Source organism: Coptis chinensis, chromosome 5 (assembly GCF_015680905.1).
Source record: "Coptis chinensis isolate HL-2020 chromosome 5, ASM1568090v1, whole genome shotgun sequence".
NCBI lineage: Eukaryota > Viridiplantae > Streptophyta > Magnoliopsida > Ranunculales > Ranunculaceae > Coptis > Coptis chinensis.
The window spans coordinates 16,789,685-16,861,773 of NC_141460.1; the positions used below are offsets into that span (position 1 = coordinate 16,789,685).

At 37.9% G+C, this 72,089-nt stretch overlaps 5 protein-coding genes across 24 annotated transcripts; 1 reads left to right on the forward strand and 4 right to left on the reverse strand.

Moving 5' to 3' along the window:
* The first annotated feature begins 1,674 nt into the window (after positions 1–1,674).
* Positions 1,675–11,874, forward strand: LOC147496903 (cyclin-dependent kinase G-2-like). 20 transcript variants are annotated; one of them, XR_015194954.1, is made up of 11 exons: positions 1,675–1,809; positions 1,983–3,757; positions 4,544–4,679; positions 4,766–4,854; positions 5,043–5,154; positions 5,253–5,359; positions 5,471–5,844; positions 6,033–6,114; positions 7,792–7,916; positions 8,247–8,361; positions 11,612–11,874. XR_015194954.1 is itself a non-coding variant. In XM_086559754.1 (7 exons), exons 2-7 carry the CDS (start codon positions 1,983–1,985, stop codon positions 5,568–5,570), a joined length of 2,319 nt encoding a protein of 772 aa, XP_086415880.1. In that variant the 5' UTR covers positions 1,675–1,809; the 3' UTR covers positions 5,571–5,990. The 20 variants fall into 20 exon arrangements, 4 of the variants coding, with proteins under 4 accessions (XP_086415880.1, XP_086415879.1, XP_086415881.1 ...); XR_015194964.1 differs by lacking the exons at positions 1,675–1,809; positions 8,247–8,361 and adding exons at positions 4,934–4,956; positions 6,215–6,359 and having other exon boundaries at positions 1,843–3,757; positions 6,035–6,114; XR_015194960.1 differs by lacking the exons at positions 1,675–1,809; positions 8,247–8,361 and adding an exon at positions 6,215–6,359 and having other exon boundaries at positions 1,843–3,757; positions 5,471–5,651; positions 5,724–5,844.
* A 15,234-nt stretch (positions 11,875–27,108) lies between these two features.
* Positions 27,109–27,522, reverse strand: LOC147496904 (uncharacterized). Its single transcript, XM_086562694.1, has one exon. It carries the CDS (start codon positions 27,520–27,522, stop codon positions 27,109–27,111), a length of 414 nt encoding a protein of 137 aa, XP_086418820.1.
* Positions 27,523–29,891: 2,369 nt separating this feature from the next.
* LOC147496905 (uncharacterized) lies at positions 29,892–30,611 on the reverse strand. The gene has a single exon (XM_086562695.1). The coding sequence runs from the start codon at positions 30,609–30,611 to the stop codon at positions 29,892–29,894; it is 720 nt and encodes a 239-aa protein (XP_086418821.1).
* A 13,700-nt stretch (positions 30,612–44,311) lies between these two features.
* On the reverse strand, positions 44,312–44,740 carry LOC147496906 (uncharacterized). The gene has a single exon (XM_086562696.1). The coding sequence runs from the start codon at positions 44,738–44,740 to the stop codon at positions 44,312–44,314; it is 429 nt and encodes a 142-aa protein (XP_086418822.1).
* Positions 44,741–57,220: 12,480 nt separating this feature from the next.
* Positions 57,221–57,715, reverse strand: LOC147496907 (uncharacterized). Its single transcript, XM_086562697.1, has one exon. It carries the CDS (start codon positions 57,713–57,715, stop codon positions 57,221–57,223), a length of 495 nt encoding a protein of 164 aa, XP_086418823.1.
* Between the last annotated feature and the right edge of the window lie 14,374 nt (positions 57,716–72,089).

The following is a 72,089-nucleotide window of genomic DNA, read 5'->3' on the forward strand; positions in this document are numbered from 1 at the left end:
TTGCAATCTTAGAGACCGGACGACGCCAAACCATGCCCACGGCTATGGGGGCGAAAAATGTTATTTTGAGCACTATTATGAATTCCGCTAACGTCTGTCGACATCGTCCCTCAGAACCAAAGATTCACCGCGGGGTCAATGCATCTAGCAAATCGGGACGATATAGGCTGGCCAATAAAGACACTCATCATAGCATCCAACAAATGCCGAAGCTCGGAGACCAAGCCACAAGAAGTGCCTTCGGAAAGCGACCTAATGCATGACAAAAGGTTATCTCTCTCTACAAATAAAGGAGGCCAAAAAAGGAACGGGTGGTTGTCCCATTGGGTGTTTCTCTTTTAATGCTTGGATAGTCTGAAGTTGGGGGCGACCCCGATGATGACAACACTTTTATCGGTGATGTAAAATGTCCATGTGAAATTCAGAAGCATTGATGATTCGTAGTAGAAAGATCATTTGGGGTGGTCGGATTGAAGGAATTGGAGAATTTAAGAGGCGAAAACTTGATCCACCGGGCTCGTTCCATAAGTATCTGTTTCAGAAGGTTTTTCCTAGTACCGGATCGACGTTCACGGCGATTCGTGGTTGAAAAAATAGAAAGGCAAAGACGGGGAAAGGAGAAGACGAACCCATGACAAAACCGCACTAGGATCCGTAATATCCTAGAGAAGCGGACTTGATGCACTGAAAATGTCAAGCGACATGCGCGTGGTATACTTTTCACAGTCGCGAAAAGGGTATCACGGAATGCCCTATCAATTAACGTCTCATCAAGAGAGGGAACAACATTTTGAGGCCTCGGGGATAGCACTAAGCGTCTCCTTTGATGAGAGTGCAGATTATCATAGGGATAGGCGGTGGTTCCGTATACCGACAATAAGACATCCCAACTCTCCATTTTCGGTCATTTCCGGTGGTTTTGTGAAATGCGACATGGTATGATTAATGCATGCATCTTCGGAGACGGTGACCACATATCCATTTGTTCACCGTTTTCAAAAAGTTAAGAAGGGATAAATATAAACTTATGTCCTTCTTAATCTTATCCCGTAGGCTATCTATATCTCCTTGACCACCCATGTGATGTTTCTTGATGTGAGTTTCGATATACGAAACCGATATACGAAACCGCAAAGGGTTTTTTTTTTTTTTTGAGTTTTGACCAAAGGGTTTTTTTTACTTCTGAAAAATGAGGTGGTGTAGATGAAGATGAAAGTGTTGTTATTGATGGAGAAGAAGGAGGGCGTGTTAGAACTCGAAGAGAAGGAAGAGGAGTGTTTAGGGAGTCCATTGAAGAAGATGATAAGAGATTAAAAGAGAGTATAGAAATAAGGGCGTTGTTTTTTATCTATTTTATTTTGGGTTGAGAAAATTTGAAATCGGCAAAAAAGGGCGTAAAATTCCTTTTTCAATGCCGAATTATTGAAAAATCTGATGTGTCATTCTCAGAGAAAAAAGGGAAACTAAAGTGGGTCATTGAGAGTATTCTCAACTAATCAGTATTAATGTTATATTTGATGAGTACAAATGAACGAACTTCACAGCATAACATCATGTCTGTTGTTGCCTATTCTCAGAAAGCAAGCTGAAAGCCAAGAGCATGACCCAGGGCCTGCTTTTAAAATTTGTCCATATATAAAAGCCCGACCGACTTAGCATAGCATGACCCAACCAACCAATCCCAAATTATTGAAGTCTTAGCCAGTAGACTAAAAAAAAAAAAAAAAAATCCCCAATCAGAAACAAAAAAACAGGAGCATCCTCGTTTCGCCGCCCACTCCCTATTCCCCCACCCGGTCATCTTCGGTGGTAAGCCAAACACATCCTTAACAATAATCAAAATTTCAATTTCAATTAGTCAATTTCTCGTATATTATATCTTATTATCAGATCTATCTTATATTATAAACCATTAATTAATTAATTCCTTTAGGGCTTACAAAAAAAAAAAAAAAAGATTGAATCTTTATTGCAAATTTTAGATGGCAGCAGGAAGACATGGGGGATATAGAGATAATGAATGGAGAGACAACAAAAACAACCACCACCGTAGTAATAATGAGTCTGATAATAATGAATTGAGAAAAAGAAAAGATTTTTACAAGTCTATTCGCGATAATAATGATAAAGATTGGGATGGTAGGAGAGATAGGTTTAGGATTAGACAGAAAGATGTTAAGGAAAGAGAGGAAGTTGTTATTACTACTAATAATAGTACTAGTGTTAATGGTGGTGGGTCTCGTTCTTCGAGTAGTAGTGGGAGTGGGAGTGGGAGTGGGAGTGGGAGTAGTAGTGGTGGTGGGAGTGATAGAAGGAGGAGTAGGCTTGTTGTTTGTTCGACAGTTGAGAGGGAACCGGGTGAGTTGTCGAGTGGGTCTGATGGGGACGTAGGTTCTGAACCTAGTAAGGTGGTGAAGGATAAGATGGAAAATGGGGTTGTGAAATCGCCTCCTAGTAAGAAGAGGAAGTTTTCGCCAATTGTATGGGACAGGGATGAGAAGGATGTGGGGAGTGGGTTGAAGCTGAGAGTTAGTCCGTTGAGTTCTCAGCTTCCACCGCCTCCTCCCCGGTCGAAGTCATTCCAGCAGTTACCGCAGCATGTTGTTTCAAATGGGGATGTGCAGATTTCTTCTGTTAATTCAGGTAAGCATTATAGCTCAAAGCAATCACCTGATAAAGTTGTGGGGATGTCTGGTTCTGTGCAGTCGTCTCTATCTGCTTCACCGATAAGGTTATCCTCTTCATCACCGTTAGAGCAGCCATGGAATAACAGTGAAGAACCTAGGTTGGTAGAAGACGAAGAATTTGTCCCTGCACGGAATATATCAGCATCACGATGGGCAGCGGAGAGCCATTCCCCTAGGGATGAAGGTGAAATTTCTGATGATGGAGGTATTCGAAGGAGGAAAAAGACACCAGCTTCTGGATCATTGAATTTTAAGAAGTCCACTACTAAAGTTTTGAGTCCTGAGCTTGAGGAGCTTAGAAGAGACACCCTGGAAGTAACTCGAAAGAGGTCATCAGAATCTGGAGGCAGCTCTAATGGTTCTGGGAGTGAAGGTGAATACCTTGGACCTGAGTTGGAGAAAAGTAATGATTATATGGAAACAGATGATGAAGGCAGTGATGATAATGTAAATAATCACAAGTCAGGTACAGATTCAGGGGATGACAAAGATATTCGAAGGACCCCAGAGCAGATGGTCCCTCCACAGAGAAGTATAAACATGCTTCACGGGTGTAGAAGTGTTGATGAATTTGAGCGACTTAACAAGATTGATGAAGGAACATATGGTGTTGTATACAGGGCTAAAGACAAGAAGACGGGGGAAATTGTAGCGCTAAAGAAGGTGAAGATGGAGAAAGAAAGAGAAGGTTTCCCTTTGACTTCTTTGAGGGAAATAAACATTCTGTTGTCATTTCATCACCCGTCAATAGTGGATGTCAAAGAAGTTGTAGTGGGGAGCAGCCTGGATAGTATTTTTATGGTTATGGAGTACATGGAACACGATCTTAAAGCGTTAATGGAAACCATGAAGCAGCCCTATAGTCAGAGTGAAGTCAAGTGTCTTATGGTACAGCTGTTAGAGGGCGTCAAATATCTTCATGATAATTGGGTACTACATAGGGATTTAAAAACATCAAATCTTCTTTTGAATAATAAGGGTGAGTTGAAGATTTGCGACTTTGGGTTATCTCGGCAATATGGGAGTCCGTTGAAGCCTTATACTCATCTGGTGGTTACTTTGTGGTACAGGTGAGTTCATACTCTTTTCACTGTCCACCTGTTCTGCACTTGCATTTCTGAGGTAGTGTCCTTACATTTCTCGTCTACTTTCCTCATTGATTTATGCTGTTTGCCTCTTTGAGTTTTGTTCTTTTTTGTCTGGTAGTAATCAAGGAAAAACTATATTCTGATTTAATTTCATGGAGCTGAAAAAATTGCAGCAAGTCCCTTTAAGAAGTCTCAAGGCACCTTTTAGTGTTTGATCACTACTGTACTGTTAATACAGATAGTGGGAAGGGACCTTCTTGGAGCATCTTATCCAATTTTGATCCCTAGGTTGTATCCAAATGCTTTGGGCATTGGGCAAAGGGGTCTAGTGTGATTGGAAGGCTGGGCCCCATGTTTTTGGTATCATTCCCACCTTCACCGGGGAAAGGGAATGCAACGTCTAGGGATTCTAGTTTTGTCTATATAGAAAGGTGCTTATGGGTGTTATATCTATCCATTACTTTTGATCTGTAAGCACTAAATTATGGGATATTATATCTACTCGCAACATTGGCAGTAGGAAAGTAAAGTTTTCTGGTACTTTAAATATAACATGCTAGATTTTATTTCTCCTCGTCCTAGATATCCATGGCTCCATGCTTTATATGTAATTTTGTGTACCTGTATGTTACATGAAGTGGAAAGTCGAAACAAATATTTTTCCCTATTCTGAAATGAGTTGGCATATGTTCAATTGTTATATTTAGAACTTTTTGTAACAGTTTGGGCACTACTGTATAGTTTTTCTAAATATTGTTCACTTTGCAGGGCACCTGAGCTTCTATTAGGGGCAAAACAATATTCAACAGCTATTGACATGTGGTCCTTGGGCTGTATCATGGCAGAACTTTTAGCGAAGGAACCATTATTTAATGGGAAATCTGAAGTTGATCAGCTCGACAAGGTAACCTTTGTTTTGGAAACATTTTCTAGCTCTTCTTTTCGGAGTTGATGACAAATCAATTTTGGTGTTTCTTCTTATGTTTGCAGATATTTAGGAAACTTGGCACACCAAGTGAGGCGATTTGGCCTGGATTTTCCAAATTGCCCGGAGTGAAGGTCAACTTTGTTAAGCAACCGTAAGTAAATGGTTTCTGTATCTTCTAAGTTATTTAGTTCACTATTTCAGTTTCCTTATGTATGCCATTGTGTTCTCAGGCTTCCAGCTTTAGGTGATTCCGGTCAGGCTTTCTGGTTTGACTTGGTGGAAGTTTCAGTCATGCAGTATATTTTCTTGTTAGTTGTAACGCGTTACATGTCGTTTCAGGTATAATCTGTTGCGAAAGAAATTCCCTCCCACATCTTTTACTGGATCTCCAGTTTTGTCGGATGCTGGATTTGATTTGTTAAACAAACTTTTGACCTATGACCCTGCAAAGGTAATTGTAAGCATGTGTGAGTATCTTTTTTATGTACTTGAACTTGTCTGTTAGCAATATTAAGTTATTAACAGAGCCTGAATATTTTTCTTTTTCAGCGAATAACGGCTGAAGATGCTCTCAACCACGAGTGGTTTCAAGAAGTTCCTCTCCCCAAGTCGAAAGATTTCATGCCAACATTTCCTGCTCAACATGCCCAAGACAGGTATATGTTTTCAGCATCTAGGAAATCTTTTGTATACCATGTGAAGTTCATATTTTGAAAGGTAATTTTCCTGTCTTGGTTGGTTCTGACATTAATTCTTTTGATCATTAGGCGGTTACGAAGAGTTATGAAGAGCCCAGATCCGTTAGAAGAGCAACGGAGGAAGGAGTTGCAACAAAGGGAGTTGGGCCCTAGAGGTTTGTTTGGCTGAGTGCAAAAGGAGGTGCACGGAGATATCGAGATGCTTCACTCTTGTATCTTACTGGTTCAAATTCTTATGGACTTGGTTGAGGTGAGAGGTGTCTTGCATCCAATGTTATGATACAGCTGTAGTGTGACGACAATTGATGCTGTCCTTTAGCAGGCAACCCAGAGGGTTTTGGTGTTGAAGTAAATCTTGCGTTTCCCACCTATCAGATTGTGTTGCAGGATTCATCTGTCTATCACTGACCATGAAAAGATGCACCTTTTTTTCGCATCGTAAGGTGTGGCAAAGTGGTTTTTCTTTCGTTAATCTGTTTCATTTGGAACTTGTATATGTAACATATTTCACTGGCACATTGTAAACGAAGTTCTGCTAAATTTTGGCTTTAGTTATATTGTTATATAAGTGAAGTCTGGATTTTTTGCCTATCCGTTCAGTTTATTTTAATGTTCACATTGTGTTTGCAAGAGACGAATGGTGTGGGGGCGATGGGCATTCTTTGTTTATTCATACCTGAAGAAGATTACAGGGAAAACATTGTACACCAAAGGTAAGAATTTTGATGCGTTTGGAATCGGGCATATAGTATGTAAATGCTTTGTACATAATGGTAAAGCTAATGGACAGCTAATTCAAAATATTTTTTGAAGTTTGAATAGTGATTTTGTGGATGAGCTGCAACCTATTAGAGATTATCTAAAGATTATAATCAAATTTTCATCTTTTCATATGCTCTGGGGAAATAGAATGGTTGTCTTCATGTTCATTTTGCAAAACTTCACGAGTCATCACAATGTAAGTTACTTAACATCAAATAGGATAATACTGCATCAACACAGATTTGGACATTCTTTACATCAGTTGTTCTGTCTTTCCCTTTCAGACATAATAGTAAATAGTCTTAGTATCAATAGCTCCTTTACTGTTGATTGTATATCATCATTTACCTAAATACAGGGAAGAATACTACTGGCTCTTTGTTTGCATAAAATTATTGGTCCAACCATCTGTCTGAAGGTTTAAATTGGTATAAATGTAGCCCAGAGCTGGGCTATTAAATCGTTGAGTACTCCCGAGTAATCAGTGAGTACTCGCTACTCGCTGCTTAGCCAACCCGACTAACAATTTAATCCCCAATCACAATCGGGCTCAAAAACTCCCGAAGTACTCGGCCGATTAGCTGAGTAATTGTGTTCACTATTTCAATGTTAAACATTGAACTCAACATTTTGCCGATTCGACCAACCCTCGATTCTGTAAAGTTCTACACTTTAATCATATTTATTTTAGTTGATTGAGTGTTTTAATTGTTTATTGATTGATTGGGTTCTTAATTGGCTTCATTATGTTGGTATTTCAACGTTAAATATATTTAATAATTATTTGTAAAGAAAATAGTGTTATGAAAAATCGTCCGATTAATCCCAATTAATTCCCGACCGATTACACCTACTCGCTACTCGCTCTTCAAGCGAGTAGCGATTTAACTGCACAGGCCCAGAGACTCTTGCATATTGTTATTTTCAGATTCTTATAAGTTGGTTGTGCGAATTTACATTAGTATAATATTTTAGAGAGATTGTACGTTTCTCATCATGTTTGTGTTCAAGACTCCACCTTTAGAGGAAGTACACTATTGGTATATGATAGAAGAGATGCTTTTGATGCTTATACAACACCTTGAAGATCTAAATATTGGCTGTTGCATGTCTCCACCCCAGTATTAGTTTTTCAAGTTGTCCCCAAAGTACCACGTAGAGGGACTGTATGTACTAAGACTTACATATAAATCTACATTCACTTCATTATGTTTTCGTTATATTTTGTAGTATACATACTAATACTATAAGATGGGGATAGGATATTGCTTTTCCAGTTGGCTCCGTGTTGCCAAAGATATCATTGTCATAAAGCATTATGATAATTTAGAACACAATGCGCATCTGACATAGGAACATCACATCTTACGTAGTAACTGTGTAATGAATTTGGTTTGTACATTGTTTACCCGGAGTAAATATGATTTTTACGTAAACTTGATGGTTGTTGATGGATAATATTCTCTTTCAGGTTCTGCTTAACCAAAGGGATAAAACACCCCCTCGCCCACTTTAATTGTCACTGTTGTTTTTGTCTGTTTGTTTTGTCTCATGGAGAGTTCTATGTGAGCTTTGTCCTAAATTGCCATATTATTAGTTTACTCATTTCATTTTCCCTAACTCTGCAGTTTTAAGTTGTGACTCTTCGGAAACAGTATGAGACTTGATGGTTACTTGGGCAGTATCCACGTAGCGATCACTTTTCGAAGCCCTTGATTGAACCTCAATAAGATATTGCAGCCGAGCTATTCTGGTCAGTATCTTATCACAACTGTTCTTTTTATAACAAGGAAAGTGATATGTACTGTTGGCAAGTTTCTTCCAATACGTTAAAACAAGCTCGTATCTTAAAAGTGGCATCTTGCTCCAATAACATACTGCCTCATTGTGGTCTACTTGTGTATGTTTCATTCTTGAGAATACCCATTGACCTTTTGGTTTGGATTTAACTCTTAGGGGGGTTATGGGTCCACTGAAATATTGTTCGTGCCTATTCTTCATGTTAACATGTTAAATTTGAGTTAGTTCAAGCTTTTGACCTTACTGAATTTTGTGTGACGGTTATCTGGAAATGCTACTGCAGTATCTGAGCAACCAATTTGAAAAGCATGCCACTCACTCTGGACAACTATATAGGGTTATGGTTGTCTTTGATGTGTGTGCCCCCAGAAAATAGTCATCTTGTTTGGCTTAAAAAGGTACTATATGATCCTTGGCCTTATTATACTTGTGATGTTGACAAACTGGGTCTTCTTTTCGTATGTAATGTTTCATGAAAATCTGATATAGTGGATTACATTCTGTTTATCCTGGTCGCTGAGTTACCCCCTCCCTTCCCCTCTCTCCTGATTTTGGTCTGCAGGGTAATATGACTATTGTGACTTGCCTCTAAAAAAGGTAAATGTAATGCTAATGATTGAAGAAACAAATAATCAAATAGAACTGTGATGCATTTTAATTTTAATTTTAATTTTTTAATTTTATTTTATGTTGTTGTGCCCTAAAGTTAAATTGAATGCATTATGATTGAAGAAACCAATAGTCAAATAGTGCTGCAATGCATTTTTTTTTATATTTTAAACTTATTTTTGGTTGATACATAGTTGCGGACTTGCGGTGTTCTGATTTTGAAGTTTCTGCACTTGCTGTAGACGTTTTTTTTTGTTATATCCGATCTGAGAATGTGTTCAATCTAAGTTCACCTTATAAGAAATGTAGATAAGAACTTCTTAGGCTATGTAGTCGGAGGTAGTTCTAGGAGTGCAATAGTTATTTAGTGTGTTGTCAATGGCGTTCCCCTGACTGAGTTTCACTTTAAACTTCCTGGTGTCGCCAAAACATCTGGGTCAGTCTTAGAAAATACTTGACTGGGCTTCTGTTATATGGTCTGGTTTAAAAAATCTAACTAAGAATTGCAGATAAGCTCTTTAAACATGACCCATATATTTCTTTTTAAGAACAGGTGGTCCATCTCTATTTATGGACATTCAAATTTACTATAAATGGACTTCATATTTGAATATCAGCATAACCAGAAATAGACTAAGTTACATTGACACGGATACATGTGTTTGTATCTGATGTGGATACAAGACATGGCGAAATATAAAAAATTGAGGTATATCACATACAACATGTGTCTGTGTTGTGTCCTTTTGATGCCTATCTGTCACATATTATGTTCAAAATATGGCTTCCATGTAAACACAGGGAATATATTTTTTAGTTAGCTATTTATTTCGTGAATCTTATGATTACCACTCAATACGATTCTTGATTCACTAAAAAAGGAAACTATTCTCGATACGCTAAGGATTGGAAACTATTCTTGATACGATTCACGAGTTGACAAGCAATGTTCTAAAAGGTTGGCAGTAGTCGGATGGTGGGAGAGCTCCTAGGCCGTTTTTAGAACACTGTTGACAAGTATGTTCATATGGTGCACTTTCTTTATCAGTGGGTATCTATGTAGCTGTCTGTGAGCCAAAGGCGGCGCTTTGGTTTGAAAGGCGTTTTTTCTACCCCCCCTCTCTTTTTCAGTATAGGGTATAGGTTATCTATGGGACAGAAAATCTATTATGATGTATTCGAAGTGTACAGGAATTGAAGACGCTGCTAAGATAGAGAGACAATTGATTGCCTTGCTTCAAGAGATCCAATTGGAGTTATTTCCACATATCGTGGCTTGGGATTTTTGGGTACTAGTGAGATGGATGGAAGGATTTTATTAAGTTGGGAGCCTGGAAGGATTCATGTTCTTGATAGAAAAGTGGAGGTGGTTGACCATCTATTGGTTCCCCTCTATCTCTGGCAAAATTCGATGTGGAGTTTTCCCTTAAAACTTATAACTGGCTAAGTATATATGCACTGACCATAGCGAGGAAGTTTCTGTGTCCAAAAAATCACTTGTTAGTCTAGTCTTGGCCTCTTTGTGTAGGGAAGGCACTCTAGATTCCAGTATTGACGTTTTTAGGATTTAGTTCAGTGGGAGTGGGGGTGCATACTTATCTGAAGACAATAAAAGTAATATACTTGGATGTTGCGTGAGTAGTGACAAGGCTGGATTGCAAAGAATGAGTGGTCTTAGTTAGTTCATGACTGGTTAAAAGCTTTTATTTGTCAAAGAAAAGATTTAGAAAAATAAATGTCGTTGTAGCATTACATTTCCTTTTTCTTTTTCTTGGACTGTTAAAAGTGGTTTGTGATTCAAGGGCTGAGAACACTAATTGACCAGGTTCATTTATTACCGCTTTTGCCTTGGAAATGTTGTGGATTACTTCCATTGCATTTTGGAGGCATTATGCATCCCTCTTATCAAGTTTCCTGGTTCCTGCTCATTCCTTGGATCATCATATTGATGAATGGGTCATTATCTAGGTGTTTGCTGTTTTGGTACTTGGTATGAGGAGAAATTTTTAATATTTTCCCCTAAACGTAGACTGGCTCTGCAAGTGTTTCACGACGATAGAATTTAGGATCTGCATTGCATTTCACTCTTATTTAAACGTAATTTTTTTACTGTCAGCAAACAATCATTGTGAAGGTGAGATTGTGCACAAGACGTGCACAGTGCTACTTTGACTGATTGTTCATTCAGGCATAGACTCGTTACTTTGGGGTTTGGACAGTCTATCCTTCTATTGGTTGTTTGCACATTCACCAACTTTTTAAAAAAGGTTATTCATAGTTGATATTGCTACCTAGTCTTTCCCAATTTTAAATACTGGTCATCTTGTGGCGTATTTGGAGTGGTACTTCTTTTCAGAAAGATCTACTTCATAGTAATTGGATGTTTGTTTTTGGTAAGGCATGTTTGTTATTCAGAGTAAATGAACTTTGTGAAACAGATTTAAGGGAAGATTGTCTCTACTAACAATCACCCATTGGGTGGATCTGTGTGATTGTGTCTACTTTGGTTAGGGATGGGATGGTCTTGAGTTGGAGTGTGGCCTGAGTATGCAAATTACTTTTTAAATGGACTCCTGTTGTGTAACATATTTTTTTTATCCATTATTCTTCTTGAAGGACTTGGCAAAATCGCAAAACCTGTAATGCCAACCAATTCAGTACATTCTAATGGAAAAGCACCGGCGTAAAGGGTTCTGTGTTTTTCCACACAAAATTAAAGCCCAAATAAATAGAGTTGATTATATGTCTACTGTCTCAGAATTAAGAGCAGATAAATGACGCTTCCAGTTGCTTTTGCTCTAATCTTATGGAAAGCCTCTGAGCTAATATAACATTTTCAAGAGTTGATCTGTAATCACTTGAGCAATTAAGCCGTTACTAAAGAACACTGACGATGGTGCGAACTTCTGGACAAACTTTTGGCCAGTATCTTTGTACAAAATGAGCTTCATTTTTTCTGGCTCATGGGACTTGTAATATCTTTCATAAAGCTTCCAGGTATCCTATTTCACATTGGAGTTAAAATATCTTCATTTTCAGTGTTGATTTTTTCAGGAACCATCACGGTGAAGAGTAGGATGGGAGGAAAAGTCAGGATATGTTGCAAATATTGCACAAAATGCTCCGTAGTAGTTAATTCAGTACAATTGTCATCAAGAATTATTACTAGGTATTACCCGGATGTCTCTACATTTGGATGCCAACGTCTTTTCCAATCTCATGTTGATCTTCCTTATGTATTCCTATTTCCCAGCTAAATATTTTTCATACTTTTATTTGTTATTTATATATTTTTACACAAATGGGTTCAGATGATTGTCCTGATTATGAAGAAATTAACTACGTTTGCAGATGGATAACAAGCATGTAAAGTTTCTCCAACCACTTTCCCAACTCCATCCAGATATGGTGTTTCCCTTCCCTTTTTGTAGGTGACTAGATTCCATTTTTTCCCCCACAATGAAACAATCGGCCCGCTTTATTAACCCTTAGAGCATTTTTAGCAGAGCAACAAAAAAAACACCAAAATTTTGAACCAAAAAAACACCAAGCAACTTTAGAAGCAACATCAAAAAAACACCAAGCAATTACGCGGTTTTTGCCAAAACCGTGCCATATAGCCCACGCGGTTTTGTCAAAACCGCTCTATAGAAGCCCATTTTACAGGTCTAAGTCCACGCGGTTTTGCCAAAACCGCGCGGTTTTCCAAAAACCGCGTGCTATAACCATTTAACTCTTGGTTTTGCGATGTTCTCTTCATTTTTCATGTTCCTTCTCATCTAAACTCATCTCCTTGAGCTAAAAAAAAACACTACCAAAACTCTTGAAGATTTTTTCAATGGATCATTCATTTTCTTCTGATTCATCTTCTTCTGATTCTTCATCGAGCTCGAGCTCTTCAAATGATAACACTGCAGTTAAAACTCGCAAATTAGTGGCTATTGCTCTATCTTTGGTTAGACATCGTCTGAGTTTATTGCGTCAGCAAGAAGCGGAGTTTTCTTATAGACCACATGGTGGTTCGAAGAAAGGAAGAAAATATAAGCCTCGTCAGTATGAGGCAACACTGGCTCGTGTAAATGCTAACTACTTCGGCGCAAATCCTATATTTCGTGACCACGACTTTCGATGCCGATTTCGTATGGGCCAGTCATTATTTACTCGTATTTTCAATCATCTTAATCATAATGTACCATATTTTCAACAAAAAGTTAATTGTGTGGGTAAGTTTGGGATTAACCCAAAAATAAAAGTAATTGCTACTATACGAATGCTTGCTTATGGGACTGCCGCTGATCTAGTAGATGATACATGTTGCTGAGCCAACTGTTCATGAATGCATGCGCTATTTTTGTGATGGAATTATTAGAATTTTTGGAGGTGAATACTTGTGCAAACCAAATGTTGCAGATATTCAACGTTTGCTTAAAGAGTTTGAGGAACGCGGATGGCCTGGAATGCTAGGAAGCATTGATTGCACGCACTGGCAATGGAAGAATTGCCCATCCACGTGGCAAGGGTGTCACACTGGCCATAGGCATAAACCAACAGTGATTTTGGAGGCAGTTGCCGATCGTGACGCATGGATTTGGCATGCTTTTTTTGGAATGGCGGGTTCTCACAATGATCTTAATGTGCTTGACCGCTCACAAATATTTGATGATATAGTCAATGATGAAGCTATTCCTTGTAACTACACTGTGAATGACCATCATTATGATATGGGCTATTACTTGGCTGACGATATTTATCCTAATTATGCCACCTTGATTCAAACGATTGTTAAACCGACTATTGCACAAGACAAATATTTTGCAAAGAAGCAAGAAGCTGCTAGAAAAGATATAGAGCGGGCGTTTGGTATATTACAGTCGCGTTGGGCTATTTTAGCGAATCCGTGCAGGTTATGGTATTTGGAGAACATGGCTATTGTTATGAGGGCTTGCATTATTTTACACAATATGATTGTGGAAGATGAACGCGAAACGGATATCCCATAGTATATTCCTGATTTGGAAATACCAAGTAGAAAAGGTGCTCCTGAAGATGAACGCCACTTTGTTCTATCTCGTTGGGCATCTGGCGTCGAGAGGGTTCGTTCAAAAGTTGTTCATGATAGATTGAAGAATGACTTGGTCGAGCATTTGTAGAGTAGGCGTGGGCGGACTTGATTTCTATTTTTATTTGCACTTCATTTAGACTTTGTGTTTATTTATCGTTTCAATTTCTATGTATTTGTGGTTTTATGAAAGGATTTTTGTATATTAGAATTTTGAAAATACAAATTTTTTTTAGAATGATAAAAAGTATCAACTTTAAATTAAAAGAAAATATTCAATTAAAGTACATTCTAATTAAGATTAAAATACAAACTTAAATTAAAGTACGTCATTAATTAAAAGACATAAATTAAAAGATAACTTAAAATACTCAAATTAAAAAACATACAAACTCAAATTAAAAGACATATAAACTCAAATTTAGACTATGCACTATTTTGACTACTACCAGTGATATTGCCAAGTTGATTATTCATTTTTTGTAAAATTTCTACCCTTTTGAGTTGCCAAATTTCGCGCTCGTCTTCGGGTAATCCTTCTAACTTCATTCATAATATTTTCGCATCATTTTCATCTTCTCGAACTCGGAGCGCATCTTTCTTCAATTGAAGTTTTTCTTTTTGGATTTGAAGCTTCCAATCCATCGAACTTTTCTTCAATTGAAGTTTTTCGAATTCCATCTCATCTTTCTTCAACTGTCTTTGAGCTTCTAATTCATAGCCTTCTTTGGTGGTTTTAGAAAGTTCCATCAGAAAAGCATCAAATTTCTTAGCAGATTCCTCCACTTTAGAATCACCTTCTTCTTTCTCTTTTTGCCTTCTTTTTTTGTCTTCTTTCTTTCCAAGATGTCTATCCTCAAGCCCATGAACTTGGTGTGGATCATAATCCATTGATTGAGTTGTCGCAGTTGATATTGGAATTGGTGAACCTCCTTCCCCACTGTTTGACTTCGACTTTTTAGTGGGATGCAAATCATTTCTCAACTATAGCCTCTTCTATTTGGGTGAGTCTTTCACCATATTATAACATTGCATCCACTTCCAAACCCCATTATGCATCGCATATGCACTTATTGATTCCTCAACCTACCAATTAGGCAAAAACTAAATTAGAATTGAAAAATATATTTGTTAATCAAAATAACAAATAAAAGGTAAATACTTACCATCATATTGTCATTATAGCCACTTGGAGGAGATGCTTGAATTTTAGAAAGAATAGCATGAAACTTGTTGATATTAGCTTGAATAATAGACCAACGGTGTTTCATACCCATCAAGTTGCGTTCGGTCATTCTTCTTAAATTTGCATGAAATGCATTTAGAATTCTAGCCCAAAAATCGTCCGACTTTTGCTCATCTCCTACTACACCATCTTGACTAACTTGTAGCCAACTATTGGTGAGAGTAATATCTTCTTCTTGTATCTATGAAGCCCCTCTTGATTTTGATTTTGGTTCTTGACTTATTGTTGTTTTAAGAATAGAGAGTAAAGAGTAGAGAATAAAGAGTAGAGAGTAGAGAATAAAGAGTAGAGAGTAGAGAAAAGAAGTGAGTGTAAAAATATGGGGTGAGTGTTTCAATTTATAGGGTTAGAAAGATATAGCCGTTTTTTGGTCGTTGTTGTAATTGAGAGCACGCGGTTTTGGCAAAACCGCGTCATAAAAGCCCATTTAGCAGCCCAAGCCCACGCGGTTTTGTCAAAATCGCGGTATTCCTAAAACCGCGTAAGTGATTTGATACAGCACCAAACCTGGAACTAAATATTGGTCGATTTGGTGTTTGGTTTGGTGTTTTTTTTAGTGTTTTCATCAACATATAGCTCTCCTGAAGTTGAAAAAACACCAAATCCCTAAAGTTGAGAATTTGGTGTTTGATGCTAGATTGATATCACTGCTAAAGATGCTCTTAGGTCATTACAATAATAACTTCAAAAGTAATGTTTTTGAATATGTTGTCAGTTGTCTTTCTCCTATTATCTCTAACAAAATGTATAAAAAAACACCTTCGCAAGTTCATTTGCTAACTGGATTACCTCTCGCTGAAACTGATTCAGATAGTAATGCACCATCTTTCAATTTATGTGTACGAAAAATCACCAAAAAGACCCAAGTTACCCAAAAAAAAAAAAAAAGAAAAGAGCCACTCCAACCAAGGTTACACAAATTAGGAACCACACTTTATGCCATCTATTATTTCAATAAGAAATGCATGCAGTACCAAACCCAGTCCTCGTTATTTCTCCTGCTGCTTGGGTATCTTTTATCCTGCCATGTTCCTAATCTTTTAGGGACTCGAGAGATAAAATCAAATATGTTCTACTGAAAAAATCACACTACAACAAATTATCTCATTAGAAATAAGGTTATAGATGAAAATCATTTAACGCAATCTAGTCTCGAAAAATAGATGACTATGGTAGAAAAAAAAGATTTTATATATTTTTTTTTTTTGGATTGGCAAGCCTATTTTTAAATGAGATCAATAACTCATAGATACGGCGGGGTTCAAACTCAGGACTCTAGTATCATCACCCAAAGATTTTACCAACTTTACTAGTTGACACCTGTAGATATGAGAAAATAAACCTCAATTCTTGCAGTCAATTTACACTCTTCAAGTCAACAATGAAGCAGAGCTCAAGAAGTAAAACTAATATGAAACGTATCAAATGTGAATATTGATAAGATTAATGAGCATACATCATGTGACACCGTACAACCTGTGATAAAATCATTCTGCAACGACAAACTTCATACTGTAGCCATATCAGTTTGAAATCAAGAGAGACCTGGAAAACCGTCATTTAAGAGTTAAAATGAAAACGTGAAACCCAAGCTTTTGCCTCATGCCACTTTCACCCAAACGGAGCCAATTTAGTACTGGTTCCTACGGTCTTGTAATGTACCCCTCATTTCAGAAGCAGCGTATCCTCAGCTTCGCTGTTTAACTTGAATCATGTGGCACTCCTTGTAGGTGCAAATTGACACCATTAATCGACTCATATCTCCTTAATTCCTAGTCCTACAATGCTCAACATTCACAAAAAGAAAAAAATAGACAAAAAATATTGTAACACAAACTGCTTCGTACCAAATTCGGACAAAACCCATAATTAGTACAAAGTCCACACCAAACCAAAGTTTCCGTTAGTGAGTGTGCGAGGTGGTGATTGAAAATTCGAAACAGCTACCTATCATGTTGTGGTTCAAAACAATTATATCAGCTCATTATTTGAAAATTTTCATGACATGTAGAAGCTAATGAGTAATGATATATATCACGTTAAACCAAATTAGGAATGGGATCAGAAATAATGTAAAAACGACACTTCCCATATATATATATATATATTATAAGGCCTCTAAATGTTAAATGCATACCATGATTGTTCAACTTTACCACAAATTGCCAACCTTGCGCCTTTTTATTGAAATATGTTGCCACCATATAGCTACATGACTAAACTATCTTGTTAAGGGAAAGAGTGTAACTGAATTTGAAGTCAAATCATTGAAGAAATGGCTGCAAAAAAGAAGATATGACAATAAAATTTATAAGTGAAGATCGAATGAACTGAATCAGTTACCACTTACCAATGGATTATTGCAGTGGCTCTCCAAAAAATGAGGTAGAGACCCATTTTTCACTTGGTGTGCCGATGACCTTAATCGTGGATAACTACAAAATATGGCATAGATGAGGAATCCATATTAATTTCATAAATAGGCAGTATTCACTGCTTCATGTTCAAGGTGATACCTTACATGTAAGTTATCCGTGAATAATGGGATGTATGTTTTCACCGCTTGTACAAAAGGGCTAGTGTTGAAAGGTGTAAATTGCGAAAAGAAAATGTACAGAGACGGGAGCAAGCCGCAAATACACGTACGTAATAATCTCTCCATGATAAAAGGCAGTGCAAAATAATGTTTTTTTTTGTGATCCTCAAAAAGGTTGACATCAAATGTTATAATGAAATGATATGAACCATTTCAGTAAAAGTTCGCATTAAACTGTGAAAGTAACTGAAAAATTGAACCAAAGAAAATATAAAACAGTCACTTTGTCATTAAGGTAATTAGGGTTTCTTAACCAAATAAATTCACCATTAACCCAAACCAATGACATTGAAAATATCGAAATTGCATATCACAAAAGAAATGGAATGACACACCTGCTCGGTTTCATAAAATGCATTCAAGCGTCTTTTATCATGAGTCGTCAGATAACAAAATAACATGTATTTTTCAGGGAGGATTGCTAGCGTCCTGCCCCTTTAAAGGGGTAGGACCGTCCTACCACACCAGAAACAAACTATAGTGACCATTTACCTGTAAGCATTTAAAACTGATTTAACTCAATTGACTCACATCTTTTCTCAAACACCACCACAAGCAATCCCCATCCAGCAGCAGCCAAATCCAGCACCGTCACTGCGCACCTTTCTCATCTTTATCATATTTTGTTACAATTAATTGTTGATAATTCTTTTTTATTAACCTTTTTCATTTGATTTTTCTTTTCATTCCACACCACCACCAACTATCAAAACATCATACATCATACATAGTTGATTTTGAAATTATTGTAGTTCACTTGTTGTAAACATGGTGATGGCGTTACTTATTAATGGTTAAATTTTTATGGGAGGTGTCAAATTTCTAGAAGATTTACATCTCAAACTTGAAGGCATCTATTTTGATGCTATGATGTTATGCTTTTGTTGTATCTCAAACAAAGAACATTAAGTGTTGATTCTTCTTTTGTTTGAAAAAAAAAAATTGACTCGCCTTAACGGATTCCGGCAGCCGGAACTAATGGGTGCTGCATTTGTTAAAAAAAAAGAGAGAAGAAAGTGAGTCAACTCATTAATTGACTTGTTCTCAAAACAATTAAGAAAACCTTTAGAATAGGTGAAAAAGTAGTATTTTCTTGTTTGTAGTGTGGTAGGACGGTCCTACTCTTTAAAGGGGCAGGACGCTAGCAATTCTCTTTTTCAGGTCAAGGTGTTAGGTTAAAGATCAAAAAAGTTATTATAACAGCGTTATTTCTTTGCTAAAAGGTGTGTTTCTTGCTCTTTTATTTTTTTATTTTTGACGATGAACTACATACCTTAAAACCTGAAGCATCGAACCCAATAAAAGTGTTTACAATGAACATCCACAGAAAATAACGACTAACCCAAAGACTAACTACAAACAACCATAAGACACTTGAACCTTCTCAACTGAACAAATGTGACTCTCTCTAGAAGTTTGTCTGAAACAGCTCGGACATTGAACCTAGATATCTTAAAAAGATCGCTTGGCCACTTTCTTTGCTTAAAAAACTCTGCGAAACCAACTCAAACTGTATAAGCTACCGCATGACAAAACAATTTGCTTGCACTTCCATAAGGCCGACAGCTTTAATACTTACGACAAATAAGAGGGAAGACAAATTCTCACATATTTTTGTCAAGAGATTACTATATTTTTATCAAATAAACATAAATACATATGAAATAGAAGTAATAAATTATGAAGAAAGGCAAAATAAATGTATTCAAAGCTTCCAAATTAAACCTCAAGAATGGTCTTCTGCGGAGAGAAATTGCACAAATGAACAGATCGAGATTTCTGATAGACCATTACTAACACCTTAAATCCATGACCAACTTGAAACAATCCAAAGAAAAACCTAAAAGTTTTTAAAAAAAACACACACAAAAAGGTGTCATGCTAAAGCAATATCAGCCAAGTAACTTGGTAACAATGTTTTGAAAACCAAACCGGTGATTGAACCGATTTTTTGTTAAAATGGTTCAATTAGGTTCAACCATGGTTCGACTCGGTCGGACCGATTGATGTTTATTTAGCAAATTTTTTAATAATTACAATAATAAAATGAATAAATACATGGTTTTAATTCAATATTAATTAGTATTATATATCAAAACAAATTTCTTAAATAAGAAACACATAGTAGCATGTTGGTTTGGAGTTTGGACAATCTGGTTTAGGTGTTAGGTTCAACTCCCCACATTATCAATTTTTCAAAAAAAAATAATCATAAAGATGATCCGGGGATATGGTTGGTTTAAATTAACTATGGTCCAACCAAAACTCAAATTTTGTGAAAATTTATCGGATGACCCATTCAAACGGTCTGTCCGGGATAAAACCCTTATTAGAATATGGTGGCGGGCATCGACCAAGAAGGTAATTGATCTTCTTTACGGGCATAGAATTTAACAAGAACTGAAGGCAATTGAAGTTGGCCTCACGATTTACTTGCAGAAACAACTAAAAAAGATTTATGTGTGGTTTGACTCAAAAAGAGCGATACAAATTCTTAAAGGCTAAGAGGGAGCACCATGGTACTGCACCAACATTGTAGAAGTGACAAAGGTATCAATAGCACTTTTGTTTGAAGTACAATTCTGCCATGTCTACAGAGAGGTGAACAGAAGTGTTGACTATTTAGCCAGTGTAAGTTCTTCACTAGACGAGAATTACACATGTAATAACCCGCCACTTGATCTCCATTTAACAGAGATTATTGAAAATGATGTCAGTGGGTGGGTATATTTGCAATTCTAGGTCAAGGGTCTGCCTAACCCATTAAATCTTTTTAAAAATAATAATAAATCATGTTCTTACTAACCCTTTTTCTGAAAATGGATCACTCAAACAGGGTGATCATAAAATCAAAAATAAATAAATAAATTGACACACTAAATTAAGGGAGGAGAGTATATAGAAGTAATAAACCAACAACCTGCACATGAACATGATAGAGTGAGATGTTGAGAATAGTTATGTGAAAGAAATCACATCGAAGTAGCTCGAAAAGAAATTAGATATTGAGCATGCTTGTTTTGAATAGTGTCGATGAACAGTATCGGATGCACAATATCAATGAATAGTATCGGATGTACAGTATCAATGAACAATACTGATGAACAGTAAAAAAATCAAATCAAATCGAATTTCAAGTTTATTTTCTAATTTATATATTCTCAAAATCTTTAAACTTTCACTTATAGAATTTGAAAATTTCGAGAAGGGGCGATGTGGTGGCCAAATATCGTACACTAATGATATTTGCCCTTATTTCAATCATTGTCTAATACAATATCGGCAAGAAAGACGATACATTCATATAGATTACAGGTAGAAGAAAAGGGAAGGGAGAGGAATTCACACATGTCACAAAGCTATTGGATGAAGCCATATGGAGCAACTATAAAAGGACTAGATGCAGAAAGAGAAAGAGGAAGATTGATGGACACACTTCATTTTCTATTTTCTCATATGTAAACCAGAGAGGAATGAGAGAACATTATAAACCACCATTAAAGAATAAAGAAGAGCTTAGTTGATCTTTGGCATTCTCTTCTTGTATCTCACAGCAAGCTTTCATGATATCCACCTTGAGAACCATACCTCCACCACCCAATTTTTCTTTCAAATCAATTATCTCATTTGCAACCAAAAAACAATCAAGTATTTATTTTTTCTAACAAATGCATTTTGGAAACTCAAAATATCACCTTCCATTTATCGCTTTCAACCTTGTTGCAATAACTTTATTGATGATTTTGTACAAAGATCCAAGAAAACTAATAGGTGTATAGTCTTTCAACTCCTCCGCTCCTTTATTTGAGATTAGAGTATTAAAGGTGGTATTAAGGCACCGATCTAGGTAGCTATCTCCATGAAACTCCTCTACCACTTTCATCACATCATTAGTTATTTGGTAATTTTATTTATTATAATTTGGGTATTATACTCTTAGATAAAGGATATTATACTTACATCGTCAACAAACAAAATTGCAGGATCCTGATAAAGAGCAAGTCCTTGAAAATATAAAAAGTTGGGTATCTCTAGATAGAGATAAGGAGAAAGATGAAAATATTATAAGATTGAGCTGCAATGCGACTGGACTTCTTGCTATTTACTTGAAATACAAGTATGAATCTTCTTTGTCGTTTCAATTTGTGTTATTTTGATTATTGTTCTTGTGTTTTTATTTTCTCTATTTTCCTTGTTATTTTCTTGGAGCAGGCGATGTTAACATTTTTATGTGTTTTTTGTTACAGGGATGATATGGGTTATGTAAAGCAAGGTGGAATCGCTTAAATTCTCTCTGTGTGAAGAGATTCGAAGATGGTGCCCTATTTATCAGAGATCCTCAAATCTTTTGCATCTTGCCAAGTAAATGTTTTCCCTCATAAGATTCATAGTTTGTCATTGGTTCACTATGCTATCAATATCGGTTATCTCAGCCGATTAATGGCGTATAGCTTGTAAACCGATTATTTTTTACCAATTTTTAAACTTTTCTCACCAACCCGATTTAATCACCGAATTGACTGATTAATCACCGAATTGACCGATTAATCGGCCGAGATGATCGATTTCTCGCTAAACCGAGAAAAAACAGTACTGAAAATATATCGATTCCCCACCCAAAAAAATACGTAGAATTAACGAATTAGATTCTTAAAACCCCGTATTAATAATAATACAACCTAATCAACACACAAAACTAATAGTTTACTTATTTTTCTCTCCTTAAATAAAGTTAAAATATACAAATTATTGTACTATTTCTCTAATATGTATTATTACTTCTCTCTCCCCTTATTCCTTTAAATATTTAACTTAATTGTTGTGTTTGATCGACATCTCTGTCGTACTCCAAAATTAAGTTAGTTATATGTGATTATGAGAATTTGAAATTCTTTGTTGTATCTCGGATAACTATTTATAACTATTTTGTATGGTTATACATGTTGGAGTTATCCCTCACGTGAGGAAGAGGGAGAAAATCCGGTGATGTTTGCGTAAAAAAGTTTGAGCGAGCAAACGCTCGAAACTAGTCTTGCCCAAGGAGCCTTGGAGAAAAAGAAGATAGTTTTTTTTTCTCAGCTTTTTCCGAAACAAGTCTACTAGACTTTTCCTGCAGAATTCGAAGAGGGCGCATGCGCGCTATTTTTGGCCTGTCTGAGGGCACGCCCACACTCATGTCTATTTTCGCAAGTTTCTATCTACAATAACTGCGAATCAGTTTTTTGGGTTATAAACCAAAAACAAGGTTTTGGAAACCCGAAGAAAACACAAGAAGCCAACAAGACACAAAATTGAAACCCAATTTTGAGAGCAATCAAGATTGAGAGAGATAACCTTTGCAGAGACAAAAATCTTGTAAAGAGAGGGGAGTGATCTAGTAAGGTGGAGAGACTGAGAGGAGTGATTGTAATCTTTTTTCTCATGTTAGCTCTTGTGGAAGTAGGCACCATTGACCGAACCATGTTACATCTTTGTATTGTGATATGCTTTATCTTCTTTATATTATTATTTGTTGTTAATAGTTGTTTAGAGAGTTGGGCATGCTAGGTTGGTTGTAGTGGATATTTAGATTTGTCTTGAGTTGTAGTAAGTTCATATTACAAGTTATCTATGTAGTGGGGATCGATTGGAATCGTTATTTCCCCAACAAGTGGTATTAAAGCCATGTTAGATTAACCTAAGTTGTTATCCAAATTTTGCTCGGAAAGTGTTTGACAAAATTCGTGAGAGAAGATTTAAGTTTAAATAACTTGTAGAGATGGACCATTCTATGAACACTCACATGATTAGTTTGAATAGAGCAAACTACACTTTGGAAAGCCAAGATGGAAGACTTGCTATACTGCAAGGATTTGGCACAACCCATTGAGGATGGGGGAGTAAAACTGGAAGCGACTGCCGTGGCTGAGTGGAACAAACTTGACAGAAAAGCAATAAGGTACATTCGACAGTGGATTGATGACAGTGTCTTCCACCATGTATCCTAAGAGACTACTACTTTTGGCTTGTGGAAAAAACTCAAAGACCTCTATGAGAGGAAGTTGGCCAGAAACAAAGTGCTGCTTATTAAGAAATTTGCCAACAAGAAGTACAAAGAATGTTCTTCAATGTCTGAGCATCTTAATGAAGTACAGAATACCATTAATTAGTTGCATTTGATGAAGATTAATATGGGTGACGAAGTTAAGGTTTTGTTCCTATTAACCTCTATACCCGACAATTGGGAGACGTTAGCAGTTTCTCTTAATGGAGCTACTAAGGATGGAGTTATTTCCATGGAGATGACTACTAGGGCATTGTTGAATGAGGAGACAAGAAGGGGTTCAAGAAGTAGCTCCTCTCACTCAGAGATCCTTGTCACAGAGAAACGGGGGAGAGATAAAAGCAGAAAACCATCTCATTCTAGAGGTGATGACAGAAGCAAATCTAGAGGTGAAACTAGAACTTCTAAGGCAGAGAGACAATGTTACTATTGTGCTACCAAGGGTCACTTCAGGTATGAGTGTAGAACACTGAAGAGGGATGAGAAGAATAACTGTGCACATGAAGACATGGTACAGAGGAATGGAAACACAGGTAGAGATACTACCGCACTAGTCGACGATGGTCTAGTGGGAATTATGTCAAAATGTGGTGTGTGTTGTCTTAGTACCTCATGCCAGGATACAGAGTGGGTGATAGATACAGGAGCATTCTATCACGTCACATCGTACAGGGATTCTTCACTACCTACAGCTGTGGTGAGTTTGGTAATGTAAAGATAAGTAACAGTGGAGTCTCAAAGATTGTATGCATTGGTGATGTCCATGTAGAAACTAATGTTAGCTACACCTTGACACTCAAGGATGTAAGACATGTCCCTGACATTCGGCTAAGCCTAATTTCTACTAGGAAGTTAGATGATGATGGCTTTCTAAACTCATTTGGTAACGGGGAATGAAAACTGAGTAGAGGTTCCATTATAGCAGCCAAAGGGAAGAAAACTTGCTCTCTTTACAAGACACAGGCTAGTTTGTGTAAAACAAAAGTAAATGCGACAGAAGAAAAGACTTTCTCCAAGCTATGGCATAAGAGACTATGTCATATGGGAGAAAAAGGTATAAGTTCTTGTCAAACAAAAGGCCTTGCCAAACATTAAAGGTACGTATTTAAATAGATGTACTCATTGTTTGGTAGGAAAGTAACACAGGGTGTCTTTCCAAAGATTCCCATCTCACAGAAAGGACAATGTCTTTGAGCTAGTTCATAATGACTTATGTGGTCCTATGAAAGTAAAGTCCCATGGGGGAGCTTTGTACTTCTTGACTTTCATTGATGATGCGTCAAGAAAGATATGGGCATATAGTCTGAAGACCAACGATGAAGTACTTGGCGTGTTCAAGATTTTCCATAACATGGTGGAAAGAAAGACAGGAAAGCCTTTGAAGTGTATCCGCTCAGATAATGGGTGTAAGTACATAGGGCCGTTGAAGAGTATTGCCAGAGTCATGGGATTCGTCATGAGCAGACCGTTCCCTAAGACTCCATAACACAATGGTATAGCCGAGAGGATAAATTGTACCATTGTAAAGAGGATGAGATGCATACTGTCTCACTCTAAGTTACCGAGAAATTACTGGATAGAAGCAATGCGCACAGCCGTACATGTGATCAACCTATCGTTGTCAAAGCCTCTGAATAGTGATTATCCAGAGAGAGTATGGTTAGGCAGAAATGTTAATTATGGATACTTGAGGGTATTTGGTGTAGGGCATTTGTTCATATTCCAAAGGATGAGAGATCCAAGCTTGATGATAAAGCCAAGCAGTGTATTTTTCTGGGTTATGAGGATGAGAAGTTTGGCTACAAACTCTATGATCCGATTCACAAGAAGGTAATCTGAAGTTTAGATGTTGTGTTCTTGGAAGACCAAACCATAGCAGATTTCGAGGAAGGTGAGAAGCTACAAGCTTTCACTAATGATATTGTTGATTCAAAACTAGAAGTTCCTATTATGGAACGTGCAGAAGGTATTGAGAATGCAGAGAACCATGTGTTTGAAGCTCATAATGATGATCCTATTGCTCATGATGGGATATAACCTATTGATATAGAAGATATGATGTAGATGAAGTACATGAACAAGCAAAAGTGCATCCTCTTGAGCCACAAGAAGATGGGGCAAGGAGGTTCGACAGAGAGAGACAAGCTTCAACCAGGTATCCACCACATACGTACATTTTACTATTTGATGGTGGAGAACCTATGTACTATCAATAGGCTCTTGAAGGTACAAACAAAGAGAAGTGGTTGAAGGTTATGCATGATAAGATAGATTCTTTGAATAAGAATCACACTTATGAGTTAGTTGAGAAACCTAAAGGATGAAAAATTCTCAAGAATAAGTGGATCTACAAAGTCAAGCATGAGGAGAATAATCCACACCCAAGGCACAAAGCTCGCCTTGTTGTGAAGGGATTCAGTCAAAGGAAAGGTATTGACTTTGATAAAATTTTCTCTCCTGTAGTTAAGATGACTTCTATCAGGGTGGTATTGGGTCTGACCACAAGTATGAACCTAGAGGTTGAGCAGCAAGATGTTAAGACAACTTTTCTTCATGGAGACCTTGAAGAAGATGTCTACATGGATCAGCTAGAAGGGTTTGATGTTAAAGGTAAGGAGCACCTAGTATGCAAGCTGATAAAGAGCTTGTATGGGTTGAAGCAAGCACCGACACAGTGGTACATAAAGTTTGATTGCTTTATAGTGAAGCAATGATACAAGAAGTCTGCTTTTGATCATTGTGTGTTTGTTCAAAAATTTCCAGATGTGGATTTCATAGTGCTCTTGTTGTATGTGGATGATATGTTGATAGTTGGGCCAAACATCAACAAGATATCCAAGCTGAAGAAAGACTTGAGTAAGTCCTTTGAGATAAAGGATTTGGGTCAAGCAAAGCAGATACTTGGGATGTGGATCACTCATGACAAAAAGAGTGGGAAGTTGTGGCTTTCGCAAGAAAGCTACATTGAGAAGGTGTTGAAGAGATTCAACATGGATTAAGCGAAGCTAGTCAGTTGTCCGCTTGGTGGCTAGTTCCGCATAACCAAACAAATGTGTCCGAAGGGTGAGCATGAGCAGAGTCAGATGGAAATATTCCTTATGCATTTGCAGTGGGCATCTTAATCTATGCAATAGTGTGTACAAGACCGGATATTGCTTTCGCCGTTGGTGTTGTAAGCCGATTTCTATTAAATCTAGGTAAAAAGCATTGGGAAGGTGTTAAGTGGATATTGAGATATCTCAAGGGCACTTCCAAAGCATGTTTGTGTTTTAGTGGAAGTAAACCTTTACTTAAAGGCTACACTGATGCAGACATGGTAGGTGATGTTGACTCGATGAAGTCTACCTTTGGTTATCTTTTTTTTTTGCACACAAATAAAGAATTTTATTAGAAAGAAAAGAGAATGAGGTACATCGCTTTGTAATCGAAATTACTTAAACCTATAGTAAATCCTAAAAGGACTTTCTATGCGAGTTACAAAATCAGGTCTACTCAAACTCCATGAAATGGATCCTAAAGACATTGAAGAACCCTTCTTGGCTGTTGAGTCAGCTCTGAAATTGCACTCCCTCCAGATGTGTGATACTTTTAGTTATTGTAAGTTTTTGGTTGCATGCTTCCAACGAGCTCTAAGTGACCATGGTATGTAATTCCCTGAGAATGCCATTACCGTAGCCTGTGAGTCCGCCTCTATCCATATTCTATTCCAGTTCATGTCTTTAACTTTCTCCGCTGCATAGAAAATAGCTGTGCACTCAGCCTGGAATGAGGTAACTTCACCGAGCCCAACTGCAAGTACCCCCATGATTGCTAGGTCCTTATTTATGAAAACTATACCAGCACCCCCTCTAGTTGGGACGCCAAGAACTGACCCATCAGTGTTGCATTTGATGACTGAGCCCAAAGGTGGATACCAGTGTACTTCTTTGATACCTTGTAATGGGGTACCTTTGCTCTTCACTTGAAGTCTGTTAAGAATTCTGAGGACCAGGACACCATTGTACATTCTACCCTTAGAAAGCAATCTTGACACTCTAATTCGATCCCTGCACTATAGACTTCTTCATATGGCAAAAGTTGATTAGAAAATCTTCGAAGTGAATTTTGTTGCAAGTTTTCCAGATTTGCACTATAAGGTGAATTACAGCAGCATTCCAGAGGTCTTGTATAATGGAGCTTGGACCTTTGGAGAGTCCTATGAGAGTCATGAAGTTGAGTTCAGTGGGTTGAAGTTCAAATAGGCTAGCGACCCAAGCCCATAACTCTTTAGTTTTTGTGCAGCCCCATAGAATATGCTGGGCCGACTCTTTTCTTCTTGCTGGCAGAAATGGCACCGAGAAACCAGTTTAATACTAGTTTTCCTGATGCAATCATTTATTGGGACAGACTTTCTGATAAGCTTCCAAGCTAGACTAGCAGCACACGGATGAATTTGTGTGGCCCAGACTTTCCTGTGCCATGTGTGTTTTTATTTTTCTTCTTTCTAACAGTTTCGAAAGTCGATTGAATAGTGAAATTTCCACTTGTTTCAGGTTTCCATATTCTTAAGTCCTCTTCCCCACTTGGAGGTCAATCCCAAGCCTATTGAACACGTTAATTACTGTGCTTGGTAGGCGCTAAGAATTATCTTCAATGACATCAGCTACAATAGCTTTGAATCCCAACTAGTTTACATATGGCATTAACTCCATGATGGATTGTCCAACCCAATTATCTCTCCACAAATCCACACTTTGTCCATTGCCGATGACCCAGCCAGTGAAAGGTTTGATTTCTTGAAGTGCATCCCTTAGCCCCGGCCAAACTGAAGAGGGCTTATGATAAGTGAGTATACTTCCATTTTTCTTCGTGAAGTTCTTGGTCATGAACTTGCTCCAGTCATCTTGCTTACATAGAAAACTCCAAGCCAGTTTGAAGAGCAGTGCTTTGTTAAGTTCTTCCAGCCTTTTGATGTCTAGCTCTCCCTCGTCTTTGGGTTTGCAAACATCCTCCCACTTTAAGGTGACTGCCTTCCTTTTTGTGGGATTTCCTAACCATATAAAGTTCGAATGGCCTCATTTCCTTCTTTAGTGCTCTTTGTCAACCATTTATACACTGCCATATTGTGTATTGGCATGCTTGAAAAATTTGATTGGGCTATCATTATTCTTCCCTAGAATGAAAGCATTCTGCCAGCCCATCCGAATGCTTTCTTTTTTATTTTATCCATTAAGGATTGGGTAAATCTTCTAGTTACTTTCCCCTTGAAGAGAGGCACGCCTAAATATGTTTCCGACAACTCCCCTCTTTGATGCTAAAGAATTCCTCCATTTTTCTTTTCCTGGCGACCGTCATGCTACCCATGTAAAGCTTGCTTTTGTCTGTGTTAAAAAATTGCCCCGCCCCGCAGCTTGTTGGTAAGACTTAAGGCCAGACCATAGTCTTCTAAGTCCACGCATGTCTCCATTCGCAAAGAGGAACAAGTCATCTACGAAAAAAGAGGTGGGTAGGTCTATGAGTGTTGCCTACATCGACCATAGGCTTAACCTGCCTAGAGTTGAATTTACATGTGGTTAATGCATCTGCTAAGCACATCTTTGGCCAAGTTAAATAGAAAGGGGGACAATGAATCTCCCTGACGGAGCCCCCTGTGTGCAGCAAAAAAACCACAAGGACCTCCATTTATCATCACCGAAATCATTGCACTATTTAGAATCTTGGAAATCCAGTCACACCAAGTCTTGGAGAAGCTGAACCTTTCCATCACTAGAATAAGGAATTCCCAACTCAGAGTGTCAAAGGCTTGCGCGATATCGAGCTTTAGACTGATGTTGCCACCTCTCCTTTTGTGATCCAATTCATTAATCATTTCTGAGGAGAGACAGATGCATGTAGTACTATTCCTGCCTTTGATGAAGGAAAGCTGCTCACAACTAATCAACTTGTTTGCCATGAGGTTAGTTCTTAAAGACAAAATCTTAGTGATAATTTTAAATAAAAAATTACTAAGAGTGATTAACAACTTGAGCATGCTTGATCTTAGGGAGAAGAACTAGAAAGTTGGAATTCATACCCATGGGAAGCTTGGTATCCCTGAAGAAGGAAATAATTGCCTTGGAAACATCTGGGCCCACAATGTTCCAAAAAGTTTGAAAAAATATTCCTTAAAACCCATCTATCCCAGGTGAGCTGTTAGAATCCATGCTAATCACAACATCTTTAACTTCTACATTTGTAGGGAGATTAGTGAGCTTAGCATTCTCGTCTTCTGATAGGAGCTTGGGTATCAGTTCCAGAAGTTATTCATTGTGTTGAACCTGATGTGCTTGGTACTTGTTTTGGAACGTTGAGACCACATGTTGCTTAATCTCATGTTGTTGTTTCAGAATGGTACCATCACTTGATTTCCATAATCAAAGAATTGTTTAACCTCATCTTGTGTATTTCATGAAAGTAAGAAGTGTTTCTGTCCCCTTCAAAAGCTTCCTCAATTCTTGCTTTCTGTCTCCATTGCTCTAATTCCAAGTCTATCAGCTTGTTGAGTTCCTGTTCCTTTTCTATTTCACTGTGATGTAGTACAACATTAAAGGGGTGCTCTTCTTGTTCACGCAAGACCTGCTCCAGTTCTGCCTCTACTTGTTCTCTCCTTAGTTTCAGGTTCCCAAACACTTCCCAGCTCCACTGTTTGAGTGTCGACTTGAGGCGTTTCAGTTTTTTCATAACTTTTCTTATTAGTACATCCTCTAAAGGCTCTTCCCAGCTCTGCTTGACAACGTCTTTCAACCCTTCATGTTTGATCCAAATCCTCTTGAACTTGAAAGGACTGTTTGTGGGTTTAGGGATGGAGGTGAGCCAGCCGACCACCGGCGAGTGGTATAAGAATTTTCTTTTCAAAATTTTGCTTTTCCACCCCGCTACTGTATCGATCCATTGTTGGTTCACTAGGATTCTATCAATCTTCTGGAGCATTCTTCTATCCCCTAATCTTTTGTTGCACCAAGAAAACTTGTAACCAAGATTAGTGGAATCAAGCAGAGCATTATTATTAATGAATTCGACAAATTCATTAACCGCCAGTTGGCATGGTGAGCATCCTCCTTTTCCTTTTGTTGCCATGGTAACAACATTGAAATCGCCAGCCACTACCTAGGCACCTACATTTATTCCCAGAGTAGTTAGTTCATCCAAGAGGGCTCTTCGTTGTACATATGGAGACCGCGCATTAACTAGTGAAACAGTGGCCTCCCCGACCTTGATTGTAATCTGTTGATGCGACAAACCCAAAAGACTAACAATCAAACCTTTCCTCTAAAAGACCCAAATATTTTTGGTTCTATTGGGAATATTATTATGAAGAATGTGCTCATTAAACCCCCAGCCTACACAAAAACTCCAGAGTCGTGGAGGGTGGTGTGATAAGTGATTTTGCTAGACATAGGATGTCTGGCTTATGCGAAGCTATAATGTCTTTAAGGTAAGTAATAGATTTTTCCTTTTTCACTCCCCTTTATATTCTAGAAGCTTATATTCATTGAGAAAATTTTGAGGCCACTCTTGCCCTGGTGGATGGAGGAGAAAGCTGTTGTTCTATCCATTTGGACTTGTTATACTTCTTCTTATGAGTTTGCCATTCTCCTTCCTTTTCTGTGCTCTCCTCATCAATATCTTTTGCCATCTCCGCCCAGCTAGGTAGCCTTAACAAGGATTCAACTTTAGCAAGGACTTGAAACATGTTCTTAGATGATTAGAGGTCATCTTGCTGCTCTCGAGAATTAACCAAGTGCCTTTGTATCAGATTTACAATATCGGGGGAGTTGTAATCCCTCCTTCCTGAATTGGGTTAGTTGAGCAGTGCCCCTCACTCAGTGAATCAGGCACTTTGCCCATCTTCGCATTTTCCTAGACCACTAGATTTGCCGCGATTGGTGGTAATGGCTACCGTCGATGAAGGAGCATCATTATGGACCCTATCATTGGTTTCCACTAACTCAGAGCTTGTGTCATGGAAGACCTCACTGGTTTCAGAGTTATTATTGTGCATGCCTTGGGAATCCTTTGTGCCGCTGGGACCGACTAGTGTATCCTTATTCCTGTTTCTCCTTTTATTTATGTTTTTTTTCCTTTCCTCTGTGGTTCTTCTTGTTGTTCCGTGGTTGCAGTTTCCTTGCCTGTGTTTCTTGTGGGGTTGTTGTTATGTTCTCCTTCTTTCTCCTTGTTTCGTTTCATGACTGAGCATTCAGCCATGATATGCCCAAGCACTTTGCAATGGGGGCAGAATTTGGGCAGTTTACCTACATCCACTTTTTGCAGAAAGGATTTTCCTTCCTCCTCTTCTACTTCAAACTGCTGTGGGATCGGTTTGGCGAGATCGATCTCAATCAGAACCGATGCATAGAAGCCAAAGTCCTTGTTCAGTGTATGTTTGTCCACCCCCACTGGAGACCCCAGGGCTCTGCCCATGGACATTAGGATCTCGTAGTCCCAATATTGTTGGCTTAACTTTGGGAACTTTATCCAAACAAATGCCGTGGAGGAGCGTTGGATAGCTGGGTCAAAGTCAGGTGTCCATTTAGAGAGATGAACAATTTGATCTCCAAACCTCCATGGTCCTCCTCCCAGAATGTTCCTTAAATCACATACTAGCCGTATCATGAAGAATCCCTTCCCAAGTGGTACTAGTTTCCAATCCCTTTTTGGCTTCCACAAGTCGAGAGCTATTTTTTTAAACCTCTTCTAGCTTGATTTTGTTAAAATCCAATCTGCCAATGAGGCTGAATTGGCAGTACCGTCTCCCTTTTTCAACTGCTTGCTTAGTTAAGCGAATTGAAAGCATGTTGCATTTCATTTATGGAATTGGGAGGTCAGAAATATTGATTTGGTGTTGCTGGTCACCTCGTACCTTGCCCGCAAAAGAGATTAAGTTAGCACTACGCGGTTCATTCCGATTCGGATGAGCTGCTATGGCGGTGATATTCGTTGGTGTTGCTGTGCTTTTTTCCGTGTTCACTGCTTGCAAAGCTTGAATAGTATCTTGTGTAGTTGTGTTACCCTTGCTAGGATTTTCTAGCTCATAAAGATCCATGTATTAGTGTTTCTTTTCTCAACACTGTAAGAATAGGAGGATCTACTAACCTAACCTTTCAGAACTCACACTGTTAATCAATGGAGGATTTTACCTGAAAGGGAAGGAAGTATGAGGATTGAGAAGATAAGAATAGCTCACCAAACTTTTTTAATTAAAAGCGGAAAAATAATAGAGTACTATATCATAATATTAGCAGAGTTAGAGTAAGCTTAAGTTACTCCTTTTCTCCAACTAAAGGTCCCCATTTTCACCCCTAATCCATCATGTTTACTTTTGCAGGGGAGCAATTTACTTGGCAATCTAAGTTGCAAAAGTGTGTTGCCCTCTCCACTACATAAGCCGAGTATATTGTAGCCACTGAGTATTGCAAAGAGATGTTATGGATGAAGAGGTTCTTCGATGAACTAGGGCTAAAGCAGAAATAGTTTGTAGTTCTATGTGACAGTCAGAGCACCATCCATTTGAGCAAGAATCCGAGTTTTCATTCTAGATCCAAGCACATACATGTGCATTATCATTGGATTAGAGAAGTTCTCAAAGACAAGCATTTGTGTATTGAGAAGATCCATACCGACAAGAACAGGTCGGATATGATGACCAAAGTTTTACCGAAAGGTAAGTTTGATGTTTGTTGTGCTACCACAGGAATGGTAGCACACTCCTCCTGTTGATTTGGAAATTGCAGGGAGGTATCCCCCTTCACTGTTCGGGAGGGGGAGATTATTGGAGTTATCCCTCACATAAGGAAGAGGGAGAGAATCCGGTGATGTTTGCGTAAAGAAGTTTGAGCGAGCGAATGCTCGAAACTAGTCTTGCCCAAGGAGCCTTGGAGAAAAAGAAGATAGGTTTTTTTTTCTCAGCTTTTTCTGAAACAAGTCTACTAGACTTTTCCTGCAGAATTCAAAAGGGTCTTGGCTTCGCTATTTTTTTTGGCTTTGTCGAGGCTACCAAGACTCATGTCTATTTTCGCAAGTTTCTATCTACAGTAACCGCGAATAAGTTTTTTGGGTTATAAACCAAAAACAAGGTTTTGGAAAACAGAAGAAAATAGAAGAAGCCAACAAGACACAAAATTGAAACCTAATTTTGAGAGCAATCAAGATTGAGAGAGATAACCTTTGCAGAGACAAAAAGTTTGTAAAGACAAATGAGTGATCTAGTAAGGTGGAGAGACTGAGAGGAGTGATTGTAATCTTCATTCCTACATTATAAAAGGATTAGCTCTTGTGGAAGTAGGCACCATTGGCCGAACCACATTATATCTTTATGTTGTGGTATGCTTTATCTTCTTTACATTATTATTTGTTGTTAATAGTTGTTTAGAGAGTTAGGCATGCTTGGTTGGTTGTAGTGGATATTTAGATTTGTCTGAAGTTGTAGTGAGTTCATATTTCAAGTTATCTGTGTAGTAGGGATCGATTGGAATCGTTATTTCCCCAACAATACACTTATACTATTATATATTTTGAAAGTGTCAAATATATACATATAATATAACCGATTAAATCACCGATTAATCTCATATCGCTCCTCGACCGATTAGTTCCGAAACCAATTTTAACTGCCTAGTTAGTTCGTACTCATCTAATGTCTGTAGTTCATACTCATCTAATTTTCTTGGCAATAGATTATGTAGCAAATAAGTGATCTTCCTTCTAATGTTTTAGGCGAGGTTCTAGATTTATGTGTTGAAGTTCTTTCTTGTACACATTATCAAGCTAGAAGGAATGCCACTCACTTCTTACATTGTGCTTTTATCTTCAAGGCATGTCTTGATTCTTTTGATGCTCATGACGGTCTGAGAAAACTATTGAGTATTTTATCTAGTGCTATATATTCGAGATCCGTAACGAATTCTAGTAGTAGACAAGTGCAAAAGACGGAGTTTGCCATTGATATATGTTTATTATTTAAAACATATTATGAATCCCAAATTGTTTTGCTTATGGGTTTGATTTGCAATTCTGGTGTAAAAGGAAATAATAAGGGTGTCAACACAAGGACGAAGTCAGGATTCTAAACCAGGGTGCGAGATTATGTGCACACCCCATCCCATCAAAAAAAAAAATGTATGCAATTATTTTATTTTATTTTTTTGTTAGAAGCTCTAAACAATAAAGATCAACAAAAGTATGCTTTTATTTCAATTAACAAAACTAGAGTACGTTGACTACTAAGAATTTATTATGGACTAACAAAGTTAACTACTTAAGCACTTAAGCCATTAATTAATATTACTATGTTTATATATATCTACATAATCTAGTCCACAAGTCTACAACAATTCAACAAATTGTTAACTTCCTATAATGATATAAGTCATATAACCCTACTATCATGTTGAGAAAACTATAAAAGATTAACATTGAAAGTAAAAAATTATCTTGTTTTGTTTTTTGTTTTTTTAAGTAGAAATTTTATTGATAATAATAACAAATTTTACAAATAATTAGGACAAATGTGCAACTAGCTACGCGACAAGTCCTTTATGAATTTGTTTTTTGTTTTTTATTTTTTGTTTTGAGGTCTGACGCTTGTTTAATAATTGAGAGTGAAAGAAAGGAGAGAGAGCTTACAAGCTTGTTATGGGTTATTATAATTGTACAAACTGACCGGTTGGGATTTGGGCCTTTGGCTATTTTTTTAGTCTCATTAACCCTTCAAACATTCAAAGACACATTTGTCCATTTTTAATGGTTTTGGATTCAAAATAAATGATAAATGATAATTTTGTAAGGGCAAAAAGAGAAGTAAAAAAAAAACGTTGGTTTATTGAAATATTTTTTTTAGTTTTTTTTTTCATACTATTTTTTTTGTTGATTATATTCTCACTATAGTGTAAAATTTTTGGGAGTGCGGTAGTGAAAGTTTGCTAAAAAAATGTGTGTGTGGTGGGAGGGATGTGCTTATAGTTTGAAAATTTTCTAGGCAATTAGTTATGTGGTAGTGGAACTTTTCTAATCTCAGAGGGTGCGACCGCCCCCACACGCACCCCCTATATTTATTATGTGTCCACGTAACTAAGCATTCAATGGATGCCCTGTATTCTACCATACGACTAAACCAAGAGCTCCACCATGCATTCCAAAGTTCAAGATGTACGTGTTGTAGTTGAAAATTTCATAAGATATAATGGAGAAAGTATTCTCTTGGAATTATGTAGTGTGTGTCTTCCAAGAGCTTGGGTGGATAGCTAGTGGATGCACGAGGTTGGTCAAATGGTCTCTATGCATAATGCGTCTAGTTACACTACTACCTAATTGTTGTAGTGCTTTTGCAAAGGCTGACATACGTTGCGGAAATCTTGGTATGACGGTTATTTTGGATGAAGCAGATCGGTATAGCCAGTTCCTAGATTAGTGTAGTGACCTTAAACTTGTTAAAATTTCATCTTTTGCATTTATTATTACTTGCAATTTTCTTATCTGAATGATATCATTTCATATATTCGATTTGCAAATGGAGTAATCAGATTTCAAATATGAGTATGTATTAGTTGTAAGAATGAACTGTATATTCTTAAAGTTATATAATAATGTTATTTTACTAAATATTGTGCAAATACGTCAATTGAGAGTAACCCATCATATCACTTGAAACCTAACTTGAATATGAAAGGACTTATTTGTGTGTATGTGACTAGCGATTGAGTTGTTTAGTTTATCAGCTGAATTGGCTGATAAACAAGTTCTTTTATAAGCACCTAGTTGTTGGACACATGTCTAATAGGGTACAAAACTAACCCCACAACTAAATCAATGCCATAGGTTCCTGAGACAAAGTAACAGTTGTGGAAAACAGTACCTCTATTAAAGTTTCATGCAAGAATTGGTGTGAAATCTTTCCTTTTGAAGTTTTAGGCCCCACTTTGGACTGATTTTGGTAATTTTGCGGAAGATAAAAAGGAGTTGAGCCGTGTAAGGGAGAATCCCTGAGTTTGGCTGTGTTCCATTGTAGTTACTTACTATATCTCTTGAGGTTATTTTTGACTTAGATACGCGTAAGTTTAAGTTGCCTTCTTGTTCTGATATGTCTTATTTAGTTCGAACTCATGAACCTACTCCATCTTGTTCCTTGAAAGGTTTTTATGAGTATTGATGCATACTATATTTCTCATATATTGATTGGATTGCAAGCACTTGATTGGATTGCAAGCACAAACCCTATGAACGAAAAAGACTCTTTTTCTTAAGCTATTAGAACTATATGTATTCGTGTCACAGTCCAATTTTCTAAACAATTACAAAGTGAATATTTGAAATATAAATATCTCAAACATCCCTATATTCAATTGTCTAAAAATCCAGGTTATAACGGGGTGGATGCAACTCATGCCAAAACCGAAAACCCACATCATAACAGAATCAACTTAACAGCAAAATATCTCCATAATTTCTCAATTTCATCACTTTATTAAAAGACTATCTTCCGTCTAAAAATCATCAATATAACATTCTAAGAATAACAGGTCTTCAACATCGTATTTTCATGTCATATGAATAGGAAACTACATTATTACATACTTCCAAAAGATCAGACCTAATAAAATAAACTCCCGGACTGCTCTAGAAATAAATCCAAATCAAACGCCGCGGTTCCACTACCTTCCACCTATGTTCCCAAGAACACACCCACGTTGCCAAAACAAAGCAAACATGGGTCAGCAAAATGAAATTTGCTGGTATGAGTAGACTAACCACATAAAACAATATCATACTTTAATTATCCAAATAATCACTTTATATTTTCCCATAACTTAATTATTCTCTGGTTGGAAGACAGGTAGTTCCGTCATTTCAATCGGCATAGTTTCTTCCCAAGCAAGACTTCCCTTCTATTAACTCATTATCATAACTCGTTTTAATAACTAAGTAACTGAATTAAAACTTACCGATATCCACTTCCGGATAAGGGTAGGACTGCGTCCCTACACAAAATATTATTAAGTCCTACTCTTTTGCAAACGGAATTTAGGAATTTCTAAACAAACATATGTAGATATCATATCAGTATTCAAATGTAGGTCCAAGCACACCCGTACAATCAAATCAATTTCTCTTATTAATTAATCGATTACTTTTCTTATACACCCACCCTTCAGTACCTATGTACCTTAGGTCATTCCCGCCATATTCAATGAATACCCGGGTCATTCATGACACAGTCAATGAATACCCAGTTATAACGCTAACGGGCCATTTATGGCACATTCAATAAATGCCCATCTATCACATGACATCTTCAGTCATAAAATCTCATTTCCAAAACTTGAGGCGTGGAGATATTCAAAAAGGGTGTGGTGAATTGTTGAGAACACTATTGAACTTTATTGCATATATTATTTCAGAGAATGGAGGAGTATCTTGTTTCTTATATTATTATTTACGCGTTATTAATATATCGATGTCTAAGTGTCATAGCGTCGTATATCATAAAAGCTGAAATATCACATAGTAGTTAATAAACATACACACGTATATATAGAAGGGTCTTAGCCTAAAAACAAGCATACTAATAGCCCTAGACCTATCCTAATAGACCTAATCTTAGTCAAGTCAAAGGTCAAATTGGGTCAACTGGTCAAAGTCAACTCTGGTCAAAGTCAACCTGCCAAGGGTCAACAACAGTCAACCAACCAAGTCAACAGTAGTCAACCAGTCCCAAACTCTTCTAACCCAAAAGCCCAAAGTCTAAGGCCTAAAGTCCAAAACTTAAAACCCAAAAATGAAATTCCAAAACTTAAACACTCAAGCCCACCCACTAAGCTCGGCCCAAGCCCAACAAAAGACACTAACAGTGCGTGGTCGTCGTCTTCTTCTTCTTCCTCACTTCACCAGTGCCTCCACCACCACAGCCGCCACAACCACTACTCGCCACCACTACTAAACTATCCGATTTTAATCCCTACCAAAATCCCCATATGCCGATACCATCACTTCTCATTTTCCTCCCTGATCAAAACTCGCGATATTTCCGCCATTAATGGCTGCTCAGAGCTTCACCGCGACTCATACCATGATTCCACCACCACCAATCATTCCCCGACAACCCACACCACCTATATAGATCATCTCCTAACCACAAAACACTTCCAACCACCAACCAAATCCTTCAGACCAACAGTAGCAGTAACACAAAACCCTTTGTAATAGAATGTCTATTCAAATCCAATCAAACAATGATTTGGTATTTACTAATACCACATGTTCATCATCATCACAACATAAAAATCACGAAATATAAAAATGCATAGATACAGTACTTCAAAATTTTTATGAATGCCGGCCACCATTGACAGAGTTAAGATATGTTCAATAACAATATATCATATAAGGAAAACACTATAACCGACATGATTAGTAGTCAACGAAAATTTAAAAGAACGTCTTCCGACTACTCACCCGTAGTGCGCTCCGACTATCAGCTAGCTAACAGAACAATCTTCCTTTTCTTCTGTCAATAAACTCTCCCCTTTTTTCTGTGTAAAACTCTCGGTGTTTTTGACCAAAATCTCTACGTGAACTCCTTTTTGTTTTCAAACCCCGCGAAAAACAAGGAAGGAAGGTTTATCTCTTGACCCATAGGGTTTCCTATCCTTAACAAATGTTTATCCTATTGTTTTTGTTTTATCTATTATCTATTATTATTATTATTATTGTAATAGAAAAAGTAAAAGTAAAACACGGGGTGTTATAATTCGGCTCTTTTTAATTGCTTATGAACCCAACGTTGAAGGCTGTTCAGTTTGTTACAAAACCAATTTAAGTGGACTTTTTAGCTGACTAGTTGCATACATTGAGTTCTGTTTTCTACGTGATCGCCTTGAGTTTAATTTTATAAATAACCTAAATCATCTCCTAATTTGAATGTATATCTTTGTAATTTGGCAGGTTGTTTAGCAAGCATTACATGTTTTAACAAATATTCTTTCTCTTAAATTGGAAAATGACTATGCATATACAAGAAGCATTTATGGAAAACTGTGGTATCTTGGTTCTATTTGAAATCCTTTGCTTTGACTTTGTTGGGGATCTGGATGTCATTGATTCCTGCCGTACTGTTGCGTGTCAAATACTTATTGGTTTGTCAGGGGACAAGAGAATTGCTGATTCATTGAAAAGTGTGGAGGTAAAAAATTCTCACTTTGGCATTCACTCTTACTTTTAAGTGCTAATTCCATCTACATGGCAAACGTCTTTTGGTAGGGGTCTCCACTTTATTCATCTAATCAACAAGGCTAAGACCCAGTTTGCAATACCATGGTTTATGTACTTGCTCATTAACTCATGTGTCTAGGGTTGAACCCTAGCCACATGACTTGCCACTTATGTATATTAATTTATGTATGGATTCGTTTCTTATCAAAGAGATAATTATAAATTTAGAGTTATATTCAATTACAATTACTTGAGCTACAAGAAGTCTCTACTCTATATATATAAATACCAAACTATTTTTCATAAAGAACTACATACGTTCTTGAGATTTGATCCCATCGATAATTTGGATACGTAGGCAACCGAAAGGTATAGTCTCATCATTTTCTCGATCACCATCACTTTTCTTACTACTTTTCTACGTTATTTATCTCTTTCGTCCCCACTTAGTGTTTTGTTCATATTTGGTCTAAACATAATTAACATCATCTGTGGTTCTTATTCAAAACCCTCGATCACGTTTTACAACAGTTCAAGATGCACTTACTGACGAATGACCCAAACATGATGTTCAAGGTCAACTTGGCGATAAAAAAAAAACATTGGGAAATAAAATGATGGCATTAGAAAAAAAAAATCCCTCTTACTCCTTTTTAACGCCATAATCCACACGACACTACTACTGTCCCACCAATGCACGAAATTGTTCAGCACAAAGATATTGCCTCTAAAAATTTTCCGCAATCTGATACTAATAATATAAGTCAAATGTCTCAAGAATGAAGCATTTCTTCAACAGTTCAGGGGTGTACGAGAAACAAAACAATTACTACAAGCGTCATCTGAAACGAACCATTCTTTTTGAAGATGATGTGAAATCTGTCGCACCATAACATAACACACGCCAAAGACATCGTAGCGTGTGGGATCGTTTATGTGGTGAGAATGATATTCCCATTGTTCACAACGTACGATCATCTACAAGTTCTCAAAAATGGTGTTGTATCTGTCACACCACAACGTAACACATGCCAACCACATAGTTGTGTGTGGGATCATTTACGTGGTGATGATTAGATTCTCGTTGTTTGCAATGGTTACCCACGAGTTCAAGACAATAAATATGGACTTCGTAATGGTTGCTTTTCACGAATCTCAGCAATGCATATCTAATTCATATGTATCCATTGTCATTTGATAGTAACGATAGTCATCTCATATTCTTTGGTAGCAAGATTCTTATATAAATTGAATCGAGACATTCTTGCATTGAGAAAATTGCATTGGCCTTGTTTCATGCTGCTAGATGTCTTAAGCTTATTTATAAGAAGGAATAGTCAAAGTTTATACTGAATATCCGCTGCGCAAGTTTTTTTTTATTGATGATATTTCTATGTCGAACGCACTACTCGATGAGGGGAATTTCCATTACCTCCCGGGGGCGATAACTTGCAATACTTATCGGAAATATCAACTGATTGCTGGATTGAAACCGAAGGTTCGCATAATAAGTCTTGCTCCGGTCTTGGTTTTGTCATCTTGAAGCTAAATGAAAATATAATTGAGAGGTCTCTATGTTTAGGTTTTGAGGCTTCAAATAATGTGGCCGAGTACAAAACTGTTATTTATGGTATGCACACAGCTCTTCAATTGTGAGCAACTAAGTTATGATTGATTATTCTAAGTTAGTTGCTAACCCCTTTGAATGATAATATACGGCTCGCGATGATAGAATGGTCATTTATTTGGACTTAATTCAATGAATTGCATGAACTTTTATATCTATCAGTATTATCCAGTATCTGTATTATGATGTAAGACATTTTGATTTTATCGCATACTTATCTGTGGAAATCAAGTCTTGCTGCCAAGACAACACTGGATTAACAACTTATGCTATCAGATGATCTCAACGAGCTTGGCACTGATAATGTATCGATATCTACTGTGGCTACCGATGATGATCATGTAGCTGACAATGCTCCGAAATTCCTAATGACCAAAAACTTTATCGTAAAGGCGCAAGTCTCAATCCTATCCTTCGTTGTTTGGGAAGAACGAACGATTTACTAGGCCTCGAAGAAATTCACTCAGGACTATGTGAGCACTACTCATAGGGGAGAAGTCTCGCTCACAGAGCAATTACCTAATGGTATTGGTATGCAATAGGATATTAAACGTTTGTCTGAGAAGTGTGTGCCTTGTCAAAAACATGATAATGTGGGTCAAACTTCCCGCGATGAAGCATCATCCAATCCATAGCCCTTGGTTATTTGCGAAATGGGGCCTTGACACTGTTGGTTTTTTTCGACAGCCCCTAATAGTGTTTGTTTCTTGCTCGTCGCAACGAATTATTTTACTAAAATCGTTGACTTCTGGCAATGGCAAATAATACGACGTCGAAGAAATTTGACAATTTTGTTTTGACTTTAATATTAGTCACAATTTCTCGTCACCATACCATCCTTAAGAAAATGGACAAGCTGAACGAAAAAATGCAACGGACAAAAATTTGTTAGTTTGTTTCTAGTTTAGTAGTTTCTTTTCTGTTATTATCTTTACACTTTTCAAGATTTGGTGATCAATAAAGAAGTATTTATTTCACTTTAGTTCTAATGGTATAATTTTGTTTCCATCGCAACATTATTATCGCTACGTCAAAATCTGACTAAGTTACCACATTTAGCTTAGTCAGTCTAAGTTTCAATGCTTTTACGTTCGCTTAATACGTTACTATCATTATGACAAAATTTGACTAACTTACCACTTTTAGCTTAGTCAATATAAGTTTGAACGCTTTTACACTCTTTTAGTACGTTACTATCGCTATGACAAAATCTGACTAAGTTACCACATTTAGCTTCGTCATTCTAAGTTTGAACGCTTTTACACTCGTTTAGTTCATTATGATCGCTATGATAAAATCTGACTAAGTTACCACGTTTAGTTTAATCAATCTAAGTTTGAACGCTTTTAAACTCGCTTAGTACGATACTATCGCTACGATAAAATATGACTAAATTACCGCGTTTAGTTTCGTCAGTTTAAGTTTGAACATTTTTACTCTCCCACTTAGTACGTTACTATCACTACGACAAAATCTGACTAAGTTACCACATGTAACTTAGTCAGTCCAAGTTTGAACATTTTTACGCTCGCTTAGTACGTTATTATCGCTACAACAAAATTTGACTAAGTTATCACATTTAGCTTAGTCAGTCTAAGTTTGAACGTTTTTACGCTCGCTTCGTATGTTACTATCGCTACGACAAAATCTGACTAAGTTACCATGTTTAGCTTCGTCAATCTAAGTTTGAATGTTTTTACGCTCGCTTAGTTCATTACTATCGCTACGACAAATTCCGACTAAGTTACCACGTTTAACTAAGTCAATATAAGTTTGAACGTTTTTATGTTCACTTAGTACGTTACTATCGATACGACAAATTCCACCCAGATTACCACGTTTAGTTTCGTCAGTCTAAGTTTGACGCTTTTACACTCGGTTTGTCAATATCCGACTTATTAAGATATCTTTTCTTGTTGGTTCGGACAATGGACACTAAGACTTCACTATGTCCATTTTCATTCTAATCTCACTACCTAATTTATGAGGAAATGGTCCTTGGTCATTATCAATTACAATTTAATTGCGCAAGACCACGTTTCTCATTTGATTTTATTTTACACTATTCAATTTGCAATAGTTTTTTCTGTGAATTTTGCCAAGTTCAGTTAGCATTGGGGGCATTTTTCTCTACATGGAGGCGTCTCATTCTATTCCATGTCAACTACATAAATCAACAACACTGTCAATTTTCTGCTGGTATGTTCATTGTCAATTTTCTGCTGGTATGTTCTCTGACACAACAACGATATTCAATAGAAAACCCATACTTAATTTTTATTTTTCATCCGAAGAATTTTTTGATATATGATATTACATTCACACAATCTCTCAATTATTGGTTTGGGAAAATTTGATGGTTCATTATCAATTATTCACTTATACTACTCATACAAATCTTTGTAATTCATCTTTTCACATTCTAGTTCTTCCCCATTTCCGTTAAACTTTGTGTCATTTATCTTACAGACGATTCACAGTGCGCCATTTGCATATGATCTTGCCTAAGTTGCTCGTTTAAATCTTTCTTTCGCCTGTTATTTTTTTTAACTCTTTTTGCGCAGCATTTAAATTCTTGATCTTTAGTCGCCATCAATGACTACAATTATATCATAGGATCTTTTAAGTGTTGGTGTTCTTCCATTATATCATAAGCCTTTCTGAATTCATCATAAGATCTCCATTCCGTCTCTGTTGTTTGCTCGATGGAGTCTTTATCTTCTTTTATATCTTCATTCACTTCGCTTAGCGCTTTATTTTCTTTCACCAATTGATAGTTAAGTATTTTCCACTTTTTTTTTTTGCACACAAGTAGGGATATTACATTAATATAATAAAGAATGTTACATCGCAAGTGGAGAGCTTACAACTTGATAATAAAATTAAGATCTAGTTAAAACGGTAGTAAAGCATGTTCGGACTTTCTAATCGTGCGATATACCTTTGTCTAGTAGAACTCCATAGCCCCTCTCCTTGATTCATAGTTGCTCCCATTTTCGCTGCTAAGTCCGCACCAAAATTGGCTTCTCGGTATGTGAGACAATCTCCAAGAAATTAGATTTTGGGTTTCTTGAAGCCATCTTTCTTTGAGTATCCAAGAAGCTTTGTCCCTACTAAGAGCCATGACAATAGCTGTTGAGTCACTTTCGATCCATAAGTGCAACCATCCCTTCGATACCGCTAATTCCGCTGCCATTACAATGGCGAAGCATTTCACAGTAAAATTTATGGTGATCCCGAGTCCATAGGCTATAACTCCCATAACTTGGTTCAAGTGATCTCTGAAGATGATGCCAGCACCACTTATCCCTGGATTACCAATGGAGGAGCCATCGGTATTAGCTTTAACAATTCTAGGCTTGGGTGGAAACCACATGACTTCCTGAATACAGTTTGGTCGGGCTTTTCCCTTTCTGTTGAGAGAGTGTAAAATAGCCAAGTCTTCGATAGTTTTGTACATGTATTCAATGGCTAACTTACCCAAGGCTTTGACTCTTTTAGTTAGTTCATTTTTGATGAATGCACTGTTCCATCTCTTGTCCTTAAAGTATATTTGATTTCTCATCTTCCATATCTGAGACATGAGGTGAGTAGCAGCAGAATCCCATAGCTCTCTTCTGATGGGGCTAAGTAGTTTAGGAGAAGAAATTATACCTTGAAAATTGACGAGTGGTTGCACCTTGCGAAAAGAAAATAGCCATGCCCATAGTTTTGCAGTGGCTTCACAGTCCCAGAGCATGTGATCTACTGGCTCCTCCTCTTTTTACAAAGTCTACATCTTGATACCAGATGTATGCCCTTCTTTCTGACCCTATCATCTGTGGGTATTGCTTTATGAATGAGTTTCCAGGTAATGCTTGCAGTTCTAGGGTGCAAGTATTTGTTCCAGACCCATTTATGCCAATTCACTGCTTGACCTTTGCGTCTGATGGTATCATAGACATATTTAATTGTGAATCTTCCATCTATTGTGGGTTTCCAGATTTGAGAGTCCTCTTCATCCCCATAAGGCGGTGGCAAGGATCTAAGGTCTATGCCAGCTCTTGCGAAGACTTACTATACTTGGACTGGAAAGTTCCATGTGCCCTCGATAATGATGTCTGAAACCTTGGATTTTAAGAGCTTCTAGTTGATGCCTTCGACTATATCCCCTAGATCAATACCAGTCTAGTTGTCTTGCCATAATATGATGTTCTTTCCTTAACCTACAGACCAACCCAAGTAAGGTGTTATCTCCTTAAGAGCCCATCTTATACTCGGCCAGATAGAAGATTTTTTGTAGTAGGTTAACCAATCTCCTGAAGCCATTGTGAATTTTGCTTGCATAAACAGACCAGTGGATCCTGTGATAAAAGCCCAAGCAAGTTTCATGTGTAGAGCTAGATTAAGCTCCTTGAGTTTCCTAAGGCCTAACCCCCTTCCTCCAGAGGTTTACACACCTTTTCCCATTTAAGAGGGATGCCTTTTATTATAGTAGGATTACCCAACCAAACAAAATTTCTAATGGCAGCTTCACAGTCTTTGATGCACTTTGAAGGCCACTTGTACACTGACGAGACTATTAAGGATTGACTGAGTAATAACCACCCTTCTTTGTAAAGAAAGCATTCTGCTTGCCCACCCACTCGCTTTTCTTTTAAGTTTGTTCACCAATATCTGAATGTTGGCTCTAGTTACCCTACCTTTGAAGATCGGGGCACCCAAGTATTTCTCAGGAAGGGTTCCTTCAGTGAATTCAAAGAGTTCAACTACTTTTGCTTTCTTATCTTATCTTTGGTCATGGCACCTAAGAATAGCTTGCTTTTGGAGGGTTGAAATATTGTCTTGCTGACTATTCATAGGAATTAAGAAGATTTTTGAGATGTCTTAGTCCTCGAATATCCCCATTCGCAAAGATTAACACATCAGCCGCAAATAAAATGTGAGTGGGACTGGGGCATTTTCCAGTTGCAGTCATGTACTTAATCTTGCCATGATGAAATAGCCAGTTAACACTGCTGCTTAGCACATCTTCCACGAGATTGAAGAGAATGGGTGATAGGGGATCACCCTATCTAAGGCCTCTACCAGCCTCGATTAAAAAATCCACAATGTTCACCATTTATCATAACTGATATGTTAGCACTTTAGAGAAGAGTAGAGATCCAAGAGCACCATTGTTCACAGAACCGAACCTTCTGAGAACCTCAATTAAGAACTCCCAGCTGAGAGAGCCAAATGCTTGAGTAATATCAAGCTTCATGCCTACATTTCCTCCTCTGGTCTTCTTGTCTAGTTCATTGATCATTTCCGAGGATAGAGCAATGCCCACTGTGCCTATTCTGCCTTGTATGAAAGCAAGCTGCTCTCCTCTAATGATTTTGCTCACTATAGAGTTAATTCTTAGGGAAATAATCTTAGTGATAATCTTGAACAAGAAATTACTCAAGCATATTGGCTTAAACTGGTTTACATCAATAGCATTAGTTACTTTAGGCACTAGAGCAAGAAAGCTAGAGTTCATGCCTTATGGGCGAACATTATCTCTAAAAAAAGAAAGAACTACATAACTTACATCCTGTCCAGTGATACTCCAGAAAGTATGATAAAAGATGCCTTGGAAAAAAATTTCTTGTATCTTCATTATTTTTTCTAAGGCATTGTGCCAATCTTTCTATGAGAAATTTTTCGAGCGAAATTTTTTGACAGCTTCATTATTTTTTCGAAGGCATTGTGCCAATCTTCCTACGAGAAATTTTCTGAGCGAAGATTTTCAACATCTTCATTATTTTTTCTAAGGCATTGTGATGATCTTTCTACGAGAAATTTTCTGAGCGAATTTTTTTTACAGCTTCATTTTTTTTTTTTAAGGCATTGTGCCGATCTTTTTGAGCGAAACTTTCCTAGTGAAACTTTCTGTCGACTTCATTCTTTTTTCTAAGGCATTAGGCCGATATTTCTCCACTTTCTTTATTTTTTATAAGGCATTGAGATCTTTCTGTTCGAAACTTTTTTTTGCAAACTTTTCGTCCATATTTTTGCTCATTATACTACCGTTTCAACCTGCAGCAGAAAGAAAATTAGCTTTCCATCAATCTTTCAGACCTCACTAAAATTTTAAGATAACTGTCGTATCACCACTTCTTCCCCTCTCTTTTTCCTCTCTAGGTCTAGTTCCTCTCTCACTTATGAATTTTTAGTCCCTTTCTCTCTTCCTCTATTTTCTCTTTATACCCACGTCTCCTTCCATCCTAGTCATCCACCTGTCCTTCCATCTCTCGGCCTCCCTTTCCCCATGTGTAGGGTTCCCGCAACGTACATACGAGTCAGCGGACCGATCCTATACCTCGCACGTTCGCTGCATATCTTGCATCAGGCTCATCCCATCCATGATCTTCTATACCCCAGATTCTACCACCATAGATGCCCCCTCTCGAGTCCGCGATAATGGGTGAGATCGGGAGTCGAGAATCCCTCCTTTGCCTCTTCCTCTAGGTTGCAACCTATCCCTTAACAAGTACGGCTGGCTTCACATGCTCACCACATGTATTAATGTCAGCATCTTTTCATTTTTCGTGTGTCCATGTGTCACCTTTCAGATGGTTCCTTTTAGGTCCCTCGATTTCTGCTCCTATCATTTACTATTTTGCCCTTCCATCTTGTTAAATCCCGCTCAATCTTCTTTTCCCTTAATTTACTTACTTACTCTCCCTCTCGTGTTTCTTATTCCTCCTCACTCCCCCTTTTGCTTCCCCTCCTCCAGTTGGTGGTGCTGTTACTCATTGTTACTCTCCCTGCTGCAAGCATTCTGGTGCCTTAGACCCAGACCGGTTTTTCCCTCTTTTAGGTTGGTCCCCCCCCCCCCCCTCTCTCTCTCTCTCTCTCTCTCTCTCTTTGATTTATTTCTTTTTCTCTTTGCCATTTTCAAATCGTGCATTTTCTTTTTTCTGCCACCCGATGCATTTTGATGTCGGAATCCCATTCCGACGACTCTTCATCTTCCCAATCTAACATGGTGGCGTCTCCCCCACCCATTGATACATCCGCGGCACCCTCCACCTCAGGGCGACCCATTACGCTTACGTCGCCACTGCCTCGAAGTCGTAAACCTAATTTAGAGGTGGTCAAGGTCACCTACGACATCCCTACTGATGTCGTATTAGAACATATGCTTTATTTCCCCCACTTAGTTCCCTACCGACCGGGGTGTCTAGTAGCCATAGTTGGACAAATCATCTCTTGACTCCGCTTCCTATTGTCGCCCCTGGATGTCGAGGTATGCAACCATTTCAACATCCCTCCTTGCCAAGGCATTGGAAACTTTTGGAGAATCATGTACGCTGTGAACTATTACAATAAGTCCGGGGTACCCAAAATATCATGTCGCGACATAGTTGCTCATTATTATATAAAGAAGAGCACCAAAGATGTCAGCGTGGGTTATCACTCTTTTTGTGTCCATCCTCAGAAAGAATCATTCGTCCTTCGTATCATCACCTCGGACAAGACATGACATTATTATCCACTGTATGTTTATGGGAATTTCCTATCCGCGGATCTCCCACCTGAATTGAATCTTAATCATCTTACCTTCTTGCCCAGTGGTGAGTCCCCTTTTCATATTTTCTTTTGTATGCATGGTCCGTGTTATGAAGTGTAATGTTGCCATTTCTTTGTGCAGGTTGGAGAATAGATTCAAAGTCGCGCATTTACGCCGGTGTAATTCCACATTTTTCAAGAAACTCCACAAACTAGGCCCTTCTCAACCAGCGATGCTAGGCATTAACCCCTCTTATGGCACTCCCTTGTTATCTGACCCACAACTCCAAACGATCGGCGGATATAATGCTACCTTTTACCATCCCCCGCCCCCTAAGGAGAAAAAACCTCGTGCCTCTCCCCCACTCGAGAAAAGACCTAAATCCAAGAAAGTCCACTCCAAAAAACCCGTTACTCGTAGATCTACACAACCATCTTCCCACTCTCCGTCTGCTCCAACCACCCTCCCTTCTTACAAGTCCATCATCACTTGGGAAAATCAATATCTATCCCCTCACTCCATTTCCGCGGACTCTACACACTCTGACATGGACATCTTAAAGAGGAAGTTGTTTGACAGTGACTCTGATGACGATGATGTGACGGAGGTCCCCCCTTCCACCACCATTTCTCCTCCGACTAAGCCGCCCCACAAGTGTCCGCGAACTTCTGTACCGAGCCAACTTCAACCTCCATCGCTCCTGACCCCGCCGCCCTTGCCCTTAATACCCGCCAAGCTCTTCGCCTTGGCAAAGAGTTGGGGAATACATCTGGTAAGGCTGGGGTCCGCCGATAATTTCGTTGCCTTCTACCCCACCTTCAAAGTTCACAGCCGCACTGTCAATATCGGTGACTCACCTTTGGAGAACCTGGTCGTGGCCTCTACTCTGTTCAACAGCTCACACCTTCCCAAAGATATTGCTTATGCGTAAAGGGGCTCGTTTGAACAACACATGACTTCCTTCTACACCAATTGGGAAAAGGTAATCGCCATCCTTGATTTGACACTTACCCTTGTCCACTCTTTGTTGCCTTAACCCTCTTTTCATTTTCAGGTAAGCCTGGACATCTCCTACATGATCCGCGCCCTATTTGGAACTAGGTCCAAGGTGGAGGCACTAGAGAAGGATGTCGCCCATTTTGGAGAGCTGAAGGAAACTTGCTCTCATCTCCAGCAGGAGTTGGAGGCTGTAGAATTGGCTAGGCTCAAGGCTCAGAATGAGCTCAAGACTGTTGAGGCTGCCTATCAGACGTTTATGGATGGAGTCAACAACCGCTTAAGCAATCAGCGCGAAGTACTCCTCCAGATGCATAATGAGACTGCGGAAGCCCTCTCTAAACAACATCAGGATAGCACCACGACCCTCTTCCAGCAGCACCAAGCGGACATGGATAAACTTCAGGAGCGCTTCAAGATCCTAACCGACAAATGGGTGGCCAAAAAGATCAAGGAAGAACACATCCGCCTTACTCAAGAAGGACGCCTACTTCTGGAGAAGCCTACCCCTGTCGAAGAATCTGTGATCGCTCTGATTCCTGTATCAGCTGATGACGCCCCAGTTGCACTACACCATAATAGGATATTTGCAACATGCACCTTTTTTGCTTTGCAATGGTTATTTACTGTTAGCAAGTTGCCAACATTATATAAGCATTAGTAATGTTGTAAAGCGTTACTTTATTTAATTGAATTTCAGGAATTAATTGCGAACTCTTAAAAATCGTGTGAGAAGTGTTACAAATTAAAAACTTGAAAATTTCACAAAAGAGGGACACCAAAAAAAAAATGCGCTCTATTATTTCGGTCGAAATATAAAACATAACTTTCTTTCTCTCCTCTCTCTCTCTCTCTCTCTCTTACCGCCATTACACTCTTCAGTCTCCTCCCTTTCTCTCTCACCGCCACTACACTCTTCTCTCGCTCTCCCTATCTCTATTCAAGAAACTCAAGGCTCAATACCTTCTCCTACGCATTTCAAAATCCTTAAAATTGAAATTATTTTTCCTCAAAATCATCATCTCGATCCAAATCCAGATCCAGTTTTATATCATTATCTCGTTTCTTGCTAATTAGATATGGCAATAGTTAAGAAAAATAGATATCACACTCCTCAAATTTTACTTCTCTCTCTTCGAATCCTCGAATCCGTACAAAACTAATTTTCGGTGGATCTTGCTGGAAACCAAAGGAACAAAGTAATCAGGTTTGTCTCTCTCATTAAAGTAAGATTTTTCTTTCTTCAAAACTTTAGGGTTCCTTTAATTTTGTCAATATTCACTTATTAGTTCTATTAAAATTTTAAGGGATTTTAAATTTATGTGTAATTGGTTTCAATTTATAGAATTGGGTATTTATTTGTTTCAATTTATTGTATGTTAAATTGCCAACATTAGTTTAATTGAATTAATTGGGGTATTTTGTTTTGTTTTGTTTTTGGGGATGCTACACCATTACTAGCTGTTGTAGCTAGTGGTGGTGTTGATAATGGAGTTGAGTCATTGTTTGAGAGTTGTGGTGGTGGTTTTGGTTTGGTTTAGAAATTGGTCGACAAAAAAAATGTATTGTTGTGATGATTAGTTTTGAGGACTTGTTTTCTTGGTTAATAGAAATCAAAAGTTAGTAAGTCAGAAGTACTAACACTGTGTGTTGTTTGTTGTTGGATTTCCAAAGTTAATATTCATTGTTAATATGTTCTTTTGAAGTGTTTGAACTGTGAAACTTCATTAAATAAATATGACTAGGAAGATATTTGAAATCAGGTCGTTTTAGGATCCCTTACATATTAGACTAGGAACAACGACTATTCATTACTTAAGAGACTGATAAGGGAATTTGGAAAGCAACCCTATGAACAGTTATCCATGACACTGAATTTAGTAGTAACACTTACGCACACTTGTGTTTCTCCTGTTTTTCCTACCTCTTATTTCATTTATGTAATTCTACCATGTAATATACGTGATTTGTACTGAACATGTTTTCATTGTGGGTTATTTTTCCAAATCAGCTTGCGAGAAAACTTATCTTACACAGATGTACAGGTAAAAGCTATTTCTAGATACCTGCACTCCCTTAATTTGACTTCATGATTTCTTGTATCTTAGTTGAATGCAATGTTGTCAACTCCTGAATCGAAATGGGAATAGTTTTCCATTTTTACCGAATCGTAAATCGTATCGAGTCGTAAATCGTAAGATTCAAGCCATAATATATATAGTGGTTGTAAATTTTTTACATATATAAATATACCATAAGAAAACTACTAATCACTTGGAGTTTGGAGTATATGAAAGTAGAAATCCTAGGAGAAATCCCCAAATCTCCATTCCATGGTTGAAATTTATGAAAAAATACTGAAATTTCATTGAAAATGGGTGAAATTTGTCTAATTTTTGAAATAGAATATAGGCTTAAGTTATATGGACCTGACCCAAGTCTTATTAGATTGGGTTGGACCTAACCCAGGCTCATATAAATATATAACCCATATAACCCTTCATTTTTAAGAAAAAAAAATTGAGAAGGAGGAGACCAGACCGAAAAAAAAGAAAACAAAGAAAAATAGAAGAAGAAGAAGAAGATTTAGAAGTAGAAGAAGAAGAAGGTGTATAAAAACGTACTTGGTAAGTTCTCTGATTTCTTTCTATTTTCTCATTTTTTTTTTTCTTTTCTTGATCTGTACCTGTTGTTGTTTTTTTGAATCAAATGAATCATTATTATTTCCGATTCCTACGATTTTGCTATTCGAATCCCGATTTTTGACCGATTCCTGTCATTAATGATTTATTGGTACGATTATGATCTTTTGAATTATGACTCGACTCGAGTCGTACGATACAAGTCGAGAATCGTACGACTTTGATAACACTGGTTGAATGTGAGACTTTAAGGAGGCTTTCTCTGGGATTGGGTAGATCAGGTGGTAAAAACCACTCAAACTTAAATAAAATTTGTGTCAACCATTCTTAGTCAGCCATTCCATGTGCGAGTTCTTAAGAGCTGCGGTAGTGCTCTGCGTAGCTGTTTTCACGAATATTCTATGCCATGTAAGAAAATATTTGAAAATTGAAGGTACAATTGAATGGATCTAAAATTTACCTAATAGAATATCTGGTATGATTTTCACAGGGAGGATTGAGTTTATGGTGCCTAGTAGTGAACACTTTGGTCTATTCTTGTTGGTATAGCTAGTACATGTGCTAAACCATGATACTAGTATGTATATATGTGCTAAACCATGATACTAGGGGTGGCTGATTTCATTCAATTTGTGACTGTGAACAACCGCAGCTCGACCACGTGTCCTTGTCCTTGTAGAGAATGTCGAAATGGAAAAAGCTTTGTGTTTGGTAAAATCTCTAGACATTTGATCAGGTACGGGATGGATAAGAATTATCGTGTATGGGTTTTACATGGTGAGAACCCATGTACGGATTCTCTAGACATTTTAGATCATCTAGACATTTTAGATCATCAGTTTTTTGAGTATGTTTTTTGTAAGTAATGGTAAGAGCCTTTTGCAAGATGTAAGAATGACATAACGAACTTGTGCACTATAGCTTGTTATGATGGTTATGATGGTATGATGGCTAGATGGTTTATAAGAATGTTTATTGTCTGAATGTTATATTATGAATGTTTTTTTGTTTTTTGTAGGTTGAAGAGATAACAACCCCATTTTTAACTCCACCAGTGCAAAGTAATGAAAGTCTTTGTGCTGCCGGTCCCAAGCCCGGATAAAGGAGGAGGGAGAATGGTGGAACCTTGGAATGAGTGTTGCTGTCATGGTAAGAATAGGTATGTCTTATTTTGGAGAATCCACTTCCCTTCTACTATGGCATGCCCCCCCTCTTGTTTCTTGGCTTTTTGGAAGCTAAGTCATTCTTACATAAAGTAAAAATGATACTTGTCAACCACCTTGTTTGTCTGTTACTTAGTTGAAATGTCCAGATGCCTTCTGATTCTCTGTTTTCTTTTACAACTTCAGGCACCTCATCCATTGCCAAGTCAGATAATATTTGTCATGTTGATATGCATGGAAGCTGATGATAAAGAGATTCCAGAAAAGGAAGCAGCTTGCAGGATCTGCTTCATTTCATTGTGTGAAGGAGGAAATACATTTAAGATGGAGTGCAGTTGCAAGGGTGATCTCAGGGTTACACATGAAACATGTGTATTGAAGTGGTTCAACATCAAAGGAAACAAGAAGTGTGATATCTGCCGGCAAGAGGTTCTTAATTTACCAGTCACTTTGCTGCGGGTGCACAGTTCTACCCAAAGAGAATAGACGAGTGCAGAATAGGCGAAACCCAACTCCACAACCATTGAGGTAAGAGAAAAAGATGATTACGACTTCACCTATTAATGTTGTACATATAGATTTGAGGATTTTTTGATTCAATTTGGGCTTAATCTACCAGTTATTGTCAAAGTGCTTATTGGTCAAACAACTTAAAGTCAGTTATGAGTCAGCCAAAGTAACATGAACTTATTTTCATCTCTGAGAACTATCCTTTTTAACAGATTTCTCTTTTTTCCTTCTATCATGATAAATCTTCTTTTAGTTTTGATGCAACTTCTATGCTTTGTTGTTGCATAGTGTCTGGCATGACTTGGTGGTGCTTGTCTTGATTAGTTCCATCAGTTATTTCTTCATCCTTGAGCAACTACTGGTATGGCTCCCTACTTATAATGCACAAGCATTGATTTTTCTGTTACAGCTCATCGAAGTAACTCTGTGGTCTTTCTATAGACTAGATAGACTTGGGTCTCCAATTTATGCAATATTTCGATTCCCGAAACAGAAAACATGGTCTCAGTGCTTTGATTTATTACATCTTTTCATTCAAGATTATTATAGATTCTAGAGTAGAATTGCTAAGAACAAAATGTGTTGAGTAGACTAGTAGATGAAGAGCATCTTAGTAATAGCCATTTTGCATGCAACACATTTAACAAAGGAAACTAAAGGAGCTAACAAGAATTGTTTGCTTTTCTTCCAGTACCATTTATCGATTGGTTTGACTGGTCTGATTCAGGCCATCCAATACATCTTGCACCAGAACCCAAGAGGCAATTCCTTCCTTCCAAGCAAGAAGCCAAAAAGGTAACTTCTTATCCATTTCAGTTCACTTACATTTTACTGCTAATTGCATATTTTATGTTCAGTAGAAAACACCATTTAAAAGATTGTATGTCTACTTTCAGTTTGAATTTTTTTGGTTTTGGTCTGCTTTATAATAACCTGGCAAAGTAATAATGTAGGAAGTAGTTTTATTCCTTTAAGATGAAGCTCTTGAACATGTTGTGATACTGCAGACGTGAATAAATTCCCAAGTCTTGACTGGTGGACCACTACACTAACTAAGATTTAGTTATGCTTCTTTTGTGCTCTTGAAAAGAAAATCCAAACTTTTGATGTAGTGTGTTTATGCTACAAAGGCTGTTGTTAGCAATGCATCTATGTGGGACACCTCAAAGCTATTACCTAAAGAAGCCGTCCCAAAGACATACAAAGACAGGATCGACAAGACTCCACAATAATGTGAATCTTTCATGAATCTCCATTTGGGTTTTGATGCAGAGGTGAGAATCCATAGTCCTTCTTTACTGTTAAGCTCAATCCAATATACCTTAGATTATCAGTATTTAGCTTTTGAATTGGTCTTAATCCCCTTATTGTCCGCTTCATGATCTTTTCTTGGTTGACTATTTTATCTTAATGCTAGGACCTCTTTTGGAGCATTTGTGGAAGTAAATGGGCATAGGGTTTTCAACAACGCAAGTTGTTATCTCTTGTTTAGGATCATGGTATGAAAACTTCTTTTATGGTGATAGTCCAACAATAAGTTTGTGAGGTTTAGAAAATCGTTCAAAGTTGTGAATGTATATGGTTGGATTAGTTTTGTAATTTATCAGTTTTTTTTCCCATGTATATTATAGTTTCTTTGTAAAATGGTATGAAAATGCATTACGTATAGGATAAATTTAGCTTAAATAAGAATTCATCATTTATGTATATGGTGCAAGAAGGGCATCTTTTGTAAGGTTTAGCTGGTCTCTACAAAATATGAGATTTTTTTTTTGTTTTTATCAGCAACCCATCATCAACGGTTCATAACCGTTACAAACGAATAGGCGGAACAAACTGATTTTTTTAAAAAAAATTAGCTAACAACTTTGCAACGGTTAAGAACCATTGGTAATATTTTTAATAAATTACTAACGTTTAGAAAGTGTTTGTGAAATAAAAAACCCGTTGCAAAAGTTTTAAATTTGTGTGCGAAGCAGGTTTAAAAAAGCGTTACAAATCATTATTGCAACAGTTAATAACCGTTAGAAATTTCTGTTTGCAACGTTTATTAACCGTTGCAAAAATTTCTAACACTTTACCCACGCCATATTTGCAACACATTTTAAGTGTTGCGAAAATTATTAACAACGGTTTTTTCCCATTAGTAATAGCCTGTTATGGTGTAGTGGTCTCTTCTGCCGCTGTCGAACGGGTTGCCGTGATCATCGAAGCTGCTATTGAGGAGGCCACGGATGAAATTATTAATGAAAATGTCTGAGTGTGGTTTCATTGTGCTCTGTTTAGCTCTGTGTAATTTTGTTTTTGATACTCTATGCTTGATATATATTATTTGCTCTTTTAATTTGTTCGTATTTGTCTTAAGATTCCCTCTATAAGGTGTGGTAGAATTTACCCTACCCATGCACCTTTAATATGTGTTTTTGATCTACAATTACTCATTGGTACTTGATACCCACCAGTTGCCTTTGTAACATAGATATTTCTCTAGACCATTTGACCTGCGAGGCCCCTTGCCTTAGCATTTTGATATGCTTCCCTATCTCTTTATTTTTCTCCCTTTATGGCTTCCCCCCTGTCTTTAAGCTCTGGGGACCTCTCTCTGTGTCCCCGCTCTCTTTGAGGGCAGCTCAATTTGCCCCCAAGTTCAATTTGGACCTCATGTCCGTGAATGGCTCATCCCCCCTGCTATCTTTAGTGGGCTGTGAAGCCTACTGGGGGGGAGCACCTCACTTTGCCCCCACGTTTGATTTAGACCTCATGTCCACGAAGGCCCCCCCCCCGGCTATCTTTTGTAGGTCGTGAAGCCCATGGGGGGACAACACATCTTACCACCAAGTTTGATTTAGACCTCATGTCCGCAAATGGCTCGTCCCCCCCGCTGTCTTTAGTTAGCCGCAAAGTCTTTCATTGCTCACAATATTACTCTCTCAAGTCGTTGTATTATATATTGTGCAAACAGCTCAAGTCTCTTGTATTAAACATGTATTACATTTAAGTGTAAAATTTTTCAACAATCTCACATTCTATGGCCTCTCTATCGTTTTCCCTCCCATTATTTGTAGCTTGTAAGTGTCATCCCCTCCTTTATCCACCACTGTATTGGGCCATTCCCAGTTTGGACCCAATTTTCTGTCATTCTCCCTCCTGGTGCTAGGAGTCACTCTGCAGAGCACAGAATCTTCCACTTGGTATTGCCGCAACTTTACTCTTTTGTTATACTGCCTTTGCAAGCACTTGTGATACTCCTCCAACCTGATACACACGGTGTCTCTTCTCTCCTCTGCCAAATTCAAATCCCTTAACACTATGCCCCAGTTCAAACCCTCCTCCACAGCCTTGGTTCGGGTTGTGGATACAACCATCTCCAACGGAATCACTGCCTCTATGTCGTAAGCTTGTGAGAAAGGAGTTTCTTTGGTGGATGTCCGCGGTGTAGTTTGGTATGCCCAGAGGACATGATTCAACTCATCGGCCCACGCCTCTTTCCTGTCTTTCAGCTTTCTCTTAAGATTGTCCATTATGGTCTTGTTAGATGACTCAACATGTCCGTTGCCCTCTGGATTGTAGGGTGATAAGAGCTCAAAACTGTAGTTTTAACCCTGTAACAGTCATACTATTAGACCAATTATGTGAGTAATAATTAAGAGTTAACACTGATTACGTGTTTTTATGCATTTCAGGCTTCAAAGTCCATTATGTGCAGAAATGTGCCACTTTAGCGAGATAAAGGAGCAAAGGTCGGTTACTAAGGAGTTCCTTGATTAAAGGCCAAGATTCAAGAAGACAAAGCCTTTCTAAAGCCCGGTCAAAAGCTGAAAAGTCGACGCGGGCAGAAACAGCACTCAAAGTCAGCAGAACTTTCGAAGGCCGTATCTTTGGACTCAGACCTCGGAATTGGGCCTACCTTATGTCAAAACGACCGGCTCGGAAAGAGATTTCTAATGGTCTAATCCTTGACCTAATAAGAGGAGAAAAAGTGGACGAAAAGTCTGTTGAAGCCAACTGCAGCTGAAGAGGCCTTTTTGGACTGAAAGAATTGGGTTTTGGGCCTGATTCTCTGGCCCAAAACATGGCTCCAAGCCCATGCACGATTTTTGGATCTGAAAGTATAAAAACCAAAGCTTAACTCTTTGTTAATGGTAGCTAGTTAGACCTAAAAATAGAGATTAATTCTAGATCTAGTTTTCAGTAGATTAATTAAGTTTAGTTCCATTTTCAATTCTTGTTTTAGATTAAGTCTTTGAATCATTGTTCTTGATTGATTAGATAAATAAAATAGTTATTTTGTCAATTTCGATTTTTGTCATTTCAATTTATAGATCTAGTTTTAATTCTTGTTGATTATCATTTCGTAGTTTAAATAGATTGAAATATTGTTAGTTAATTTAGTTAAGTTAGAATTTTAATATGATGTGTAGTTATAATTCAATGGGAAATGATGGGTTGATGACTCAAGACTAAAACCTCCATTAGGGGGGTTGATGAAGCTTTAATGAAAACGTAGTTGTATAGTGTAGAGTCGTTATAGAATCTATTCCACTATAGAAGGTCGTGATTCGCCATGAGAATGGGTGGACGACCTCACATGCTAGTTAGTATTTGGTAGAAATGCCATGAACACTAGGGATTAGAACTCGAATTTCTTGCCGTAAGAACGTAAGAATTGAGATACAAGAATCTATGCTAGGTTATTAAGTTGGATTCGAGGTGGAATCAATTCCCCTCTAATTCTTTATTTAGATTAAAAAACAATCATATTTCCATAGCATTCGTAGTTTAAATTCAACATAATCAATTTCATATTGTATCGTAGTATAACACCCTTAGTAAAGCTCTCATTAGACTTAAGACCGATTAATTAGACATAGAAAACATTCCATGCTAGAGAACTAGGAGTGGAACGAATTTGTTACTCCACTCTATTTCGATAGAATTGAGAGTAGAAAACTTTGATAAGCAATCTAGCATCGTAAATAGTTTTAGTTTACTTACGTTTTGAGTTTTATCGTTCATTTCGTAGGTAAATTATCATTTTTATCGTTTATCAAATGGCGCCGCTGCCATCTTAGTTTCACTTTAGCATTGTTTTCATGGTATAATTAGTCATTTTTAAGTCCCATTAAACCCACCCACCCTTGTTTGATTCATACTGTGGTTGTCCGTTTCAGCGTTGAAAAGTTCGCGACAAAATTACGAGTGCAACACGCCCAGATGGCCTAGAACCTAAGCCTAGAACCTTGAGCGCGACCCGCACCCATGTTGAGTGTGACCCACCCTTAAACACTGTAACTTCAAGTTACATGGGTAGCGACCAGCATACTAAGCGGCCCCAGCATACTAAGCTAAATTTTTCGATTTCTACTGGGTTTGTTTGAACTTCAAGTTTTATGTTTTTAGTGTTCTAACTTGTTATTTACACTGAAACAGCGTAAACAAGGCGCTATTCATCTGCGAAGCAAGGGCTTATCAGGTATTCCTTTCTTCCATACCTCGCATCTCAAGTTAGAGGTTTATACTAAAATATCAAGATTGTTTGGAGTGTTGTCGTGTTTAGATTTAGACTTGCATGAGATTAAGGTCTGGTCGGAGAAAAACATCGAACGTAATTAACCGTCAACGTCAACATACAAATCTATCGAGTATATCAATCACTACACCTCTAGCTACTATCCCACCAACCACACCTGACATAATGGTTGAAGAAAGAGAGACTCCTCTATCCGACTTCTACAAAGCCTTGAGCGATAGCCCTAAATCTTGCATCGTTCTAGCAGACCCAGTGGGGGATTTTCGAATTTCCCCAAACATATTTAATTTGTTACCCATTTTCCATTGTTTAGACCATGAAAAACCTTACCAACACATGCGTAGGATTGAACAAGTCCTTACAACATTCCATCATCCTACGGTTGGTGCGGAACAAATTAAACTGAGGGTATTTCCCTTCACTTTAGCCGATAAGGCAGCGTCTTGGTTAACTCCCGAAAGCCTAACTTAACGTGGTTCGTGGGCTAAACTTGTTCATTTGTTTATGGAACATTTTACCCCCCTAAAGACGGATGAGATGCTTTCCAAGATTCATTTTTTCGGACGGAATCCTCATGAATCATTTTTCGAGGCTTGGAATCGTTTCACCGATCTGCTTATAGAGTGTCCATACCATAACCTAGCAAAAGACCGTTAGTTCGTGCCTTTTTCAAAGGACTTCAACATCACCATAAAGAAGTCCTTGACATAATGAATGGGGTAGTTTCTAAGTAAAGGAGCCTCCGGAGGCTTACAAATTTTTAGAAGAGCAAACTAAATGCAATAACAATTGGGGGTAGTGATGATATCCCCGCTCTGCTGCTAGTTCTTCTTCTTGATTAAGGGCGCCCGGTATGTTTGAGATAAAATCCGATCGAACTTAAAAATTTAATTGAATCTCTAACTAAAAAGGTTGAGGCTATTTACGTTCAACAAAAGCCTATCCCGTCATGAATGTAAACTCCAACCCATGTAATTTCTGTTTAAGTCCCGAGCACCTTGACTCCTATTGTCCTCTAGCCTATGAACAACAACAATTAGAGCAAGATAATGTTTGCTCCATTAATAGCTATCCTATTCCTAATGCCCCATGGAGACAACATCCGACTTTAGTTGGCCGAAACAATCAACAAGTTTCACTTCCGGGGTTTAATAACCAAAATGTTAGGCAAGCAAACAACTATAATCAAGCTCCACCTAGGCAAGGGCGGGGACAAGGTCGGGGAAAATTATAATAATTATAACAAACAAAGCTTAACCCGACAAGGTGTAGCACAAGGTCGAGTAATTATAATAGTTATAATACCAATAGAGGTATCGTTCGGTTAACAATAGTAACTATCACAACCCACCCATAAATAATCAGCGAGATAGTTCGGTCGCACCACACCGTGACTACTACACCTACACAACGGATCGTATTGGCGCCTTTATACTGGTTACCCAACAACTTTTCCAATCAATGACTCAATCAAACCAACAGATCTTACAATCCATAAATCGGGGCATACAACAATTAGCCCAAGAGAAAGCCCAACCAAAAGGCGTGTTTCGGGACAAGCGATACCAAAACTAAAAGCGGCAAACCACGACCTTTGAGGTAAGCGGTAATACTAGTGCGGAAACTACAATCGTAGGTGACCTAAATGCCATCACCACTCTCCGTTCGGAAGAGTGGTTGATAACAAAGTAACTATGCCTATAGTTACCCCATCAAGATACTCCACTACACGGATATCGAACTAGATGCGAAATAGAAACTGAAGAGCCTACCACTGTAGAGATACCAGTTAAACCACAACCTAGGAAACCGAAAGCCAAGGTTACACATCAAGTCGAGCCATACGCGAAATATAGAGCGAAACCACCGTTCCCTTAAAAATTAGTCATGCTAACCAGGGATACAAACTTTGAGGAGATTAGGAACGTTTTCAAGAATCTAACGATAAATCTTCCTTTTTCGGAAGCTATTAAAAGCTACCTAACCACGCTTAAGTTTCTTAAAGAGTTGTGCACTACTAGGTGTAAGACCAACATACCTAAAGGCGCTTTTCTAACTGAGCGGTTCCCAACTTTATCCGAAAATAATGGAATTGTTAAGTACAAGGACCCACGAATTAGATCCCCCATCGTAAAATGCACCTTAGGAGATTCCCCCACGACGACGGCGTTATTAGACACGGGGCGAGTGTTAACTTACTCCCATATTATTTGTATAAACAAATAGGTCTATAGGAAATGCAACCTACAAAAATAACGTTGCAATTAGCGGACAGTCAATTAAGTATCCTAAGGGTGTAGTGGAAAATGTGTTTGTTAAGGTTCAAGATTTCTACTATCCTGCTGATTTTGTTATCCTCGATCGTAAGTCGCTAACGACTCAGATACCGATCATCTTAGAAGCCCCTTCTTGCCCCTGCCAATGCGGCTTATAAATTGCCGCGATGGTAAGATGTCCTTATCTTTTTGCCATCTTACTGTTGAGGTAAATGTTTTTAAAATGATGAAACAGTTACCAGATTCGTCTATAAATGGGGAGGTTAGCATGATCGAGAGCTTAGCTCAAGATTATTTTAACAACACGTTTCCCGAAAACAATATGTACAAATTCCTTTCTTTTGAAACTTTAGATTTTTTAAATGACTCCTACTTAGAGGAAGTCAACACCTTCCTTGAGTCCACACAAATTGTAGACCCTTCGGTTGCTCCATATACTGAGTATGAAGACTTGCTACCTAAGCAAGTATTCATTATGCAAAATAAGGACCCAAACGAAACATCTATTGATTTTCCTTCCACCCCAGTGCTTAAACCTCTTCCCCCGGACCTAAAATATATTCAACTTGATCCGGATGGTAGTCATCCGGTAATTATATCTTCTCTGTTATCTAAGGATGAAGAGACACGTTTAATCCGGGTGATTAGGGAACATCGGTCTGCAATTAGTTGGTCCCTAGCTGACATTAAGGGAATTGACCCTAATGTTTGCACTCATCGTATCCATTTGGAGGATAACGCGAAGACTTCTCGCGAACCTCAGCGTTGTGGTTAGGGAAGAAGTCTTACGATTACTCGATGCGGGTATCATATACCCAATCTCTGATAGCAAATGGGTATGCCCCATTCATGTAGTTCTTAAGAAATCGGGAGTTACCATGGTACGTAACGGAAAGGGTGACTATGTTGTCACACAAGGTCCTATGAAATGGAGGATCGTATTGATTCTGACGTTTAAATGTTATGACACGAAAGGATCACTTTCCTTTACCTTTTATAAATCAAATGCTCGAGCGCCTAGCTGGTCATGCTTTTTATTGTTTTTACGGATGGCTACTCGGGCTATTTTCAGATTATTATTGATATTGATGACCAAGAAAAGACTACCTTCACATGTCCCTTTGGAGCGTATGCCTATAAGCGAATGCCTTTTGGCCTTTGTAATGCTCCCGGTACCTTCCGGTGTATGCTTCATATATTTAGTGACATGGTAGAGCTTTATGGAAGTTTTCATGGATGATTTTTCTATCTATGGGGATTCCTTCCGCAATTTGTTTGTCTAACTTTGTCTAAGGTTTTGACGAAGAAAAAGAGCCTCGTTTTAAATTGGGAAAAGTGTCATTTCATGGTGAAAAAGGGCATAGTACTAGGTCACATTGTATCTAGTGATGGCATCGAAGTAGATAAGGCCAAACTAGATAAGATAGCGACTCTACCTAAACCACGGACTGTCCATGATATTAAAGCCTTTCTAGGCCATGCAGGTTTTTATAGGCGGTTTATTAAAGACTTTTCGAAAATAGCTAGGCCTTTAACTAATCTGCTTTTGAAAGATGCAATCTTTGATTTTAATTTTAACTGTAAGCAGGCTTTTGAAACTTTAATAGCCGCCCTAACCTCTGCACCAATTATACAGCCTCTCGATTGGTCTAAACCTTTCGAACTCATGTGTGATGCTAGTGACTATGCAGTTGGTGCAGTCTTGGGACAAAAACTAGATAATAAGTCCACAGTTATTTATTATGCTAGTAAAACCTTAAACGATGCTCAACGGAATTATTCAACTACCGAAAAAGAATTCTTAGGTGTCATTTATGCTTTAGATAAGTTTCGTCCTTATTTGGTTGGTTCTAAAACTTTAGTTTACACGGACCATGCAGCCCTTAAGTACCTTCTTGTAAAGAAGGATGCTAAGCAGAGATTAATCCGATGGATCCTTCTCCTGCAAGAGTTCACATTAGAAATAAGAAAACGTAGTTGCCGACCACTTATCTAGACTTACAAACGACGATAATGGTGATTCTGAGTCCATACCGGACTCTTTTCCTGATGAGCATCTGTATGCTATTTTTTTAGCACCATGGTATGCTGACATTGTAAATTATTTAGCGGCTGATGTTATGCTTTATAATTGGTCAAGAAATGAAGCGTAAGTTTTTTGGGCGAGTTAAGTTATACTCTTTGGGATGAGCCCTACCTTTTTAAGTATTGTGCCGATCAGATTATTCGTCGTTGTATTCCCCAGTGGGAATATAATGAAGTTCTATCGTTCTGCCATGACAAAGAGTGTGGTGGCCATTTCAGTGGGATGAAAACAGCCGTTAAAGTTCTTCAATGTGGATTTTATTGGCCAACCCTTTTTAAGAATGCCCAAGTGCATTGCAAGACGTGTATTCGTTGCCAACAACTTAGATTTCCTTCGTTCGCATAACTTACGTCAAACACGCACTTTTAGGTGTTTTTCCACCTTTATATACGTCACCCATGGTTGGAATTGAGTGTTTTATGAATCATTGGATTGGAAATTCTCTCCTGATCATTTCCATAACTCATTCGCCAAAATCGGGCCAGTAACAAAGCGGCAATTTGAATTTGAAATTGCGCGAAAAATCGGAAAATTTCAGAATTCAAATTGGGCTTGGGCCCAAACCGCACGCACGTCTGTGCGTCTCCTTCCTTCCCAAAAATGAAGAGTTGTTTCCTTTTCCAATCTCACCGGTTACCAAGGTTTAAAACAAACCTTAAACACCAAAATAAAAAAATAAAAAAAAAAAAAAAAATAAAAAAAAAAAAAGAAAAGAAAACCTAACTACACCCATGCCAAGCAATTCAATCCAACTGAAATCTTCTCCAAACCATTACCACCACAACCCCAACTCCGAAAACAGCCACCAATTCAAGTACCCACCACCGCCACCACCATATCGGTGGTTGTTTTACATCAAACTCGCCTCCCCCACCGTCTAGAAACCATTAGTTGTCTCAGAAACTTCAATGGCGCTACGACGAAGAATTTTGCCGAAGACGCAGCGTTTCTTTGCGACGACCGCACCATTTTACTGACGGAGATGATGAGGAGGGATTGAACGGATTTGTGGTGGTTTCGAGTGAGGAATTCTATCACTATGATTTGGTAGAACAGTTTTATAAGAAGCGAGAATTGGAGGGAATAGGATTTTCATTAAGGTAGCAGGAACGAGGAGGGAAGTAACGAGACAGTTGTTGGCTGAGCTGTTAGGAATTACGCTTGAAAGCAACCTAGAAATGACCATTCGGGAATCGATATCTTTGGAGTTCCTACTTTGATGAAAGATACCGGCCGTGGAGGGTGAATATAATCCGACATCTCATTGCTACCGCCATGATCAACCACGAGAACCAATCAACCTGGTCGTAGCTTCGGTGGATTTGGTAGGAACGCCGGGAAAGACAAAAGGCGATATCGGTCTCGCAATGTGCGCACATTCTCTGGATTTTGCAAGCGAATAAGTATAATTTCTGCATCCTCGATTTAATGTTTAATGTGATTAGAGGAGTGGGAAAGAGCTTGGCGCCTCTTCCCGTATTGATCACTAAGATCATGCTCTCCTTTAGAGCTGTTACAAAATCTGCTCCTATTAAGATCAAAGTGCATTCTAATGCAAGTATCTATACGGATTGCATCCAAGAGACTTGGCCATTGTCTGAAGAAAAGGTGGTTGAGTCGGAGGATGAAAGGGAGGATATGACATGTCTGGATGATGATGCATTAGATAGTTGTAGTTCTAATTTAGAACGCATGCAAGTCTTGCAAACTGCCTTGCGTTCTATTTATGGTATTTGTGAAAATATCCGAGATAGACAGATTGTAGTTCGAAATAAGCAAACGAACCTTCAGACGAGACTTGAAATGCTCGAAAGGGGTCAGGACTATATCTTGTCTAACTTGGAGACTATCCACCAGCATCACCAAGCCCAAGATTATCATCGATCTTCGGGTGAGATGGAAGCACAACGCTTGTTCCGAATAGAGATGCTACGACGTATGCCACCCGTGGAGGATTCTGTTTTAGCCGAGTCTGAAAGGCATGAGCGCCGTCGCCGAAGGACAGATGGTTCAAGCCATTCTCCATCCCAGGGTCAATCTCCATCTCGGGGTCCATCTTCATCACATAACTAGGTGTTCACCATCGGTTTGTGTTATTTGTTATTTCATGATTTTGTTTTATTAGTTGGATTTTAATTAGGTTGTTAAATTTAAATATTAAGGTGTTTGTTTTATGTTGTTTGGTTTTAAATTTTAGTTTTAATATAATTGGTTATTTTCGAGTTATGCTTGTTTTTATCATTAATCCCACCTTCCCGACTTGTTTGGGGGTGGTAATATTTATACCGAGCATAATTCGTTATATGATCATCTGCTGTAAAGTTGTCTTGGAGGAAAAGTTGAGAATTTGGCCGATATCGGCATATCTATGATTTGTGTGGTGGTAGCATGAAATCTAGGAGAGTTTAGAAGTTACTATTCTAAATCTAGTATGAAAGATACCAGGATTTTTAGAAAATCAAGAAGATGGTTTGTTTCCGTTTTCGGGTTTGGAATTTTTCTATTTCCGGAAATTGCCTTAAAACAATTTGGGAACTTGCCGATTCGTTTTGGAAGCTCAGAACCTATTTAAACTCCCTTCATTCTACACTAACAAACCACACTACACCCCACCATCATCCAAGACCTTTCACTCCAAGCTTTTCCTTCTTTTCCTCTAAACTTCTTTCAAAGAGCACTACGCGAAGCAAGGCTTCGTTAGAAGTGCACACGTACCTGCGCAATACACTTTTAGCAAGTTTACTTTCAGAGCGACCTACGCCCTCCTCGAAGCGACTTCGCTTCAAAGCGGCGCACCACCGCCATCTGTAAAACACGGAAATTCCAATTTTCGAGGGTCATTCCGGATTTTTGAACTGTCAAAAGCGATCGTTGAGATGACATCTCCGAGACCTATGGACATTGGTTCCGACCACGGGATCCCCGCAATTAGGATGGCGTCATCGCGGTAAGTGATGACTATTCATATTCACCACTTCATCGCTTATTTCTCGACCACATTAAATTCTATTGTAATCGGGATGGAGAACAAGAATTCTCCGTCAGAGTCGATGACACGACACATAAATTCAATAAAAATGTGGTCGCTTTAGTTTCGTGGATTACCAATACCGATCCTGTTCACACATGGGCATATATGACCCGATAATGCATACCTTTATGATTATACATATTTCTATGAGTATTACGGGGGAGGGATATTTCGAGTAATGGACCAGGGGCTATATAGCATTGCCCTTGGTAGCCTTTCCCTAAACGTAGGGCACCACCATGTTATTCATCCCGATGAATATTTTTGGGGAATGGCGAGTTCATTTCGCAAATAGTACTGCTGGTGACATTTTTTCGCTTTAATGAGGGACATCGCCCGATATGACATTCCCCGAAGTTTTAGTCGCTAGTCTTAAGAGAGCCCAAAGCATGAGGCGTAAAGTATCTTCTTATGCCTGTTTTGGTAAGCCGCATCACGCGTAGTTGTTTGTATTCGTGCACAATTCACAGATTGGAAAGGGTTGAAGTCATGAGACCCACCAATTGGGTGGTTCGCCTCATTGCGAATAATGACTTGGTCGGGATGGCAAGTGCGCCTCATTTGGTCGCCCGTACATCCCATCGGACATAATAACACTTAACAAGGTTATGATTAGTAGATGATAAATGGCGGCAAGCTTGGCAAGTTATAATGGGTGGCGGGATGTGAAGGAACCTCATCTCTTTAATGAGGAGGAGGATGTTTAAAGCGGGGAGATAAGGTAAGTTTTTAAGTTTTGTTATTATGCTTATGTCCCAAGCAATTTAATTGCTTAACCCCATAATGGGTGGAACTCTTATAGAGTCAGCGTCGATTATTTTTATTTCCTATATTAGTATGTTCTAACCTTGTTTTGCAGATGTTCGAATTTCACGCGCGTTTCCATGGTATTTTTCTACCCTCTTTATTTAAATGCTTTGAGGATAAAGCATGCTTCTTGTTTGGGGGGGGCATAGAAACACGTGTAATTAAGGCATCTGTTAGGATATAGATATGTATAATATGCATTTCTTTTCAAGTTAAAATTTTCAAAAATATAAATAAATAAGTTTATGCTATACACTTAGGAATATTGGTATTGTTTTCTTTCTCTATGCTCTTAACAATCTAGAAGTCTCCGTGAGCTTTTGCATCGAGAATAATTGTTAGAAACTTAGGTTAATATGTAGGTAATAATCTTTGTATCTATCTATAAATATATTACATGAGTATCTATTTATAGCAAGATAAGTTTGGAAATCTAGGCTAGAGTACTTATTCTACAAATCCTGTGAGAATATAGCCTAAAACCTTATATGAGCGAAACATTTGAGAAATGACACAAGGGAGAAGTAAAATCCGGATAGAGAAATCACACGTCCACTTGCTTGATCACTATGCCGTATCCTAAGTGAGAATTTAGGCCCTCTTTGGATCGATATAGTCAGAAATTCAAACCTATGAATTATTTTCCGCTAGTCGCCCCTCTAAGCCTTTCATAACCCACAAATCCTTTACCCTGTTACAAAAACAAAACAAAATAAAAAAAAATCAACCTACCCAATTTAGAATAAGTCTGAGAATAGAATGAGGAAGAAAGAAGAAGAGAAAAACCGGTGTAAACAAAAGTTAGTTAATTGCTTCAGAAAAGAAGTTTCCATCCAAAGAAAAGAAAAATAGAAATAGAAATAAAATAAAAACTCCGAAAAAATAGAATAAAAGGAGTTGAAAGCCAAAGAAAAAGAAAAAAAATATGGCTAAGGATGGAAACAAAGTGTAGAAGCAAAAGTAAATAACAAGGTTTTCTCTAAGTTACATAATATGAAGACTCTACTATCTCAGACTTGTCCTTTTGAATATCCATTTCCTTCCTTCTTAAACCATCTCCTAATCCCCGCAACACCTAATAAAGACCTCTAGCTCAATTAGGAATAGGTTAGTGTGATAGTAAGTGGCAGATGTGTTTGATCGACCCCGGCTTCCTTGTTGTCATTGAGATTGTAAGGTAAAGTGTGCCCACTGCACACTGGAGTAGTGAAACTTGAGTGGAAAAATCATAGTGGTTTTTGTCTTGACATTTATGTGAGGACGTACTTAAGGACGCTATTCCGAGTTTTCAGAAACGAACCTGCTAGGCATTTCATAGTATTACTCATAGTATATATATTTGTATCATAGATGATTGATTATTATGCATATATTAGTTGAGGTTTTTGACTTGGTTATTCTTATTCAATTGCTAGTGAGATGTATAGATAGTTGAGACATGAATGAGGAAACAATAGTTTTATTTCTTAGTCGTTGTAGTATAGATGAAGTTTGTGAGTACCTTCATCGGAAAACTCTCACGAGGCTATAACTTCGTCCACTAGGGAATTCCTAGTGGTTTAAGGCCTTGTTGCATATGGTCAATGCAATCGCACTCAATAAACGAGAGTAGTTAGAACTCCATTTTTGGTCACTTATTCTAATTTGTCATCTTTGCTTGAGGACAAACAAAATGCTGTTTGGGGGTGGTTTGATAAGAGCCCAAAACTGTAGTTTTAACTCAGAATGATCATACTATTAGACCAATTATGTGAGTAATAATTAAGAGTTAACACCGATTACTTGTTTTATGCATTTTAGGCTTCAAAGTCCATTATGTGCAGAAATGTGCCACTTTAGCGAGATAAAGGAGCAAAGGTCGGTTACTAAGGAGTTCCGTGATTAAAGGCCAAGATTCAAGAAGACAAAGCCTTTCTAAAGCCCGGTCAAAAGCTGAAAAGTCGACGCGGGCAGAAACATCACTCAAAGTCAGCAGAACTTCCAAAGGTTGTATCTTTGGACTCAGACATCGGAATTGGGCCTACCTTATGGAAAAATGACCGGCTCGGAAAGAGCTTTCCAATGGTCTAAGCCTTGACCCAATCAGAGGAGCAGAAGTGGATGAAACATCTGTCGAAGCCAACTGCAGCTGAAGAGCCCATTTTGGACTAAAGAAATTGGGTTTTGGGCCTGATTCTCTGGCCCAAAACATGGCTCCAAGCCCATGCACGATTTTTGGATCTGAAAGTATAAAAACAAAAGCTTAGCTCTTTGTTAATGGTAGATAGTTAGACCTAGATTAGAATTAGATTAGTTAGCCTCCATTAATGAGTTTAGAACTTAGTTTAGAATTTCATTTCTTGTTTTAGATTAATTTCTTGAATCATTGAATATCATTCATTAGATAAATAAAATAGTTATTTTGTTAATTTCTATTTTGTCATCTCAATTTATAGATCTAGTTTTAATTCTTGTTGATTATCATTTCGTAGTTTAAGTAGATTGAAACATTGTTAGTCAATTTAGTTAAGTTAGAATTTTAATATGATGTGTAGTTATAATTCAATGGGAAATGGGAAATGATGGTTTGATGACTCAAGGCTAAAACCTCCATTAGAGGGGTTGATGAAGCCTTGATGAAAACTTAGTGGTATAGTGTAGAAGCATTGTAGAATATATTCCAATCTAGAAGGTCGTGATTCGCCATGAGAATGGGTGGACGACCTCACATCCTAGTTAGTATTCGGTAGAAATGCCATGAACACTAGGGATTAGAACTCGAATTTCTTGTCGTAAGAACGTAAGAATCGAGATACAAGAATCTATGCTAGGTTATTAAGTTGGATTCGAGGTGGATTCAATTCCCCTCTAATCCTTTATCTAGATTCAAAAACAATCATATTTCCATAGCATTCGTAATTAACTTCAACACAATCAATTTTATATAGGTATCGTAGTATAACACCCTTCTTAAAGCTCTCATTAGACTTAAGACCGATTGATTAACTAGAAAACATCACATGCTAAAGAACTAGGAGTGGAACGAACTTCCTACTCCACTATATCTGTTCAATAGAAAGAGAGTAGAAACTTTGATAAATATAGACTCGTATAAGTTGTAGTTTACTTACGTTTTGAGTTCATCATTCATTTCGTAGGTAGACTATCAATTTTATCTTTTATCAATATTGATATGTCTCCTAACCAAAATAATAACCTACAAGGCGTGTTTTCAGGTCAAGTTGTGCCTAATCCCAAGTCAACAAAGACTATCTTCGATGTAAACATTATTCAATGTAATGGTAATATAAACCAAGGGGACCTACAAGCAGTCACTACCCTTCGTTTGGGTAAGGTAGTTAATAACCAAGTGACTATGCCTAAAGATCGCCCAAAAACTAAGAATGGAACCATACCAAATACTGTCATAGAAATTGAAAACCCTACAACTGTAGAAGTTCCAGTCCAACCAAAACCAAAAGAGAAAACCTTACAAGACCCAATAATAGAAATTGATGATCCTACACCTGTAGTAGTTCCAATATGGAAGTTGGAAAATTGCAAAAGGTGAAAACAAGGTTAATACTTATGTTGACCCATATGCTAAGTATAGAGAAAAACCACTATTTCCCCAGAGATTGGTTATGTCTAAAAAAGATGAAAATTTTGATGAGATTAGGGAAGTGTTTAAAAATCTGACTATAAACCTACCTTTTCTAGATGCTATAAAAAGTTTACATGGACACGCTTAGTTTCTAAAAGAGTTGTGCACCACGAAAAGGAAAACCAACATACCCAAAGAAGCCTTCCTAACTGAACAATATCCCTCTTTATCCGAACATAAAGGAATTGTTAAGTACAAGGACCCTGGTCGTCCTACTGTCAATACACCTTAGGCGATAACTTCATAACAACTGTACTATTAGACCTAGGGACGAGTGTTAACTTACTCTCTTTCTATTTATATAAAGAGCTAGGTCTCCATGAACTTAAACCGGCCAAAATGACTTTGCAGTTAGTCGATCGCTCTATTAAGTATCTCAAAGGCATAGTTGAAAATATTATCATTAAAGTTCAAGATTTTTACTACCTAGCCGACTTCGTTATTCTTGACACATAAGTTGCTCATGATTCTATTCCCATCATCTTAGGGCGTCCTTTCTTGGCAACTGCCAATGCCTAAATC

What these genes read in the sequence shown, in the direction of transcription:
- LOC147496903 (XM_086559754.1), top strand. Translation starts at nt 1,983, where the DNA reads ATGGCAGCAGGAAGACATGGGGGATATAGAGATAATGAATGGAGAGAC. An exon ending in TGACCTATGACCCTGCAAAG is followed by an intron (nt 5,155 to 5,252) that starts GTAATTGTAAGC and finishes TTTCTTTTTCAG; the next exon opens with CGAATAACGGCTGAAGATGC. An exon ending in GCTCAACATGCCCAAGACAG is followed by an intron (nt 5,360 to 5,470) that starts GTATATGTTTTC and finishes TTTGATCATTAG; the next exon opens with GCGGTTACGAAGAGTTATGA.
- LOC147496904 (XM_086562694.1), bottom strand. Translation starts at nt 27,522, where the DNA reads ATGTACAATGGTGTCCTGGTCCTCAGAATTCTTAACAGACTTCAAGTG.
- LOC147496905 (XM_086562695.1), bottom strand. Translation starts at nt 30,611, where the DNA reads ATGGCAACAAAAGGAAAAGGAGGATGCTCACCATGCCAACTGGCGGTT.
- LOC147496906 (XM_086562696.1), bottom strand. Translation starts at nt 44,740, where the DNA reads ATGTGGTTTCCACCCAAGCCTAGAATTGTTAAAGCTAATACCGATGGC.
- LOC147496907 (XM_086562697.1), bottom strand. Translation starts at nt 57,715, where the DNA reads ATGGACAATCTTAAGAGAAAGCTGAAAGACAGGAAAGAGGCGTGGGCC.